General features: G+C 42.2%; 1 protein-coding gene across 1 annotated transcript; it reads left to right on the top strand.

Annotated features, from left to right (window-relative positions):
• The first annotated feature begins 21,217 nt into the window (after positions 1 to 21,217).
• Positions 21,218 to 46,969, top strand: LOC131273152 (NBPF family member NBPF6-like). Its single transcript, XM_058275401.1, has 19 exons — positions 21,218 to 21,395; positions 23,335 to 23,437; positions 24,233 to 24,447; positions 25,489 to 25,537; positions 26,326 to 26,501; positions 28,427 to 28,475; positions 29,237 to 29,412; positions 31,161 to 31,212; positions 32,229 to 32,407; positions 34,748 to 34,799; positions 35,552 to 35,727; positions 36,313 to 36,364; positions 37,351 to 37,565; positions 38,633 to 38,687; positions 39,246 to 39,454; positions 40,491 to 40,542; positions 41,054 to 41,235; positions 45,302 to 45,489; positions 45,972 to 46,969. The coding sequence occupies exons 1-19, from the start codon at positions 21,218 to 21,220 to the stop codon at positions 45,999 to 46,001; spliced, it is 2,388 nt and encodes a 795-aa protein (XP_058131384.1). The 3' UTR covers positions 46,002 to 46,969.
• Positions 46,970 to 72,089: the final 25,120 nt, after the last annotated feature.

The raw sequence follows: 72,089 nt of genomic DNA, 5'->3' as shown, positions 1-72,089 counted from the left end.
TCATCCAATGTCTTCTTAATATCCTTAATCTCTTTAGCCATCTCATTGAAATTATTATGGAGATTTGTTTGAACATCTATAATTAGTTGTCTTAACTCCTTTTTGTCATCTGGAGGCTTACCTTGTTCTTTGGACTGGGCCATAGCCTCCTGTTTCTTGGTGTGAATTGTAAATTTTGGTTGGTGTCTTTGCATCTGGCATACTAGATTATTTTTTCTGGGTGTAGGTTTTCTCTTTAGTTTAGGGCTTCCTATCATTTCTCCCTTGTGGGTTTTGCAGTAACAGCCAAGCATGTACTTAGTGTTGTAAGCTGTGGAGGCTCAAGCTTCCCTCATTGCTCCAGGGACCAATGAACCTTCTTCCAACTTTCTCCTTTGCCAGGGTATGGACAGAGTCATAGCTATGTGGAATAACCCCCATGCAGGCCTACAGTGTAGTTGCCCAGAGAGACTGATGAAGCTTCACATCCCTTTCTCCCCTGCCTGGGGCAGGGATGGAGCGGCAGGTATGGGCAGCAATCGGTGCAGTGCGGGTCCAAGATGACTGCAGTTGCCCTGGTAGACTTCTGATTTTCAGTCTATGCCAGCAAAAGTTCCTTGCAGTTACCTGTATAGGCTGGGGCAGGACTCCTCAGCCTCCTCTCTGCCAGAGATGGGGCTGAAGACTAGGTGGGCTGCAGGCTGATCTGTGTGAAGGAAACTGATTCCTGCCATCACTGAGAGTTTTAGTCAGCCAGACCTCCCCTCAGGCTGGGGGCAGAGTCAGAATGGCAGCTACTGTCTTTTTCTGACTTGGGCTGATTCTCACCAAAGCTATTCCCAGGATTATCTCTTAGCCAGCCAAGTCTCCCAATCGGTAGCTAAAATCGGCAGCCAACCATCTCCTCCTCCCCTGTTTCTGGGAAATGGAACTTCCAATTCCCATCAAAGAACAGCTCCTGGGGCGGCTCATGCTGCCAGAATAGGATGATCACAGGCCTTTGTGGCTTGGCCGGTAATTTCCTAGAGAGGCTGGTGCAGGTCTCCACAGCTTCCTCCCTACTGGAGGTGGCACTGGGCCTAGGCTAGAGCTGCAATATGATCTGAGTGGGAAGAAGCCAGTCCCCACCTGCACTGGGATTTTCAGTCCTCTCCACTTCCCCACATGCCAGGTATGGAGTTAAGATGGCAGCTCCTGGCCTCGCCCTAACCTGGACAGGCTCAAAATTTAGCTGTTCTCAGGATTATACTGCAGCCCACTGAATTTCCTCATCATAGCTGAAACTGGTGCCCATCCATCTCTTCCTCCCCCATTTTGGGAAAGTGGAGCTTTCAGTTTCAGCCGCCGAACAGCTCCTGAGGTGGTTTGTGCCTCCAGTGGAGGATAGGCACTGGCCTCCATGGTTTGGAGCCTCCACTTTATGAGTCTTCTCTGCAGAGGGGCAGTCTCCTCCTTCCACTCCCCCAAGGACATCACAGGATACTCCTCTGGGCTCCCAGAGACCCCAACAGGTGCTTCAGCTAGCTCTAGAGAGCTCTGGGTGTTTACTAACTGCCCTGCAGCAGGAGCTGACTCTAGGAGTTCCTTACTCTGCTGCCATCTTGCTGATTGTCCAATTGCTGGGTTTTTTATGCTCAACATTTCAATCCTCAGTTTGTCCTTTTCCTCTTTCATTTCACTCTAAGCTGCAGAGAAACCAGGCTGCTTCTTCTACACTTAGCTTAGAATCCTCAGCTAAATACCCAGGTTATCACTTTCAAATTCTCCCTTTCATCTCACACAATTTTTCCAAGTTCTTGGCCTCTTTAAAATAAGGATTTCCTTTTCTGCAGTTTCCCAGAACACATTCAACACTTTCTTCTAAGGCTTCACCAAAAGTAGCTTTTTTTTTTCAAAGTGCATTCATTTTATTTTATTTTATTTTGTCTTTATCTTTTAATGTTACATTTAAAAAATATGAGGTCCCCATATACTCCCCAGCCCGCTCACCCCACTCCTCCCCCCATAACAACAATCTCCTCAATCATCATGAGACATTCATTGCATTTGGAGAATACATCTGTGAGCACCCCTGAACCTCATGGTCAATGGTCCACATCATAGCCCACACTCTCCCACAGTCCACCCAGTGGGCCATGGGAGGACGTACAATGTCTGGTAACCGTTCCTGCAGCACCACCCAGGACAACTCCAAGTCCCAAAAACGCCCCCACAGGAGGAGACAAGATGGTCGCTGAGTGAACTTGCCTTTGTGGTCTGTCCCGGGAAGAGACGGCTAGGCGTGGCGGCAGGTTCTCCAAGGCGAGGCTTTTTCGGGATTTTTGCAGGGCAGAAGTGCCGGGACATCGATTGGGTGGAAAGGTAACGGAGAGGATTGGTCTAGTAGATATAATTTGGGTTCTATTGCCCGCAGGTGAGACCCCGCAGGTGAGACCCGCGCACGGGCTCCTCCCTGTTGGGGGTGGGGGGAACCGCGGTCCTGTCCTGGGGTTCCGCTTTTGGATGGCTCTGAAGGGCTAAGGAGTGGGCAAGCTCTGGGCAAACTGTTGACAGATTGATGTGACAGATCGCCTTTGTGGATCGATTTGGGAAGATAGACGGTGTTTTGTTGTGAAGCGGGAGAAACTTTTGAGTGAGAATATAAACAATAGCGCTTCCGCCTGAAGCCCCACCCCCAAAAGCCCGGCAACCGTTCTCCAACCCAAATAGGCTGTAGGCAATAAAGAGAAGTAATTGGAAAATTGTTCTAGGCTGCGGCAAGGCGGGGGGGACACGTCTGGAAGCCGATTAGGGAATATTCTGCGAAGCTTGAGAATTCCGGTTTTCGAATCTGTTTTCGGCGTCACAGGCCGGGCTTCGGATCTGTACTAGTAAGTGGCTGTGGTGTAGAAGCGCCCTCTAGTGGTAGTGGTTTGGAATCACAGGACGGGAGCTGCCCAAAAGCTGAAGCGAAAGATAACGTACTCATGAGTCCAGCAAAGTAAGTGAATTGCAGGGTTCAGTCACAATATAGAGTTTGCGGATCTGACTTCCCCCATAGGGTTGACACCCAGCTGTGGGGATCCCTGAGGGCTGTGTTACACTGCGGGGCTCCCAGGCTTCCTGTTGACCAGATTGGAGGCTGCCAGGTCTGAATTCCCTAAATTCTGGTGGCCCACACTACAGAGACTCACACCGCTTGAGTCCTCAATATCTCAGACTTTCCATCCCTGAATCCATCACGCACTGAGGTCCATCTGAGGTCCTTAAATGCCCTAGCCTTCAACGTTGGCATTTTTTCTTTATCGTTTCATTTTGTTTTGTTTTTATTTTCATTGTGACTTATTCTTTACTTTTTTCAATTTCCTGATTGCTAACACTGCATTATCCACTAGTCTTCTCTCACAGCATATCCCCCAAAGTCTTTTTTTACTCAGTTATTTAAGGTTTTTTTTGTGTGTGGTAGGTGCTGTGTAGTGGGTGTTTTAATTCTGGTTTGTGTATATCTGTTTTTTTTTTTTTTTTCTTTCCCCTACCTGTTCCCCACCCCTTGCCCACCCTCTTTTCCTTTCTTCCTCTCGTCCCTTCCTCCCCCCCCCCTTTTTTTTTCCTTTCTCCTTTTTTTTTCTGTTGTCTCTCTCCCTCTTGTCCCTCATATTCTACTTATTTTAACTCAATTATACAATAGCTGCGGCAGGAAACACCTCACATTCGCTGGGTTTTCTCATCCTTCACTGCTTCATTTCTGTGTGAACTGATTTAGGCTACCTACACTATCCTCTTTCCCCTACATCTTGATATCCATCACCATCTACTGGCTCTCCTATATTCCACCTCCCACCTCCCTTTCTTCGATCCACGAAGGGTCTAAGTCTTAATTTCTAATACCTATGTTTTGTTTTCTGTCTGTTATCCACTCTTGAAACTATTACCTTTCTTTTCTCTTTCCCTCTCTCAGGAAATCAATAGCTTTTTAGCTCATACCATATTCCTCCCATATTCAATCATCGACCTCATAATAGGTACTCTACCTACTGCTATAACTCTACACAATTTACGTGAATCTAACCTCCATCCTCCCACATCTCATATTCTTGCTTTGTTAACATATATCACCAATACTACTTTACACTTTTCCCTAGCTTACACAATTGCCTTTCCCCAACACTAATACTTTCCTTTAAAGTGAACTTAACCAACAACAAGAAACTAGAATAAGAAGAAAAAAGGGACAAAGAGAAGATATAACACCTATGCAAAAATAACAGCTAATTAACCTCCAAGAGCAGACAAAGAAGCTAAGGAACTGATTAAATCCGTCAAGATAAAGAGATGACCAGAAAGCAACAAAAATTTACAAACCAAACCAGTAATCAGGAAAACATGGCTGAATCCAATCAACAAACCAATAATCACGAAGGGGAGCAAAACTTGGCACAAGCAATGAAAGATCTCAGAACATTTATCACCGACAAATTTGATGCAGTAATGAAAGAGGTTAACAACATGAAGACATCACTTGGAGGGGAAATTGCAGACATACGCAAAAACATAACAGATATGATGGGAATGAACACCACAGTTCAAGAAATCAAAAATACACTTGCAGCAAATATCAGCAGACTAGAAGAGACAGAGCAGAGAATTAGTGATGTGGAGGACAGTACATCAGAAATCAAACAGATAGTAGAAGAGGTCAATAAGAAGATAGAAAAAATCCAATTAGGACTTAGGGACCTGAATGACAATGCAAAATGCTCAAACATACGTATTATAGGCATTCCAGAAGGTGAAGAGAAGGGAAAGGGGTCAGAAAGAGTGTTGCAGGAAATAATGGCTGAAAACTTCCCAAATCTACTGAAAGAGACAGATGTACATATCCAAGAAGCACAGCGCACTCCACTAGTCATAAACCCCAACAGGCCCACCGCAAGACATATACTTGTCAAATTATCCAATGCTCAAGACAAAGAGAAAATCCTAAAAGCAGCAAGAGAAAAGAAAACCATCACATACAAGGGAAGCTCAATTAGATTAAGTGCTGATTTCTCTTCTGAAACCATGGAGGCAAGAAGGCAGTGGTATGATATAGTCAAGGTACTAAAGGAAAAAAATTTCCAACCAAGAATACTCTATCCAGCTAAACTAGCATTCAAACATGATGGAGAGTTCAAAATATTCACAGACAAACAGAAACTGAAAGAGTATACCAATAAGAAACCTCCCCTTCAAGAAATTCTAAAGGGAGTTCTGCAGGAAGAAAGGAAAAAACAGGAAAGGCAGAGTTGGAGGAGAGTATAAGACCAACAACAACAACAAAAAAGACAAAAAAAAATATACAAACAAAATATGACAAACACAAATCCAATCAAAATATGGCTAACACAAATAATTCCTTGATAGTAATAACACTGAATGTCAACGGATTAAACTCACCTATCAAAAGATTCAGACTGGGACATTGGATAAGGAAATATGACCCATCCGTATGCTGTCTACAAGAGACACATCTTAGACCCAGAGACGCATGGAGATTGAAAGTGAATGGCTGGAAAACAATCATACAAGCTAACAATAACCAAAAAAAGGCAGGAGTAGCTATATTAATATCAGACAAAATAGACTTTAAATGTGAAACGATTGTGAGAGACAAAGAAGGATACTACATTTTAGTGAAAGGGAAAATCTGTCAAGAAGATCGAACAATCATAAATATTTATGCCCCTAACAAGGGTGCCTCTAAATACGTCAGGCAAACGCTGGAAAAACTAAGTGAAAGAATAGATACATCTACAATTATAGTGGGGGATTTTAATACACCACTATCAACTCTGGACAGAACATCTCAAAAGAGAATCACCAAAGAAACAAAACATCTGAATAGTATATTAGAGGAGCTGGATCTAATAGACGTATATAGATCGCTACACCCAAACACAGCAGGATATACATTTTTCTCAAGTGCACATGGATCATTCTCCAAGATAGATCATATGCTAGGCCACAAAGAAAGGCTGAATGAATTCAGAAAGATTGAAATCATACAAAACATTATCTCTGACCACAGTGGAGTCAAGCTGGAGATTCGCAAGGGACAGAAGCCCAGATTTCACACCACGATTTGGAAATTAAACACCACACTCTTAGAAAAACAGTGGGTCAAAGAGGAAATCTCAAAAGAAATCAATGACTACCTTGAAACAAATGATAATGATAACACAACATACCAAAATTTATGGGATGCAGCAAAAGCAGTACTGAGAGGGAAGTTTATAGCCATAAATTCATATATCAAAAAAGAAGAAAGAGCAAAAATTGAAGAACTAACTGCACATTTGAAGGAATTAGAAAAACAACAACAAAGTAACCCAACAGGAAGAAGAAGGAAGGAAATAACAAAGATAAGACCAGAACTAAATGAAATAGAAAATAAGAAAGCACTTGAACAGATAAACAAGACCAAGAGCTGGTTTTTTGAGAAGATTAACAAAATTGACAAACCTTTAGCGACACTAACAAAGAAAAAAAGAGAGAAGATGCAAATACACAAAATAAGAAATGAGAAAGGCAATATCACCACTGACCCCACAGAAATAAAGACTATCATAAGAGGATACTTTGAAAAACTATATTCCAACAAAAATGACAATCTACATGGCTGATGGGGTTAACTACCAGGGCAGATGGCCCCTCTTTGGAAATGGTGTTTATGTGTGATGAATCTGGACTCAGATGGGATCTCCCTTCATAAGATTTTCATGCTAATGTGCTGGAGGTGCAGTTAATGTTGGGGTTTAAGATATATTTAGGGGATTTGAATCTCTGGACTGACAATGTGATAGCCAGGTCCTGAGCCTCAACAGACTCCAGCACCTACAATCTGATTTATTGGACTTACCACACTCAGCTAAGATGGAGTTGAAGAAGGACAACCACCACACCATGGAGCCTAGAGTGATTACAACTGAAAATGGGAGGATTGCATCCAGCATCCAGGTGGAATCTGAGCCTCCTCTTGACATAGAGGTGCAATGGACACAACCAATCCAATGTCCACATAGAAGAGGTGGCATTGGATTGGGAAAAGTGGACATAATGGACAAAGGGTATGGGGAAAGGCAGGAAGAGATGAGAGGTGGAGGCGTCTTCGGGACATGGAGCTGCCCTGGATGGTGCTTCAGAGGTAATCACCGGACATTGTAAATCCTCACAGGGCCCACTTGATGGAATAGAGGAGAGTATGGGCCATGATGTGAACCAATGTATATGAGGTGCAGAGGTGCCCAAAGATGTACTTACCAAATCCAATGAATGTGTCATGATGATGGGAACGAGTGTTGTTGGGGGGGGGGGAGAGGGGGGGGTGGGGGGGTGGGGTTGAATGGGACCTCACATATATATTTTTAATGTAATATTATTACAAAGTCAATAAAAAATAAAAAAATTAAAAAAAAAAAAGACAATCTAGAGGAAATGGACAAATTCCTAGAGACACATAAGCAGTCCATATTGACAAAAGAAGAAATTGATGATCTTAACAAACCAATCACAAGCAGAGAGATAGAATCAGTTATTAAAAATCTCCCAACTAAGAAGAGCCCAGGGCCAGATGGCTTCACAGGTGAATTCTACAAAACATTCCGGAAAGAACTGACACCAATCCTGCTGAAACTATTCCAAAAAATCGAAACAGAAAGAACATTACCCAACTCCTTCTATGATGCCAACATTACCCTAGTACCAAAGCCAAACAAAGACATCACAAGAAAGGAAAATTACAGACCAATTTCTCTAATGAACCTAGATGCAAAAATACTTAACAAAATACTTGCTAATCATATTCAACAACACATTAAACGTATTATACACCACGACCAAGTGGGATTCATCCCAGGTATGCAAGGATGGTTCAACATAAGAAAATCAATCAACGTAATACACCATATAAACAGATTGAAGGAAAAAAATCACATGATTATATCTATTGATGCAGAAAAAGCATTTGACAAAATACAGCACCCTTTCTTGATAAAAACACTCCAAATGATTGGAATACAAGGAAATTTTTTGAACATGATAAAGAGTATATATGAAAAACCTAAAGCCAATATTGTGTACAATGGAGAAATTCTAGACTCCTTCCCTCTAAACTCAGGAACAAGACAAGGATGCCCACTGTCTCCGCTCCTATTTAACATTGTCTTAAAAGTACTTGCTTGAGCACTGAGGCAAGAACCAGAAATAAAAGGCATTCAAATTGGAAAGGAAGAAGTCAAAATTTCATTATTTGCAGATGACATGATCCTATACATAGAAAACCCTGAGAGATCTACAACAAAGATTCTAGAACTCATAAATGAGTTTAGTAAAGTCGCAGGTTATAAGATCAATGCGCAAAAATCAGTAGCATTTCTGTACACCAATAATGAGCAAGATCAGGAGGAAATCAAGAAACAAATACCATTCACAATAGTAAATAAAAAAATCAAATACTTAGGAATAAATTTAACTAAAGAGGTAAAGAACTTATACACCAAGAACTATACAAGATTGTTCAAGGAAATCAAAGAAGACCTGAATAAATGGAAGACTATTCCTTGTTCATGGATAGGAAGACTGAACATTATTAAGATGTCTATCCTACCAAAACTGATATACACATTCAATGCAATCCCAATAAAAATCAACGCAGCCTTCTTTAAGGAACTAGAAAAACTAACTATGAAATTTATTTGGAAAGGAAAGAGACCCCGAATAGCCAAAGACATACTGAAAAAGAAAAACGAAATTGGAGGAATCACACTACCTGACTTCAAAACATACTACAAAGCTACGGTGGTGAAAACAGCATGGTATTGGCATAAGGAGAGACACATAGACCAATGGAATCGAATTGAAAGCTCTGATATAGAACCTCACATATACAGCCACATAATATTTGATAAAGCCACCAAACCCTCGCAACTGGGAGAGAGTGGCCTATTCAACAAATGGTGTCTGGAGAACTGGATAGCCATATGTAGAAGAATGAAAGAGGATTACCATCTCACACCTTATACAAAGATCAACTCAAGATGGATCAAAGACCTAAATATAAGAGCCAAGACCATAAAAACCTTAGAAAGCAGTGTAGGGAAACATCTACAGGACCTTGTAATAGGAAATGGATTTATGAATATCTCACCAAAAGCACGAGCAGCAAAAGAACTAATAGATAAATGGGACTTCCTCAAAATTAAAGCCTTCTGCACCTCAAAGGAGTTTGTCAAGAAAGTAAAAAGGGAGCCCACACAGTGGGAGAAAATATTTGGCAATCATATATCTGATAAGAAACTTATAACTTGCATATATAAAGAACTCCTATATCTTGAAAATAAAAAGATAAACAACCCATTTAAAAAATGGGAAAAAGACTTAAATAGACACTTCTCCGAAGAAGAAATACAAATGGCAAAAAAGCACATGAAAAAATGTTCCAAATCTCTAGCTATCAGGGAACTGCAAATCAAAACTACAATGAGATACCATCTTACACCCATAAGATTGGCAGCTATGAAAAAAACAGAAGAATACAAGTGCTGGAGAGGATGTGAAGGAAGGGGAACACTCATCCACTGCTGGTGGGAATGCAGAAGGATCCAACCATTCTGGAGGACAGTATGGCGGTTTCTCAAAAAACTAGCCATAGATTTGCCATATGACCCAGCATTACCACTGCTGGGTATATACCCAGCAGAACTGAAAACAAGGACACAAACCGATATATGTACACCAATGTTCATAGCAGCATTGTTCACTATTGCCAAAAGTTGGAATCAACCCAAATGCCCATCAACAGATGAGTGGATCAATAAAATGTGGTATATACACACAATGGAATACTACTTGGCTGTAAGAACAAATGCACTACAAACACATGTGATAACATGGATGAATCTTGAGAACCTTATGTTGAGTGAAGCAACCCAGACATTGAAGGACAAATACTACATGACCTCAATGATATGAAATAACCAAGCTGCCCTAGATAGCAAGAGACTGAACGATAGGCTTACAGGAAATCGGAGGGTGGAGGAAGGATGTGAGCTGATGTCTGCAGGGGTGGAATTTAAGACGAGATGGTGGTAAGTATGAACACAAAGAAGAGATAAAAGGGGGCAAGGGGTTGCCTTTGGTTGGGGCTTTGCGGGTATGAGGGTGGCTGGGGAGGGACGGATGGGTAACATTGCCCAAAAGTGGGGGAAGGGAGGGGTAGCATACGAACACAGGAGAGGGTCAGGTGTTGGTGGAGAGTAAAATGCTGAGAAAATCATATCAAAATATAATAAAGAGGGTTACCTGTTTAGAATGCTCGGAGGTGAGGGTCTGATGCAGGACGGGCTCCTGGGGAATGTCTAAATGCTCATTCTGCCAGAGTGGGTGACACCATGGGGTAGAAACCCAAGTAGTGAGAGTGGGGGTGGACCCACATCCTGGGGAGGACTAATGCCATCAAATAGAGGGAACTGTATCCCTCGAGAGAAAGGGTGGCTCCCAGGGCATTGGGGCAGTTGAGCAAGTTAGGCCCTGAACACTATTCCATCTATATCTGGAAGTGGCTCCTCAGGAAACGGAGGTTGGCTGTCACTGTGGGCACCAAGGTGGAAGGGAAAATGGATGTTAAATGTGTGGAACCAAGGTAAATGGGGGGTAAGAGAGGAGTTTCTTGAGAGTACACAAGGATGGATATAAAACATGTAATATTATACCATAACATATAGGAGATAACAGACTGATAATGTAAACCATAATGTATAACATAGGATAACTAAGAATGTAAAAAACTGTGTATCCTAAAGTATGCACCATAATGTAAGCACAGATGTCACCTTGTTAGAAAGCTAGTGTCTCAGACTGTATACATCACGTTAAGTAAATATGATGTGAATAGGGTGTAAGAGTAGCACTGTGGAAGGGAAAAGGTTTTGTGGTGGATGTATGGGAGTGCTGTACATTATATATATGCATTGCTGTGGTCTAGGGCTCCGGTGAAGAGAAGCTGAATAATTAGGGGGGGGGGGGGGAAAGAAAAAGATAGGATATAGAATTTTTTCCAAGTAAACATGTGTTCTTTATCTAACCTTTAAACCCATCGCTATATGCCATTCCCTAGTAAGGGACCCTGACATTATATTGGGCTTCAAATTTCGGGGAGTTCTGGACCACAGAGTGTTTCAACAATGGCAATGGAGGGATACTGGTATGGGATGCCATTGACAGGTGATATATGGCTGACAGGGAGCTGTACAGAACATATGTCCAGGGTGCATGGTAATGTTTGGATATACTCATAGTGGTAACAATTAAAAACCACAGCAGGGGGGGTACTGGGTTCCTGGCCAGTGGTGCTCTGTCGTGGTCCCTAGGGGAGCAACGACAGTCTCCCTGGTGCAGCGGCGGGGACCGGGAGGGAGTGAGGGTTCAACAGTGAGCCCCTGATGCTAATGACTATGCTTGTGAGCTGATAAGCCTAAAATAAGAACAAGGCCTAGAGCAACATTGTGCCTGGAAATTTCCTCCTGTCAGTCTTCATGTTACTCAAATGTGGCCAGTCTCGAAGCCAAACTCAGCATGTAAATGCAATGCCTTCCCCCCAGCGTGGGACATGACACCCGGGGATGAGCCTCCCTGGCACCGAGGGACCACTATCAACTACCAACTGATGATGCAACTGGAAAATGACCTTATACAGAAGGTTCAATGCAGATCAGCAGAATATCCCTGTCTACATAAAATAACATGACTTTAAAATGCTGTTTGACCTAAAGTAAGGGGGAAATGGAAAGGAGAAATGAGTTTATATGGCTACGAGTTTCTAAAAAAGAGTCTGGAGGCTGGCAGAAGGATTGCCCTTATGCACAACTGAGCAGAGTCAGAGAGACAGATAAAGCAGATACAACCCCCAGATATTGGTTCCTTTGAGGGCTAAAGAGACCCATGGGAGTTATGGTCATGGCCGATGGGGTTAACTACCAGGTCAGATGGCCCCTCTTTGGAAATGGTGTTTATGTGTGATGAATCTGGACTCAGATGGGATCTCCCTTCATAAGACTTTCATGCTAATGTGCTGGAGGTGCAGTTAATGTTGGGGTTTAAGATATATTTAGAGGATTTGAATCTCTGGACTGACAAGGTGATAGCCAGGTCCTGAGCCTCAACAGACTCCAGCACCTACAATCTGTTTTATTGGACTTACCACACTCAGCTAAGATGGAGTTGAAGAAGGACAACCACCACACCATGGAGCCTAGAGTGATTACAACTGAAAGTGGGAGGATTGCATCCAGCATCCATGTGGAATCTGAGCCTCCTCTTGACATAGAGGTGCAATGGACACAACCAATCCAATGTCCACATAGAAGAGGTGGCATTGGATTGGGAAAAGTGGACCTGGTGGCTGATGGGTATGGGGAAAGGCAGGAAGAGATGAGAGGTAGAGGCGTCTTTGGGACATGGAGCTGCCCTGGATGGTGCTTCAGAGGCAATCACCAGACATTGTATATCCTCACAGGGCCCACTGGATGGAATGGGGGAGAGTATGGGCCATGATGTGGACCATTGACTATGAGGTGCAGAGGTGCCCAAAGATGTACTTACCAAATCCAATGGATGTGTCATGATGATGGGAGGGAGTGTTGCTGGGGGGGGAGAGGTGGGGTGGGGAGGGTGGGGTTGAATGGGACCTCACATATATATTTTTAATGTAATATTATTACAAAGTCAATAAAATAAAAAATTAAAAATTAAAAAAATTGAAAAATTAAAAAAATGTAGAGATCATCAAAAAAAACAAAAACAAAAACAACGCCCCCACTTCACATCTCTTTCTCCCACTCCCTACCCCCAGCAGCCACCTAATGTCCACTTTTCTAACATTTTCTTCAAAGCAATCTAGGTTTCTTCTGTCAAGCACCTTATCACTCCTCTAGCTTCTACCCATTATCCATTTACAAAGCTGTTTCCACATTTTAGGTATTTTGTGTAGCCTCACTCCACATTCTACTACCAAAAGCTCTTCTTGTTTCCAGGATGCTAAATCAAATACCATACCAGGATTGATTCAAACAATGGGAATTTATTGGCTCACTGGTTCAGAGGTGAGAATTCTTGCTTACTTCAGGATCAGTGTCTTCTTGCTGACTGACAATCTTTGGGGGCCCTTGGCTTTTCCATCGCAATTGTGCACATGGTGGCACCTTCTCCTTTCTCATCCAGATTCCATTGATTCAAGCTTCTGGGTGCTTCTTGTATGTTCTCCTTTGTGTCCAATTTCCTCTGCTTGTGAAGCCTTCATCCATATGGGCTTAAGGCCCATCCTAGTCACTTTGGGCACAACAATTTATGACATCTTTGAAGATCCTACTTAACAAATGGGTTCACAGCCACAGGACCCAGGGATGGGAGCCAAACATGCCTTTTGTGGGGACATGATTCAATCCCCAACAGCCTGGAAATAATGCTCTGTGACATGGGGTCTGCCTGTGAACTCATGCCTTCCCATTTGTATTCTGGTAATTATCTCTTTCTTCCCACTCCTCTGAATCTTCATTTCATTTCCCATTCCCTTACCCCAATCTTCCTTACTATTTGTCAGTGTGTCTTTCCAGTACCAACAAATCTGTCCATGATGTCTTGGATGTGACTGCTTCTTAATAGGGGCTTATGATCTCAGAGTCTACTGGGATCATCTGTATTGATCTGACTTCTATCATTTATTACTTCTTTCAGCAACACTGGGTGGATATGAAAAAGTGTAGGACAGAAGTCACCCAGAACCAATCTCTCACCTCTCCTTCTCCATCAAGAGAAGAAAATATCAAGCATTCTGCTGCTGAAGTGTCCCTATGAGCGCCTAGATCCCCAACAATTAGAGCAGAGGCAAGAAGATGAAAGACAATGGAAAGGTAATGGCCTAGACTGGGGTTGCAGGCTTCACCTGATTCCCACTGCATGTTGGCTACCCTCCCCTGGAAAGGGAACATTTCCCACTGTGGTCAAGGGCCTTGCACTGCTCCACCTGAGTAGTGTCTTTGACATTGGGCCTTTTGGAGTCTCTACCCCAGGCTGTTTGCTTCATGATGGGGCATTTACTTTGCAGGAAACCTCTTTGGGAGTTTGTCTGAATTGTTCTTTCTTGGGCTATATCCCCGGAGATTTTTAAACAAGCACCCCACTGACAACAATGTCATTGTTCTTTATCTTTGTAGCTATTACTCGGGAATCAGGAGACCTCTCTGCTGCCTAGTATTTTACTTAATCACCTAGTGCCCTAGTGCTTAATGCTGTCATATCTATTTTATACATGAAGAGAAAAACACTCAAACATGGTAAGGAAAATGTCCACTAAAATATCCTTGTTGCTTTGTGAAAGTGGTATTTCTATCTTGCTCTCCTTTCCTGAAGGCTGCTGTTTTATGCTTCAACTCTGACAAAGCATAGGATCTGTTAGAACTACGGTTGGAAATTGAGGGCATTGGTGAAAGTTGGTTAATCCTAATGACTCATGTTCATTAATTTCAAAATATTTACTGATTGTTTTAAGTAAACAGGCTCCCTGCTCTTGGGAAGACTATGTTCTGGCACAAAAGGAAGACATGTTCCATGTAACCAAATAATAAATACCTTTTCAACTTAGTTGTGGTGGGCATTATTGAATACTTTTGTGTTCATTGATTTCCTGCTATCAGCCAGGGTGTGAACACTGAGTATAAATGTAGGAAAACAGAGCTCTGGTAAAGATTTATCCCAGCAAAGGCCCTTCTGACATTTCTGTTTCTACTGTGGAAATACCCATATTTGTTCCAAACTGCCTGATATTCAGGTCCATGGGCCTGGAGCATTTGTTCATATGTTCTCGACAGAGAAACTTGAAGTCAAGTCTAGGGATGGGGGCTCTGCTGTCATCCACGAATGCGGGCATTGCAAACATTCCCTTATTTATTCTTGGCCTCATTTTCCTCATCAGTAAGTTCAGGTTTCTGTTTCCTTTCTGTTTCCTTTCTCAGGATGATTCCTGTGCACTTTTTTTTCCGAGTCTGTGAGGGATTGAGATATGTGCTTACAGTGTCCCTGAGACCTGACTTGGTCTCTGCTGTGAATATTTCTTACAGGAACCTGACCTGAGCTCAAGACCTGGTAACACAGAGCTGAGGAATCAGATGGAAGAAAGAAAGTCAGCAGGTTTGGAGGATGAGAATACTCCATTGAAGGACCAGGTAATAGTGTCCCAAAGACATGAGCAAATGGTAAACATAGGGGATGGGAAAAGGGAGTCTCCAGACTGGGTTCTCAAAGTTATGGGGAAATTGAAAACTGCCCATGATATCAACACACCTGTCAAGAACAGCCCTATCTGCCCCATGAGCACTGGAAAAGTCCCTTTACTCAGCTGAGAACTTACTTACCGGGTTAAGGAAATGCAGAGGACATGCTGAGGGCTGGTTTATACTGCTGGGAAACACCAATTTCAAGAGGAGATGGATGTGACCACTAGGCCTGTCCCTGACTCAGAGTCTTTACCTTAGGGCTGCCCTCACAGTGGATACCATCTAAGTAGGTATGACCTTTGCTGGGTAAATAATGCTCGGGATAGTTTTGGAGATGGCCCCAGGCTTATTTTCAACAGTCTTTCCCTGAGTTCTGCAGAGGCCAGGTAAGGGGGTTCTTGCATCTAAAACAGTGATATAATAATAGTCTATTGTGCTAACAGTTGAAATGGACTTTGCACACCTATATCAATAATTTCTGATGCTTGGTTTTCCTTTCACTGTGTTAAACTCTGGGAGGCATATGTCATTAAGACTTCCTATGTGATCTTAAAGCAGTGAGAGGAAAAAGTTTCAACAAATTATGGTTGATCCCCTATATTAGGTATTGTGGCAGCTGAGAAGAGGTGTAGGTGGCCAAAGACACCTGTTCCTATGGAGAGGTGTATTGAGTCGAATACTTGAAACAGTCCCATTTTCATCTGAGCTTTCCTGGGTGACTGGTCATAGAGTGCACATTGTAAAGGGATGTGGACTGTGGATTTGCTCCCCTTTGGAGAATATAGAGCATCCCTGAGAGGATGCTTGAAACAGGAGTGTAGGTGAGATCATTTGCGGTTTGCAGTTACTTCCCTTTCAGTATGTGAAGAACTTTACTGTGGGGTTCCTCAGTGCTTGGTTCTGTACCTGGACCCATGGATACAGAGGTGTGTATCCCAATTCATGGGCCGTATCAGTCAGGGCTCAGCAGATAAACAGAACTGACAGGATGTATTAAATATTAAGAGGTCTGTTATAGAAATTGGCTCATGTGACCGTGGGTACTGGCAAGTCCCAATTCCATGACACAAGACAGAAGTAGGAATGACAATGTAAGTTTCTTTTTTACTTTTTGTATTTAAATTTTTTAAGAAGCTTTAGATTACATAAATGTAACATCAGAAATATCGGGGATTTCCATATATCCCACCCCACCCCCTCCCACACTTTTACACATTAACATCTTTCATTTACTGTGTTACATTGGCTACAATTGATGAACACATATTGAATCATTGTAAGTTTCAGTGAATTCCCCAGAAGCTGGCTGGCTTGAGTAGAGATAGAAATGGTTCTTTCCTAACTGCTGAAATCATCAGTTCTCCCTTTAAGGCCTTCAAAGTGTTGGGAGTGACTCTTCTCCTTGCTGAAGGCTATCTCCTTTGTGGATTGTAGAGGTAATCAACAACAAAGCACAGTTCTGACTAAAGATTAAAATCTGCAAAGTACCCTCCCAGTGACCATCACGCCAGTGCTTGCTTGGGCAAACCTTTGGACACATAACTAGCCAAGTCACCTATGAACTTAATCAACCCAGGGTGCTCTCTGTCTAGGAAACAGTAAGGCAGGAGAAATGTTTGAAGGAGGGTTGATAGGAGGAACTGATCAGTGCTGCCTGGGGCCTCACCTCAGTGCTTTTCCTGGTCCTCCTGGTTATTTCCACAGCTGGATGACATGTCTCCTTCCAGGACTCTGAATATCAGCCAGATTTCAGCCTCCTGGATGTAAGCTACACCTTGGCTCCATGGTGGCTTAGTTTGAGAATGTTGTCTGCTGAGGTCTCCAGAAGGAATTGCTGATAAAGGACTTCTAACTAGAACAATAAAGAGCTCTCAAAATTCAATAAGAAGGACACACACACACAAAAACAATTTTAAATTTTAAATAGACAAAAGATTGTAGAAATATGACAGCATTTTCTCATGGACTATAAAATGTACAATACTAATACAAGGTTACTATTAGGGAGGTATATTGAAAAATATACCAAATGTAAGATTTAGCCCATACTTAGTAGTAATATTTTGATGTTCTTCCATAATAAGTAATAAATGTGCCGCAAAAATGCAAGGTGTTGGTGAAGGTTGATGCATGAGAATCTGCACATTATGCATGAATTTTTTTGTAAGTTCTCACCTCTCTAATTTAAAAAATGCATTAAAAAATAATTGCTTGTACCATTAGAACTATTATTTTTAAGATCTCCATTATTCATTCATGTACATTTACCAACAGAGAAAAACATTCTCTTTGAAAATGAGACCTTTTTATGGTGAAGTAATTTTCAAATGTTAAACCTCGTTTCTTTTTCAGAAAATTAATAAAAGGTAAAAATATATATAGATATACTTTGAAAGGAAGATACTCAACAACAAAAGAAGATACTCAACAACATTAGTCATTAAGTAAATGCAAATTTAAACTTCCATGAGGTACTAAAACCCACTGTTACAAATATCTCAAACTGGAAAACTGATCACACCAAGTACTGACAAGGATGTAAATGAACTTGAACTGCTACCCTTTCCAATGGGAAAGTAAAATTGTATAAACACATCAGTAAACAGTTTGACCATCTTTAAGGTTAAATATACACCCATTATGTGATAAAGCCACTCTGCCCAGTGAAAAGAAAGCATATATATATATATATATATCCATGCAAAATGGATTTTAGCACTTTCTATTTAATTCACAAAATCACCCCCAGATCCACCAACATTTGAATGAAGAAAACAATTTCTTATGTACCTATTAATGGATACTTCTCAATGATAATAAAAGAGGAAACCAACAAAAACATGGATGAATCACATGATTATGACTGAAAGAAATCCCCAACAAAAGACTGTGTATAATGAATGACTGCATTTATAGAAAACTTTTTAAAATGGATATGAATCTATTAGGAGAGTGATTTTTTGCAGTTTGGAAAAGGTGTGAGGAGGTTTCTGAGGAATATGAAGAAACTTTTGGGGATATAGATGTACCCACACTCTTGATGATGCATGCATATAAATATGTGTCAAAATTTCTTAATTTTTTGACCTCAACTTTGAGTACTTTATTGTATGTCAAGTATACCCCTATATAACCAATAGAATAGTTTTAATGCACAAAAACCATATAACCTGAAATACAGCTTATATGCTTTTATATGTTTAAAGTTATCAGTGATACAATTTTTCATGTTAGTGAATAAAGGAGAAAAAACACATGATCATTTCAATAAATGCAAAAAAGCATTTAAGAATATTAAAGTCTTTCCATGGCAAAAGGAATCACTATCAAATATCAGAATTTTCATAAAACTAGAGAAATCAAGATAGTGTGTTGTTGTCAAAAACAAAAACTGTAGCCTACAGATTAATGGACCAGAGAGGTCCAGGCATAGACAGACAAACACGGTCAATTGCTTTTCACTGAAAGGACCAATGCTATTCAATGGAAAATGTTAACTCTTTACAGGAAATGAGGGTAGGAAAGCTAAATGTTGTATTAAAAATATCAGCCCTTTTCTCACCACATACACAAAAATCCCTAAACCTGGATTAGAGCAGGTGGAAAAACTACAACTATCAAAATTCTCAAGAGAAAATATAGGAAACTTTTTCATCATTACATTAGGCAATGAATTTTTCCATAAATTATCACACACACAGACACATGCACACATAAATGTTTATGTCAAAAAAATAACACCATTATGAGAAAATAAGACACCAAATAGAAAAAATATTTTTTTTCCCAAGAAGCAATTTGTAGAATAGATCATGAAGCCCAGCAAGATAATCAATACAATAAAATAATTGGGTTAAAAGACTTGAACTGATCCTTGCAAAGAATATATGTAAAGGGCCAATGGCACTTGAATAAATGCTCAATGCATTAGTCATCACGGAAATAAATGAACTCGAAAGAGAAATACCATCTCACATCCCTTAGTGGAACTAAAACTTAATGACTAAAATTACCATGTAAAGGAGGTTTTAAAGCAACAGGAAATCTCATCCACTTGTGATCAAGAAAAATGGTATAAGCACTTGAAATGATAAAATTTTTAAAAATTTAAACATACCAGTGATATGACCAGTTGCTCAAGTTTCAGGGTTCACACAATATACCCTACACAACAATCTTTTCCTTGATGTTTCTTAGTAGTTTAATTTATCATTGCCAAATCTAGAAATGACAAAAATATATTATTAGGCAGGGGTGGATGCAGGGGAGAGGATATAGCTCAAGTGTTGAGCACTTGCTTCCCATAGAGATTCTGGGTTCAATTCCCAGCGCCTCCTAAAAAGCAAACAAACCAACAAACAACTCCTATTGGGGAGCAGATATAACTCAGTTGTTCTGTGCTTTCATCCCATGTATGAGGTTCTGGGATCAATGCCTGGTACCTCCTATTTAAAAAGAAAGTGGGGGAAGTAGTTGATCCAGTCCTCCTATTCCTGACTGCTTTTTTCCTTTTTCATGACTGCTCAAAGGCTCATGGTCACACCCATGTCACCTTCATCTCAGGTAAATCCAGCATCTCAAATAAACAAAGGATACCCCAGGGGATTGATCTGTGAGCCAGGCTTACAAAACCCAGGTGGAAGGGGATGACTAGAAAGTGTGGAGAGAAAGATCAACTGAAGAGTGATCCAGGGGATCACTATCCTCTGCCTGCTTACCTCTCCTTAACCTTCTCTGACACTGAGCCCCATAGTTCACATTCCCTGGGGATCACCAACCACCCCAGAGCTATGACTTGATCTTACCATGTTCTAGGTTTAGTCCAACTCAGACATCCTACCATGAAATAGTCCTTACACCTATTCTTGAGTCCTGTTCTATTCAATATATGGGTGTACTAAAAAACAAACAAATAGCATCGGGCTGACAAGTATTTAAGGAAAGATAGACTATTTTAATGACTCAGATATCTTGGAAACACATCTTGTGGGGCCTGAATAAAATACAGAATTGAAGAGTAAGGATTGTAATGTTCAGTGACGTGAAAAAGCAAAGCATCACACTCAGAAAGAATGAGCTTAGGGTTAGGTGGTAGGCTGACAGTATGTAGGTGAGTATAATGAAAAGTCAACTGAGTTTCCCATAGTTCAAAAAGAAACAAACATGATATTAGGATACAGAAAAAGAAAGTAAAGTAAACATTTTTAGAAGTTTTTATTCATTCACTTTTTATATAATTTATTGCTATTTTTCCTATAATTTTAAGAAGGTAGGTAAAATAGAGAAGGCCCAGAGAAGAACAATGTTAGTCTGAGAGTTTTCCATTTTTCCCAAGATAAGCCTTAAAATCTGTTTCAATTTTGAAAGGAGGTGGCACGACTTCAGGGAAGGCCTAAAGAAAATAAGGATTTGGGGAATGCTTGATATTATGTCTATACAAGAATGAATAGTGAGAAATGCCTAGATTTTTTGGCAAGTGTTAGCTGGGTTGTATCAGCACAAGGCCACACATGAACTGAGAGGGACTGGTGAAGGGGTTACCCACTGGATGGTGACCTTCAGAGGGGACCAGTTGGCCTCCAGTATCAGGTGCCCTAGGCAACTGGAAGGTATAGGTTCCCAACACTCCACAACACCCCCACCTTCTAATTCTGTTATTGAGCCTGCAGGCAGTTACCTGGAGCACTGGGCCTTCCCTCCAGCTCTCCTGTTGGAGGCTGAACCCCAGGCAGTACCTAAGGCTCAGTGCTGTGGCATCTTGAACTTGTTTTGTGTGTTAAGGACCTTCAAGAGCTGTAGAGAATTGATCAAAGTTTTCCTAACAGTAAGTTAAGAATTACAGTATCCTCATCTCTCCTTCCTGATTCAACACTTGATTTCACTTGTTTTTAATCCATCATGTGCTTGACTTTCTCCCCAGTCTTGGCCTCCACTCTTGTGCTACCTGCTTCAGCATGGCAGTCTCTCTCCACACTTCCTGTGCTCCCAGGACAGAAATGAGCATCCAGGAAATCAACCAGGAGTTGCGCTCCCAGCTGGCCAAAAGCAAACAGGATTTCAGAGACCTCACAGAGAAATTCCTTATATCCCAAGCAACTGCATACTCCCTGGCCAACCAGCTACAGAAATACAGTAAGTCCTATAGGGTCCAGACTCCCAGGGTGATGATGCACTTTCTGTCTTCCCTGTGATAACATAAAGACCCTCCAGGTTTTATTCTTCTCTCCCCTACCTCAAAAAGAACTTCATCCAGGCCACAATCTTTAGGTTGAAATAATATGTATTTTTCTCTCCATTTGCAGAGAGTGGAAAGTCTGAGGCACAGAGAAGTAAAACTAAAAATCCAAGTTAGCAGTGCGAGTAAAAGAACAAGAATTCAGATCTCACTTTATGAGTTCTCAGAGTAGGCACAAAACTGTTGTTTTTCTTAGTAATAGGTGGCACAATATCTCTAGAAAGCTCTGTTGAATCAGATACTGGTGATATGACATCACTGTTGGTCTAGATATCCTAGGACTAATGTTCTTCTATCAACTGATCCTTCTACGGAGACCCCATTGGCAAAGCACTGTTTTTGTTACCCTGTGGGAATGTCACATTAGGACACCATGCTTGCCTTAAAGGAGTTTAAAGAGGAGACTGCTCCTCACTGAACTTCTTGTGCATCTCTGCCTTGTGAGAAGGAAGTCCTGTTCTGAAGGCAGTGTCTCCCTCCACTTAAGTCCAAGGAAGCCATTTTCCATTCTGTGGTGTGGTTGAGTGTGAATCTGGGAGAATCAGAGTATCTGGTACTTCCTGCCTGCCTCTCCCTGAGCTGGGGAGCCTCCATGCCTCAGAGCAGCCAGGAGCTCTGGGTGGGCCTTCAGCATCTGAGCTAGGACACATGGGCAAGCTGAGAGCTAGGCTAAGTGGAGGAGACACCAAGCCCAGGAAAGCCCAGGTCACGGTGTCGGGGAAAGCCACTTCCCTCCCCAAAGTCATCCTTCACATTTGGAAACCCATTGGTCTGAAGGAATAATGAGAACAAGGGGACATGCACAACAGAATGAATCAATGTCATTCGATTCATTGTCAACTCTGAACCTGAATTGGCTTCATTTTCCTACAATTATTTTTGTATAAACCAATAAAGGGGATTTGCTTTATTGAAAATGGCTGAAAATCAGGAAAGTTAAAGTATGTTACTAAGTGGAACACTTTGAGGAATGGATAAACTGAGTTTTATTGCTGTCCTTTTTTCATAATCATAATATAAATGTTGGGGGAAAAATGCAGTTGAAGAAGAAACATATCTCCCATGAACTGTGCGTGAAGGTTACAGTGCAGTGAAGAAGAGCATGGAGCCTGGGCCAGAGTTCCTGGGTTCAGATTCAAGTTGTTTATCTTCTGTGACCCTCAGTTCCCCACCTATTAAAATGGTTCTACAATAGTATCTACCTCACTAAATCTTTTAAACAAAGAGATTAGTTAAATTTTTTAAAGATCGCACACAGAGTCAGGCATGGTGTATAATACTTCATTATTATTTCTTCTATTTGTAATTTAAAGCAAATGAAGTAGTGTTTGGCCCCATTTGTTCTCGGCACTTATGGGTCTTGACCCTTATAGTCTATATAATAGTTTCTAGATAATCTATATTATCTGTGTAATATATGAAATTCTTGAAACTTGCAGTAGAACAAAACCAATTGTCTTTGGGGGCCTTCCCAGTCTGCCACAATACTCTCCTTTAGCTCTCTGCTTATTGCTCTACCTAAGAGGTGATGAGCCTTGATAAAGGGGCTCAGGATTCACCATGAGACCTGAGGGAACATGAACTTGGCTTGATTCATTGCAGTTGAATCAGCCTTTTCCAGTTACTTTAAGTGTCAATGGGCTAGATTTTCACTTCTCATCTCTAAAATGGAGAGGAATCATGCCATGTCGCTGGAGATTACATAATAAAGAAATGGAAACCCCAGCTTTGAGCCTTGCCCTTGGGTTATTTTTGACTAAGGGATGGACCCTACCTCCTCCCTTGAAGGCAGCATGTCCAGCTTCCACTGAGGCAGTCATGTCTCTCTTTTCTCAGAGCCTGGACAATATAAAGACATCCTGGAATCCGTGCTGGGGGAGAAGCTGCAGTTTGAGGAGGAGGAGCTGGCAAAGAAGCCTGGACCTGCTGTGAGGCTCAGGTAAGGAGGGAAGGTGGATAAAGCTCTGCCATGGGGCAGCTCAGCTGAGAGAAAGAGAGCAAGGGCAAGGGCAGAAATGTACAAGCCAAGTACAGATTGGCCAGATATTTATCAAAAAATTAAATAGCCCTAAGGTAAATTATGGACTGCATTTTTTACTCAGAGCTTCCTTTCATCTTACTTCTGACTGACCATGGTTTGTCTTTTCATTGAAAACAATGTTTTCCTGACCCTTCCTTTTGTCTTTTCAACTCTCCAGTTCACACCAGCCATACCTCTCCCACAGGTCTGTCTGGCTCTCTGTCCCCTCTGTACATGATACACTCTTGATCAAGTCATGAAATGGGCTTGCACTGAGGAGAGAGGACATGAAGGGGCATCATTATGAAGTGGAGTTCAGAAACCACCTGGTTTTGTTTTCAGAAGAATGAAGTGGAGGGTGGGGGTGGAGAGTTCTCACAGAATCTTTTAGGAGATGTCTCTGATAAGGAGAAGGCCATTTTTTAGTGTTTTGCTTTTTTAAACTTTTCATTCTCTTTGCAACATGCATTTCAGCAAACAAGAGACAGAATTTTTATGGGAAAGTTTTGGAATATTCTCAAAGAAGTCTTTTAAATCATTAAAACCAGTCATTCAGAAGAATGAATGTAGCTTAAGTGGTTGAGCGCCTACTTTCCAAGTGTGAGGTGCCTGGTTTGATACCTGATACTGTCTAAAAAACAACAAACAAATGAACAAACAAAACAATTATTCACCTCTTTGCATCCTTAAACTTTCTCTCATGTCCCATTGTAGGAAACACATTTCCCCAATTCATGATCAACTGCAAGAGCTGATCCAGATGAGGCAGAAACTGCAAGTAGGAAGAGATGTCTCTTACAAACTCCATCAGCTCTTCAGAGACCTACTCACCAGCAATGAACCTGACAGCTCCCAGTGGCCGAGCTTTAGAGAGAAACTGGATCAAGGAGGCAAGCTGGCAGAGTGCCTCTACCATGAGCTCCAGTCAGGTAAGTTGGCCACAGGCCCTGAGGACACAGAGCTGCTCTGATTGTCATGGTCAAAAGAGAGCCACATCTCCCCACCTCTGGAAAGGACAACTGTATCTGCTGTCTGCCTTCACAGGGGCCATTTATGACCACAAAGCAATCAGGATTGCCTGTGCAGGAACACAGAAAATAAATCACTAGTTGGGAGGTCACAGTATTCCTTATGTCTCCTTCACTATTCGATAGAGCATGGCTTTTGGGGAAGTAAGAAGCACCCAAAGAGGTTTAATTGACCAAAGTAAGGTTGTGAAAAGAGGTAGTTTGTGAGATTGAAGGAACTCTGGAATAGATACCAAACTTCCCCATCCTTTCTGAGTGTGCAACAGGGATTGATTTTTCACTCATGAATTTGGGTTTCCACACCTGCAATATGGATCTGAATGTGTGTTTCACAGTTATGATATCAGCAAAAATGTAATATTTATGAATTCAATTCAAAAAGTATAAAGACCCTGTGTTTTGGGTGAGTGTATGTACTTGACGTGGTAGTATAGGGGGGGGTTATATGAAATGATTACCATGATAAATTTCCTGTATTAAAAGCATAGAAACAAATTTGTATGTCTCCATGAATGCCCAAATGTGTAGAGGTGAGGCAGGATTATTTTTTGATACATTAAAGATAGGAGTGGGGTTTTGTTAGAGCCCTGATGGGTCATGGAGCTACTGTGTCTGGCAACCAGCTCTATGGGAGGATGGAAGATAGCTGGTAAAGTTCAAAGCATTGATAAAAAGAAGCAACTTTAACATTTTTCCTATTTGAGGTAGAACATACCATGACAATGATCCAGATTGGGAGTATTTTCCCTGATGGATTACAAAACCAATTGAATTGATTTTCTTGAAATACAAAATATGGTGTCTTTCAGTGAAATGCTCTTAGCGTATCTTGAACTCATCCAAAAATAATTCCGTTTTCATCATCAGTTAGGATACTGTGCTTGTAATAAGGGAAATTCAAACTATTCCCTGTATGACCAGGCTATTGTCATTTGTTTGCAGAAAATCCTGAGGCTGTGGAGGGTGAAGAAGAACTACTATTGGCTGCCAGGTAACAGTGAATGATCACAGGAGGGTAATTAGCAGGAAAATCAATGGGCAGTCTCCCAGAATGAACAGGCAAAGAAGTCTAGAGTAGTCCCAGATTCCAGTGCTTGTTGAACAGATTTCATTCCCTTAACCAATGATGATATTATTCTCTCAAATAAGCCTACTCTTCTCTTTATGGTACTGTATAGTCATTCAGACCTGAGGCGAACTAGTGTAAATTGCCTCAGAGATTGTCTGTACTCACAGAAATCACCACTTTTCTCCTGGGTGGGTAAAAGCACGATGCGATGTATCTCTACCTGCAGCACAGTTTTACTTAGATTTTGGCAGGTTTTTAATGAAAAGAATGTAACTAAAGAAAATGTATTGTCTATGTGAAAACCCTTGGATAAAGAGACATAGGAGGCATTGGTCTGAAAAAAACTACAGTGCCTTAGGGGCAAGTATTGCTTAGGCCTCTGCACATAAAACAAGGAAAATTGAAGTCCCTCTCCGAGTTCTCCCTGTGTTCTCCGTGTCATGACTATGTACCATACAGAGGGAGCTGAGCCCCCTCCATCAGACAGTCTGTGGCCAGTGTACAGTGTACTCATCACCAATTCTCACACTTTCCTGCCCTTAAAGCACCAAAATTTGCGCTCATCATAGGAGGACTTTTTTCTTCCATGTTCAATGGCTCTACCCTCTGCCTTCTGTGACCTCTCTCTTATGCCTACTGTCAGTCAGGACCAGCTGGTTCTGTGCTGTGTAATCTTCTGGGTTTCAAGTCTGTCTTGTCAACTCTACCAGGCTCAAGAGTCAAACAGAAGAGGCAGAAAAAGAGAATGAAGTGCTTCAGGACTCAGTGGAGGAATGTTACCTGACTCCCTCGAGTCTTCATGACCTGCCTGATTCCCTTGGGCCTCGCCGCAGCAGTGGCTTCCTGTTAGATGACTATAAATTTGATTTAGCTGTGGATGAAGCCCGTGAGTACTCCATCTTAAAGAGAATTAAGTTCCCCCGGACTCTGAGAAGGCTTCTCATTCTTTGTGCTCACCATTTCTGTCTAGGCTGAGAGATGTCTTTGCACATAAGCTCTGTAGACCCATGTTGATTTGAAAATAGGCTCTAGGAATAAATGTGAAACTCAGGCATCAGTTGAGGCAGGCATCTGCACTGCTCCTGCCTCACCTTGTGGGCCAGTGGTGTGTGCAGCTCACAGGGCAGCCCTGAGTCAGGAGCAGGAAGCGGCCAAGACCAACTCTGAGCGACCAGTCCCTCTCATGTACAGCCCTTGTCAGCAGGAGCTCCTCTCTAAGGTGAGGCACCTTGTCTCCCCAGAAATATTGCTGCTCGTATTCCTCTAAGAACAATATCCCTGGACAATATATAGCTAGGGAAGGAGGTTGGCCATCTTGACTCTAACTTGGGGGATGTTGTTTACATGAGTCCCAGGCTCTAGGATCCAATCTCTTCTTGCCCAGAGGTGTCTGAAGGTTAATCCCACGACTGTGGCCTATGACATAGACCTTGTCCCCAAGACCATGAATGGCCGCAGATCCTATCATCTGTGAAGCACCAACCAAGTTGTTTCCATTTGAAAGTTTGTTGATTCCAACCCTCAGTCTAGTAATTGGATACTCTCATCTAGACCAAGAACAATCAGAATATCTCAATGGGCAGAGCCTAAGTCTTGCAACAAAACTTCTAGAAAGCAGAGTGAAGTTCCTTATGAACTCTGGGGAAACAAGAGATGTTTAACTCTGCCCTAAGCTGGAATGAAGACATTGAGGATTTTTCCCCATCCTTTCTTACTGTGCAGAAGGGGCTGAATCATCCTCATGGGTTTGGTTTTCCACAAGTATAATACGGCACAGTTAGTGTTCCATGGTTATGAAATGTGTAATAGTCATGAATTTCCTTCAGAAAAGTAGAAATAGCCTCTATTTGGCGTTCGTTTAGGTGCTTCATGCAGTAGCACGATGTGGTTAAACCTGGAGCACTTTCCATAGTGAATTTCCCATGTGAACCCTGTAGAAGTAGATCTGTAAGTCTCTAGGGGGATGCAGAGTTGGCCCAGTGGATGGGGCATCCGTCTACCACATGGGAGGTCCATGGTTCAAACCCTGGCCTCCTTGACCTGTGTGGAGCTGGCCCGTGTGCAGCGCTGATGCACGCAAAGGAGTGCTGTGCCACGCAGGGTGTCCCCGCTTAAGGGAGCCCCACACACAGGAGTGTGCCCTGTAAGGAGAGCTGCCCAGCAGGAAGGAGGGTGCGGCCTGCCCAGGAGTGGCACAGCATGCACGGAGAGCTGGCACAGCAAGATGACGCCACAGGGGGAAGCACAGATTCCCAACTGCTGACAGCAACAGAAGCGGACAAGGAACATGCAGCAAATGGACACAGAGAACAGACAACTTAGGGGTGGCGGGAAGAGAAATAGATGGAATAAATCTTAAAACAAAAAGTCTCAAGGAAGGCCCAGTGTGTAGAGAGACATGTGTCAGGATGATTGTTCCATACCTTAGAGAAAGTAATGGGTCTTTGTTAGAGCCCTGATGGCCATGGAGGTACTGTGTTTGCCAAGGAGATTTGTGGCAGGATGGCAGACACAGCTGGAAGACCTTTAAGGAATGATTAAAGAACATTTTTAACATTTGCCCAATTGGATACACAACATGCCATGACAAGGATCCAGATCAGGAAGGTATTGCCTGAAGGATTAGAAATCCAAGTCCGTTTGACTTTCTTGAAATACAAAATATGGGGGCTTTTAGTCAAGTGCTCTTAGTGTGCCTTGAACTCATCCAAAAATAATTCTGTTTCCATGATCACTTAGGCTACTGTGCTTGTAATAAGGGAAATTCAAACTATTCCATGTATGACCAGGCTATTGTTCATTTGTTTTCAGAAAATCCTGAGGCTGTGGAGGGTGAAGAAGGACTACTACTGGCTGCCAGGTAACAGTGAATGATCAGGGGAGGGTAATTAACAGGAAAATCATGGACAGTCTCCCAGAATGAACAGGCAAAGAAATCGAGAGTAGTCCCAGATTCCAGTGCTTGTTGAACAGATTTCATTCCCTTAACCAATGATGATATTATTCTCTCAAATAAGCCTTCTTTTTTCTTTATGGTACTGTATAGTCATTCAGACCTGAGGTGAACTAGTGTAAATTGCCTCAGAGATTGTCTGTACTCACAGAAACCACCTGTTTTGTCCTAGGTGGGTCAAAGTATGATGAGATGTATGTTTGCCTGCAGCATGATTTTACTTAAATTTTGGCAGATTTTTAATAGAAAAGGTAGTAGCTACAGAACATGTATCATATATGTGAAAATGCTTGGATAAAGAGACTTAGGATGCATTGGTCTGAAAACAACTACAGTGCCTTAGGGGCAAGTATTGCTTAGGCCTCTGCACATAAAACAAGGAAAATTGAAGTCCCTCTCCTAGATGTCATGACTATGTACCATACAGAGGGAGCTGAGCCCCCTCCATCAGTCTGTGGCCAGTGTACAGTGTACTCATCACCAATTCTCACTCTCTCCTACCCTTAAAACTCCATGATTTGCCCTCATCATAGGAGGATTTTTTCTTCCATGTTCAATGGCTCTACCCTCTGCCTCTGTGACCTCTCTCTTATGCCTACTGTCAGGACCAGCTGGTTCTGTGCTGTGTAATCTTCTGGGTTTCAAGTCTGTCTTGTCAACTCTACCAGGCTCAAGAGTCAAACAGAAGAGGCAGAAAAAGAGAATGAAGTGCTTCAGGACTCAGTGGAGGAATGTTACCTGACTCCCTCGAGTCTTCATGACCTGCCTGATTCCCTTGGGCCTCGCCGCAGCAGTGGCTTCCTGTTAGATGACTATAAATTTGACTTAGCTGTGGATGAAGCCCGTGAGTACTCCATTTTAAAGAGCATAAATTTCCATGGGACTTTCAGAAGGCTTTTTATTATCTTTTCTCCCCATTTCCATCTAGGCTGTGATATATTTTGTCTTCTCTTACGTGCTAGAGACCAACTTGATTTGAAAGTCTATCTAGGAATACATCTTAAGTACAGGCCTCAGTTGTTTCAGGCATTTTTGCACTCTTCCTGATTTGAATTCACCTAGCCTTTGCTGGTCAATGGTGGATAGTGCTTCCAAGGCAGCCCTGAGGGAAACTGTCAGGGATCCAAGACCAACTCTCAGACACCACTGACTTATGTCATATACTGCCTGTGTAGGAAGGAGCTCCCATTTAAGATGGGGCATCATGTCTCTCCAGAAATGCTGTTCCTAACATTCATCTAGGAGCAATGTCTGGAGTACCTATGGCTATCCAAGGAGGGTCACAGCCTGAACTCTAATTTGGGAGATGTTTACATAATTCCTAGGTATTGAGCCCCAGTCTATCCTCACTAAGAAGTGTCAGGAGGTAAACCCCATGCTCATGGCCTATGTCAGGAGCTTACCCTTAAGGCCAGCACTGGACATGGACCTTCACCCCTTCCCCCAAAATGATCACAGATCCTATCCAATATGTAGCAAAGCTCTTTGACTCCTTCCTCTTGCCATGAACTGCTTAGCTCCCAGGAACCTCCCAGGAAATTGGCCCTCATGTATAATGAACTGGAAGTCCTCTCTCTTCTAGATCAGGCCCATGAGGACTCATATGATAGAGAAAAATCTCCTACTGGCCCTCTGGGAGTCTGCACATTCTTTGAGCTCAACACTTCTGTCTAGGCTGAGCCATGTGGTTTTGTAGGTGCCCCTGTCAAACTATCTCCTTTTGATTCTGCCTCTAGAAATGATTTAACCACAGATATCAGGTATCTTCAAACTTTTCCTCATCTCCCATCTCATGCCACCCTCTCTGGGTATTGGAGGGTAGAGGAAACTGGTAGGGTGTGAAAAATGAAAGGATCAAGTAAATCGCAGGCACCACTGCCACATGCATGCAGGTGTCTTCAAGAGCTCCCTCGTTAAAATGGGACATCTCAATTCCCCTGAAATATTCTTGTGAATATTCATCTCTGAAATGGGTACCTTGAGCACATATTGGTGCCCAAGGAGTCAGTACTCTCAACTCTAATTTTGGAACATATCTACCCCCTTTGTTCCTCAGACCTGTGCCCCAGTCTGTCTCTTTTCTAAGTTGGTTTATCCTTGCAGAGACATCATCTGAGTGCCAGACCATAAACTCCATGAGCATGGGCTGACAGTGGGATTCATTTGCACACACATCCCCACACGTGCCCATGGATCCTTAGTGGCACAAAATTTTCTCTCCCAGCTGAGAAGGTAGAGACTGCATCAGTCAGTCTAGTCTTCATGCATATTCTCATTTAAACCAAGACCAATCATGGTATCTCATGTGGCAGATGCTGAATCCACCAGCCACACCTCAAGAAAGCAGCTGGACCGTTTCTTCATAACCCCTGAGGAAAAAGATGTTTCTGTGTTTCTCTGGACTCAGTGAAGAGAAAAGTAAATCTGTCCATATCTTACAAGATAATTCCTGAATCCTTCTAGAATATTCTTCCCACCATCTCCTGTTCACACCAGAATACTTATTTTCCAGTATTTGGTTATGATCCTGGTTTGTAATGTGTAAAGAAGGTGCTACTATTGCTGACTGTAACTATTCAAATTTATTTGCAGAAAATCAGAGCAGTCATAAGGATGAAAGAGGAAAAGAGTCCATGGCCCTCAGGTAATGATGATAATCATAGGTAGTTTATGCAATGATGTCACTTAGAGACCTTAGGTCCAGGGAGAACAGAATCAGATGATGATGTGTATTTCTTCCATTCTGCCAACCATGAAGTATCCGTAATAAGAAAATTTTCTGTTTTCTCTACAGATTGTCTATTGGCTTAATCTTTCTATTAATTTCTCAAGTATAGTAGCCCAGAGGCCGTCTTTCTCTCAGGGAACTAAAATATCTCAGGGATTTCCTGAACTCTAGGAATCATCTCTTCTCTCTGCTTTTTTTTTTTTTTTTTTAAGATTTATTTTTATTTATTTAATTCCCCTCCCCTCCCCCGGTTGTCTGTTTTCTGTGTCTTTTTGCTGCGTCTTGTTTCTTTGTCTGCTTCTGTTGTCGTCAGCGGCACGGGAAGTGTGGGCGGCGCCATTCCTCGGCAGGCTGCTCCCTCCTTCGCACTGGGCGGCTCTCCTTATGGGTGCACTCCTTGCGCTCTTTGGCCCTAACCACTGGGCCAAAGTCCGTTTCCCTTCTCTCTGCTTTTGATAATACTAGCATGAGATTCATTTTGACCTTAGCCTCTTTGCAGTAATTTCTTAGCAAGCATAGGAAGTAGGAAAGAAATTGTATATTGTCACATTATTGAGTGGAAGAGACCTATAATGCACAAGATTGCTGGAAGTTACAAGGCATCTGGCAACTGTATTTACTGGGCTTTTGCACAGAAAATTAAGAGAAATTTATGCACAAGGTTTGAAGCCACTCTTCTGGCTTTCCACATGTGCTATGCTTCATGATTCCAGCATATATGGCTGGATAGTTGAATCCATGAGGTCTGTCATTCCCTCTTTCCTGTTCCCACTGCAGTCAGCCCCAGGTTTAAGGAGATTATTTGCTTTTCCCTCTTTGGGGATATGACTGTTTTGCCTTCTGTGACCCTCCCTTAGCCTTCCATTCAGGGCCAGTGTGGCACTGTGGCTTGGCGCTCCTCTTGGTTTAATTTTCTCTTGGACACACCCCAGCAGGCTTTTTATGGAGCAGCAAGAAGTGGAGGGAATGAATGAAACTGAAGAGGACAAACTTGATGAAGACAATTTGACTCCTTTCCATTGCCATGACTTTCCTGATGCTCACCAGCCTCCCAGCAGCACCACCTTCATGTCTGATGAGCAGGGAGTCTGCTCTCCTCTGAGTGCAGCCAGTGAGTATTCCCTTGTAGAGAACAAATTGAAAATAGGTCTCCCAGGCAGCTTCTCTATTCCACATGCTTACTGCCTTTGTTGCAAAGATGTTAAATCATCTTTGGCCACAGGCTGCTTATTCCCATGTTGGTTTGAATCAGGTTCTAGGACTGTGTTTTAAGTACAGGCATAAGGTGAGTCAGGTATCTTTGTACTCTTCTTACTTCTCCAGCAACTTCTATGTCATGCTGGTGCTGTCTTGTAAATACAGGCTGTTGGAACCAATGAAGGTCTGAGGGAGGGACATGAGAGTTTCATGGCATATTCTTTGCTACAGTTACACCACATGAACTGTAGCATCTTTCTGACCATCTTCTTAACCCCAGAATGCACATCTCTTTTCAATTTTCTTAAAAATTTTTCTGGACAGTATCTTTTCCCCCAAGAAGACTGACAGTCTTATGTATATGCCTGGAGATGTTTCCAAGTGTACTTGGTCCTGAATCCCTGTCTTTAGTACTCATTTTTCCAGTCCTGGCTAAACAGCTGAGTCTCTGAAAATAATCACCACTACATGGTTCATGTTGACAGTTTTCCCTGAAGGCAGAGCCAAGGCTTTTGCACCACACCACCTCCATCAATGGGCAAGATCTTGTCTTCTATGGACTCTGATGGATTCATTCCTATATGTGGGATTGTAGATTGCACCCATCATTCTAGTCTCAGTGCATATTCTCACCTAAACCTGGAAACACTATGATATCTGCTTAGGGCAGAGGTTGAACTTAGCATCAGCTCCCCTAGAAATCAGGTGGGAATGGGATTCCTGCTCTACTGATCCACTCAGTCCTTCCAGTTTTAATATCATCCCTTAAAACTTCACCAAATAGGTTTGTTTTTTAAAGGTGTTATGCTATTCAGCTCAATACGAATTATCTTTAAAACTTACCGAGGATACTAAATTGTTCAGGAAAAAAGACTTAATTAACAGTGGAAATATGGAGAGCATGGCAGGCCAAGAGAAGACCTTATACACAAAGAAAGGGAAGGTAGAAGGCCCATAGTCAGTGATTATAGTGGAGGATTTGTATTCAGGAGTCATGGGAAGCAATTTTTTAAAAAGATCTTTTTTAAATTCATTTCTCTCCCCTTCCCACCCCCCTGCCATTGTCTGCTTTCTGTGTCCATTTGCTGTGTGTTCTTTGTCCACTTGGATTCTTGTCAGTAGCACAGGGAATCTGTGTCTCTTTGTTTCATCAACTTGCTGCATCAGCTCTCTGCATGGCACCACTCCTGGGCAGGCTGTGCTTTTTTTGTGTGGGGCAGCTCTCCTTGAGAGACACACTCCTTGTGCATGGGGCTCTCCTATGTGGGGGACACCCCTACATGGCACAGCACTCCTTGCTTGCATCAGAACTGTGCATGGGCCAGCTCACCACAAGGGCCAGGAGGCCCTGGGTCTGAACCCTGGACTCCCATATGGTAGGATCTATCAGTTGAGCCACGTCCACTTCCCAAGAAGCTATTTTGATGAAGACAAGTGGGGACAGAATTTGGAAGAACTATAAAGGAAGCATGGAGAGTTTTTTGTAGCAGGCAGTTGAGATGAGCTTTCACAAGTAGCATAGCAACACGGTACGAATCAGACCTTAGGGTATTAAGGCTGGTGAGGCATTTGATGTGTGGAGAAGGTAGGTTCTGAGAAAGCAGAAGATTGCATGAATCCAGGCATCAATGATGAGAATCTGATATAATGTGCTACCAGGAAGATGAAATCATAACAGACTATGCTATGAATGCTAAGAAAGCATTCAGCAAATCTTCATGAGAAGGGGAGGGATGGAGAGGAGGAGAGAAGCATCCTATTATGCCAATGGCATACACTCCCTTGGGACCTTTCTCCCTTTGAATTTGACCAGAAGTTATATGAGGCTATTTGTTCCCCGTTCTGAGACTGTGCAGTCATTTTTGTGTGGAAGTTTAAATATAGTTGATTAGGGGGTACTGCTCAAGGAATCCCTGGAGATTTGTGTACGTAAGAATTGAGCCTTGTGTTGACCCATGTAATGAACCACAGATTCTGCCTCAGAATCGCATTTGGCCCCTAAAGACCCCAATAAGGAACTCAGAGCCATATGGAATATTTACAGGGCTAGTAACTACCATGTAGCAAAAAAGTATATGGATGTGGATAGTTGGAGGGATGGTCACAAGATCCACATAAGGGGAAGTTCCAAAGGTTCCAGAGTCCTGAAAACTTCATATAAAATGACCTAGAAGATCAGGATGTTGTCCTGGCATTGTAATGTGTGGAGAAGGAACTGTTTAACGTGACTATACATATCCATATTTATTTTCAGAACATCAGAGCTATCATAAGGATGAAAAAGGACAAGAGTCCATGGGCCCCAGGTAATGCTGGTAATCACAGGTTGCTTATGTAATGATGCCATTTAGAGACTTTAGGTCCAGGGAGAACAAAATCAAGTGCATATACCTATTTCATCCATTCTGTTGACCACAAAGTATCCGTAAAAGGATCTTTCCCTATTTTCTCAGCAGATTATCTATTGGTTTAGGCTTCTTATTAATTTCTCAAGTATAGTAGCCCAGAGTCAGTCAAAATACAGGGGAACTAAATTATCTTAGGGATTTCTTGAATTCTAAGAATCATCAATTCTTTCTGGTGTCATAATACTAGGATGAGAGATGCTTTTGTACCTTAGCAGTTAGCAGTTATGTCACAGCAACAAAAGTAACCAGCAAAATCATCACAGTGTCACAATACTGAATAGAAGTGGCCTATAATGCAAATCATACTGGGAGTTTACAAGGCCTCTGGAAAGTGTATAACCTGGGCCTAAAATTTATAAAATTAAGTGAAATTTATGCACAAGGTTTGAAACCCCTCTTCTGGCTTTCCATGTGTGCTTTGCATCATGAGTCTAGCATACATGGATGGATAGTTGAGATGATGTGGTCAGTTGTTCCCGCTCCTGCCCCAACATCAATCAGCCCCAGTTTTAGGGGGATTATTTTCTTTTTCCTGTTTGGATATGGCATTTTGCCTCCTGTGACCCTTCCTTAGTCTTCCTCAGGGCCAGTGGGATGCTGTGGTTTGCAGCCCCTCTTGGTTTAATTGTGTCTTGGCCACTTCCCATCAGGCTTTTCAGGGAGCAGCAAGAAGCAGAGGGAATGAATGAAACCGAACAGGACACACGTGATGAACAACGTTTGAGTGATTTCCTTTGCCATGAACTTCCTGATGCCCACCAGCCTCCCTGCAGCACCACCTTGATGTCTGATGAGCAGGAAGTCTGTTCTTCTCTGAGTGCTGCCAGTGAGTATTCCCACTGTAGAAAACAAATTGACACCTGGTCTCCCAGGTAGCTGCCATAAGCCCTGGGCTCACCACTTTTACCTAGGATGAGTCATATCACCTTTGGATCCACGAATGGGCAAGGATCTTGTCCTCTATGGACTGTGAAGGACTCACTCCTGTTTCTGGGTTTGTAGAACGCACCCATCATTCCAGTCTCAGGGTATATTCTCATTTAAATGAAACACACCATGATATCTGCTGAGGCAGAGGTTGAGCCTGGGAGCAATTCCTCTAGAAATCCGGTGGCAAAGTTACCCAATGTCACTGGGAAATAAGACAATTTAACTATTTCAGACTCTCAGTGCCGATGACATTGTGATAATGATCTAACACCTAGGGATAGGACAGTGTGCCTGACAGTTCTGGAAATCATGCCCAACACATCTCCTGAGACTCATCCTGAGGCCTGCTGTAGTACACCCTTTGGAATATTCCTTTGTTTTAGAGGATATTTATATTCCTTTGCTTATATAGGCCCCTTAGTTTGTATGTGTGAAGTTGGAACTGAGTAATATATCTGGCCCTGTCTGAAATTATTTGCAGAAAATCAAAAGAAGTATCAGGATATAAAAAGAAACAAGCCAGTGGTCCTGACGTAAGTCTAAATACACTTGGGTTATTAATGTAATGGTTCCATCTAGAGAGCTTCCATGCAGGGAAAAACAAAATCTGTTGCTTATAATTGATTTTGCCATTTAGTCAACCACAAAGTAGCCTTTTAAGAATTTTGTCTGTTTTCCTAGCAGTTCTTCTACTGTTTTCCACTTCCTGTTACTTATTTTAGTGTGCTTCTCCATCTAACTTTTAAAAAAACAATTTGTGTCTTTTTCTTAAAGATACATAGATCACAAAGAATGTTGCCCTCAGCAACTACCATGGCCACTTTGTCCACATCAGTGATACAATTTCTTCCATTGCTGGTCACAATAGTTATACAGTAGAATACCAGTAAGTCCACTTTAATCCATATTTTATTCCTCCATCCTGTAGACTGTGTGATGGTGATGTCCACTCCACCTCTAAATCGAGAGGAGGCTTAGATCTCCCATGGCTGATGGATGCTATTCTCCTGCTTGCAGTTGTAGGCACTCTCAGGTCCCTCGTGGTGGTTCTATTACTTTTAATATGTTGTTATTTGACTGTTATATGGTGACAGTCTGACCCAATGGGAACTTTTCTGTCTCAGGAATTTCTTATATTTACAGAGATTGCTTCTTATTTCCTGTGTGGTTGAAATCAGGTTGAAGTGCTTATCTCATGTCTGCATTGTTGGCCTTGGTTCTTTGCAGGCATTTCATAGCAATAAATATAACCATAACAAAATAGATCATATCATGTGGCAATAATAAGAGAAAAACCCTTCAGGTCAAAAGATCTCTGCCAGTTGACAATGTCAGAGGAGCCTGTGATAACTGGTCTGGTATATGTAAAAATTCAAAAAAAATTCTTAACCAGGTCACACAACATTTAAAAGAATTCTGCTTGGAGTTCTTCTTGGAGAAATACTCAGAAGTATCAGCTGAGGCCCTTATGACTTATTAGCCTATTACACTTTTAAATTTTCCTTTTATCACACCTTAGGAAATACCATTTCTTGATTCAATATCAAGCACAGGAGCTGAGCCAGTTGCGAAAAAATTTACGGGAAGGGAGATGGGTCTCTGACTTTCTTGATGAGCATCTCAAGGGCCTCCTTACCCATAAGGACTCTGACAACCTCCATATGCGTCACCTTCCAGAGAAACTGACTGAGTTACACAGGCTGACAGAGCACCTTTATAGTAAGATTAGCGCAGGTAAGTTGGCCACCGACCCTGCTTCCATTGAGCTGCTCCAAATCCTCAGATTCACAACAGATCCACAACTCCACCACTCCACATGTGACTTTGAGACCTACTGTCCCATGTTCCAGTTCTCATTTGGGTCCTTGGCAGGATCAGGAGTACCTGGCTATGAGCACAGATGAGGAGCCCACTGTGGTGGGGATCATGGGACTGAAAGAGTCTCCTTCATCCCCCATGGAATGTGGACTTCAGAGCAGAAGGCAGCATCCATCCAGTGTCAATGGGAAGAAATAAGGATGTGACAGGAGGCAGCTTGTTAGCATGAATAGAGCCCTCTAGCAAATAGTAGTTTCCCAGCCACTAGCCTGAGCACTGTCTTTACTAACTGTGGGTGAGTGATTAGCTTATCCTTCCTGGATTTCCATTTCCTCCTCTGTAAAATGGCTCAAACTGTAAGTTGCCTGAGTTAATATTCATGAATGCACACCAATTAGAGGGAAAAAAGCCATACAAACCTCAGTCTTCTTGATTGGTTTAGAGATGTAATGAGGTAAAACATGCTTTGGAGAATATTGGTGTATGCTGGGGTACTTCTTAGAGAGCCATTACCCTGATATATGGCAGCTGAGGGCTTGCAGTTCCCTGAGAAGTCCCTGGAAATAAGGAGGAAAGTGGGACTGGGGCGTTACTCTCTCCTGATAGAAAAGAGTAGGTCTATGTGAAGGTGGGATGGGACATGGGGACCCTGTGTCTGGATGGAGGGTAGATCTGGAGAAGTCCAGAGGTGGCTGGAAAAGAACCCAGAGATGTAAGGAACAAAAGAGAGTTTTAACGTTTCCCAGTTTCAGGCACAGTATATCATGATTTGTGATGAACAGAGCAGGAACCTTTGACTCATGCTCAGAAAGCCATTAGGTCCATTTCTTTGAAGCCAAATGTGAGACTGATCTGCACACTTCTCTCAGTGTATGCTCAACTCATACAGAGATCATTTGTCTTCATGGCCACTGAGGCTCTATATTTCTAATGGGTCAAGTGAGAACTATTAATGTCTGACTGTACATTTCTGCATTTGTTAGGAGAAAATCATGAATATAAGAAATATGAAGATATACAAGGACAACCTGTTCCCAGGTAATAATGATCAGTGGCAGGTATTATAGAGGTAAAGTATGGGAAAGATCCCTGAAAAAAGAATAGACAAATCTTTGAGGTCAATGATTCTGGATGCAATGATGAACAACTCTACTTATTGTACTATTTTCATTCACTCTTCGATGATGACACTTTTCTCTTTGTGGTTCATATAGGAGTACTGTGACTTAGGGTGAACTACCTAGTCTGAGGGATTACTTGCACTCTCAGAAACCATTTGTTCTTTCCTGTCAGGTTAAAAATCATGATCTGGTGAAGTTCTCTCTTTATGGTTGCCCTTAGGTTATGGCATATATTTCATAGCAGGAAAATTAAGCAAAGGCTTCTCACTATGTGACAATATAGAGAGAGGTTTAGAAAGCTAAGATAGCTAGGAATGTACAATGCCCAGGGCAGAAAAGATGCACAGGTCAGCAAACATGGGTGAGAATTCTGCTTGGAGGGTTGGTGGGCATATACTCATAGAAATCTCTGTGAAAGCCCTTAAAACATGTCACTTGTTCCTTCACTTTTCAATTTTCTCTCCACCTACCTCAGGGGATTTGATTTCCTAATTGAACATCAGGCAAGGGAGTTAACAGAGTTACGGCAGAAAGTCCAGGAAGGGAGGCAGGCATCGTTCCTGCTCAAAGAGCACTTCAAGCACCTGCTCAGTCACAAGGATGACTACCAGACACAGAGCTTCCTGGAGCAACTGGCTGAGGGATGTATGATGGCAAAGCACCTTGCCTGTAAACTCAGCACAGGTAAGTTTGCCCCATGCCCTGCTTAAGGATCTGCTCCAAGTTCCCAGACCCACAAGAAACTCTCTACCTTAGCACCTCCACAGGAGACATTTGTATCTAATATATATTAGGCACATTTGGTGCCACAACAGGCTCAGGTCTGCCTGGGTGCAAGCAAATGAGAAACATACTGGTCGCAGGACTAAAAGTGTTTCTTTCCTGCCTGATGGAATGTGGACTTTAGGGCAAAAGGCAGCCTCCATCCAGTGTCAATAGACAGAAAGAAGGATGTGAGAACAGGCGGCGTGTTAGATGAACAGCTAACATCAAAGCTTTCCTGCCTCTAGCTGAGCACTGCCTCTATTAACTGTGGGCGACTGATTCTTCCCTCCTGGATTCGTGTTTCCTCATCTGTAAGGTGGTTTCAAATAATGTGTTGCATGGTTTCTGTAGCAGTGACCAACGTAATCTCCATGAATTCACTTCAAAAAGGAAGAAACCCTCATTACAAGTGGGTTTAGCTACTGAAGATAGTAGTGCTGTGGTTGTTCATGGTTGATAAGGGAACAAATAGCATAGAAAGAATTTTTGCTGATTAAAGAGGAGGTGCCAACCTGCAGGTTCCTGTGATGTCCTCAGATGTATTGCAGGAAGTAGGACAGAATTCTCAGACATCTCCTTAAAAAATAAGAGTAGTTCTAGGCTAGATCCAGCTTGGTATAGAGCCACTGATTTCAGTGTGTCAGCCTTGTGGCTGGAGAAGTCCAGGTGGAAGCTGGACAGGCATTCTGTGAGCTGATGAACAAAAGGCATTTCTCACACCTTACCCAATTTCACACAGAGATGTCATGGTGGTGAGATTTGGGACTGTTTGCTGATTGGATGAAAAGGTCATGCCAGGACACTGCTTTAAAGATGAAATCTGAGACTTTCAGTACACTCTCTGACTTTCCAACATGATAATTCACGTCTCCATGCCCATATAGGACATTGTGTTTGTAATGATTGAAATGGGAACTATTCATGGGTCTCTGGAAATTTCTGAATTTGTTTGCAGAAAATCATGAAGATGAAGAAGATGAAGAGGAACAAGAATCACCAGCTCTCAGGTAAAAATGGATGATCAGGTGCTGGTAGTATATGTAAATATGCAGGATAAATATGGGGACACACAAAGAGGTACAAGGTGGCCACACATTCTAAATGCAGAGATGAACAAAAACTACTATCTCCTAACACAATCAAGATGATATAGGTTTTTTAACAAGGGTGTCCATTTTCTTCATGGTACTTAGAGTCATTCTCACCCAAAGTCAACTAGTCTCAGGGAATTCTTGCACTCACAAAAACAAGTTGTTCTCTCCTGTTTGGTTAAAAATCAGGGTGGCCTGTCATCTGTTTTCTGTATTTTCAGCTTTAGTTTATTGGCACTGAGCAATAGCTAACCTGACTTTCCTGCTTTGGTGCCAGGCACACTGTGCCATAGGCACATGAAGATTGTTCTCTTCTCTTTGAAGGGATGGCCCCCTTTTTTTCTCATACTTCCTTAGGTTTCCAATCAGGACCAGCTGTATCGTTGTGCTGCCCTCTCCCTCCTTCATTAATCTTCTGTCCTCCCAGCCCCGTCAAGCTCAGCAGGGAGCCACAGAAGGACAAAATGATGGACAACCTGCAGGACTCAAAGGATGGAGATTATTTGAGTCCTTCCAGTCATCCTGGCCTGTTGGATTCCCACCTGCCTTCCTGCAGCACCTGCCCCTTGTTTCATGAACATGGAGCCTGTTGTGTTCTGGATGTAGGCAGTAAGTACTCTTAGTATAAAGGAAGTATATTGGGGCCCACAAGGAATCTCTAAATACTTTTTTCTCAATACCTCTGTCTAGACTGAGAGGTGTTGCTTGGAGGTAGGTGTTGTAGACCCATCTTGGCTTGACTCAAACTCTAGGATAGAATTTTATGCCCAGAATACAGGTGTGTCAGGTAGCTTTGCTGTTTTTCCAGCCTCCAAATCTGACCTCTAGCCCCCGTTGGCAAATGCAGGCCATTGATGCCCCACATTAGGCCACAGTGGGGAAACTGCCATGGCCATCTTGCAGGCATCATGACCACACATTCAGAGCACATTTCGGGCACACTCCTCCACCTTTAGGAAGGTCTTCTCAACTCGCCTTCAGTGCTCTTATTCATTGCATTCCTGACCTGTGTCTGCCCAGCACAACAACGCTGTGACTGCCGTCTTTGCCAGCTCTTTGGAGGACTCCTGTTGTGATTCCTGCTTCCAGGCCTTACCCTCTACTTCCTCTGGTGGTTTACATCCTCCTGAAGATATCTGGATACCTTGTTATGAATACCACAATCCTGTTTGTTCCCAGTTGTTTACTAAAGTCAGAGCTCCAATCTAGCTCCCTGTCTTCTATGTATGCCATGGTTTCCTCCAATTGTACAGCACTTTTCTACCGTTTGTGGGTCCCCAGTTTCAACCATGTCTCCAGTCTCAGTGCTATAATCTCATCTGATCCATCAACAACCCACATACAAAATGAAGCTATAACCTAATATTTTAGCAGAGCAGGGGATTTTCCTTTCCTTATTCTCAAGGATTCCTTCTAGTTGGCTGAGAGATCCTTGAGATCACAGCCTCAGAGATGTGGAGATTAGAACCCTACTTTCCATTCTTTTCATTTGGCTTGTATTTCAAATTTTGATTTTGGAGAGCATGTGGATTGTTAGAGACTTATTTTGGCAAATCATCTTACAGGAAACATAAGAGACTCTTATTTCCCTCAGGATATCTATATATTTTGTTGTGAAGTCAGCCATAAAATGTGTAGAATCCTCCTTTCATCAGTGATGAAAAAGTTGGAAAGTTAGTCACTTTTCATGGTGGAACCATCCTCTTAAATTTCCATCCTCTAGCCTGTACCTCTTCCTGAGGTACAAAGCAACAAAGGCTTTTCTCAGTATTACGGCAAGTAAGAAATAAGACTTAACTACACATTTCTTTTGCACCTATTGTAAATGATGCCCCCTATCAAGTGAATGCTGTATAAGCTATAGCTCATTTCATTCTCAAATGGATTCCAATATGTAGATGGTGGCATTTCTGTGTTAGATTCTGAGGCCCAGCAGGGTCATTTAACTTGATCAAACTAACTCAGATTAGAAGTGGAGGGAACATGTGCCTCTGTGTGCCTGAATCCATAGCTTAGGCTCTGTTCACTGCTCTCTACTGAGGCACCTGCCAAGCAAAAGCAGGATGGGTTTCAACCCTTCATTTTTTCCTGTTTTGAGTTATTTTGCAGTAATTTTCTATGTAAAGAAAAAGTTGGAAGTCTAGAACAAAAGAACTCCAATAGCCCCTCACACAAATTCCCCAACTCCTGATATATTCATATTCAGAGCATTTTCTCCCTGGGAGCTAAACCTGCAGCATTTCCTGTCCTTCCGGGCTGAACCATGGCTCCCTGAGGCTCTCCATGGAAGTATCAAGAGGGCTGATAGGCCCATCTCTCTTCTCACCACTCCAGTCCCCAAGGGTTTCCTACTTTCCCTCACAGTCCCAGTGAGGTCTCTAACTTGGTTCTTAGAAACACCCTCAGGCAGGATTGGATCCCATGAGGTGGATGGGAAAGTCTCAGAAGCACATCTCAAAAGGGAGCTGTGTGTTATGTGGCTTGGCCACACCACAAGATCGTTAAAAAATGAGCCAGGGAAATCCAAATTCAGCTGTGCACAGAGGCTGAGATGAATGAATGGAAAGTCTAAATTATAGAAGTTTCCCTCCTGGAATGGGGATCACTGACAATGACAAGGGAACAGTGTGTCAAGCACACAATGTGACCCACACAACCCTGCTGCCAGCAGTCTACCCCCACCCATCCTCTCAGTACAGGGACATCCTGCAGAGACAGCACAAGTGCAGCCTACAGCATCACGTTATTTTATTAGGGGATTTTTCCCAATATAAAAAAACAGTATGGTAGAGTATATATTTGATGAAAATATTTCCCTTTTCTCCTGCAAATGCAGAGTCTCTTCAATACATAACTGTAGTATCATTCTCAGAAGACCCCAAGTAGGCATACTGGTTCCACCTGTGTTTTTGAGATGGCATGCATGGGGGCGGTTAGTCAGCAAACCTTTAATTGTAGGAAGGAGTGACAGAAAGCTGCTAGGAAAGTCACCGTGATCAGAGGCTGATCAGTTTTAATGGAGTGCCCCACAGAAGACAAGATCCATCTCCCTGGAGAACTGTTAGACTACGGGAACTATCTTTTAGTAGGAAATACCTTGAGGATTGCCCCAGAATCAATGAGGGTCTGAAATGTAGGAGAACATGAGAATAGGATTGGACAATGAAAGAGTGGGATAGGAATCAGTTTCAAATATTTGAAGGACTTAAAGAGGTAGGGACAAAGATTTGTTTGGTGACACTCCTGGGCTGATTAAAGAGCAATGCAGGAAGAGAACAGGATGTCAGGTGCCAGCATGTGTACAGATCCATTCCAACATCAGAGTTGTCTAATGGTACAAAGGCTGCTTGTGGGAAGAGTGAGCTTCCCTCACAAGAGCTTTCAGCAGAAACTACAGAATGTGCCTTGGGTGTCTAGGAAAAGATTCTTGCATTAGTGTCCCTCTCACAGCTTCCAACTTTAAGTCAATTATTCTCTGTTTAGCAAATCCTTTACGAAACAGGTTTGTTCTTTTAATATGTTATACTGTTCAGTTCAATAAGAATTATCATAAAAGCTTACCAAGGACACTAAATTTCTGTGGACAAATAATGAATAAATAGTGCCCTGAGAAAATACTGAGGGCATACCAGGCCGAGAGAAGTGTTTATGTACAAAGAGAGGGAAGCTAGACGTCACAAACAGGGCAGTGATTATAGGGGAGGATTTGAATACAGGTGTCACAGGAAGTGATTGTGATTAAGACAAGTGGGGGCAGAATTAGGAAGAACTGTAAAGGAACCCTGGAGAGTTCAGGTTTGTGTAGCAGGCAGTGGAGCTGAGCTTTCAGAAGTAGTATAACAACATGGGAAGAATCAGGCCTTATGGTAATAAGAATGGTGAGACATTTGAGAGCTTGTTTAGAGGTTCCAGCAGGGGAGCACAGCCACCCATACACCCTTGACAAAAGAATAGTTCCCCTCCAGCGGGGAAGGTTGTCCTCCTTGACCAAGGGCACAGCTTAGGGAGGGACACTTATGAGGAAGTGAGGGAGGAAGGGGACACCTGCCCAGTGAGCCAGATCAGCCAAATCAACACTGGTATCAATGGGGTGACAGATACCGCAGCCAGATCACCCTCACATCCTGGTGAGACATTTGATAATGTGGAGATAGTATAGTCTGAGAAAGTAAAAAAAGATGAGATGAATCCAGGCATCAGTGATGAGCATCTGATAAAAGGTGCTACCAGGAAGATGAAATCATAACAGACAATTCTAAGAAAACATTCAGCACATCTTAATGAGAATGGGAAGCATGGAGGGGAGGAGAGAAGCATCCTATTATGCCAATGAGGTACAATCCCTTGGGACCTGGCTTTCTCTGAACCTGACCTGAAGTGATGTGAGGCTGTGTATTCCCCTTGCTGACACTGTGCATTCATTTCTCTGTGGAAGTGTAAATAGGCTTGAGAGGGGCTACTGCTCCAGACCTCTTGGAGGTCTGTGTATAAGAAAAATACTGAAGTGTTATTACTAGCTATGCCTCACCCCAGGAATTTCCAGATGGCCTTGTTGGTTCCCAGACATGTTTTTGATGCCTTCTCTTAGATACCAAAAATATGTCACAGAGATATTATGAATAAAACCTGTTTGGTCATGTTTTATTTTTCATAATTGGCTTTGTTGCTTCCACAGGTCTGAAAACCTCTTGCAAGTTGGAGTGTGATTCTCTTGAGAATTCAGCAGCCAACAATCATGGCTGCAAAGTCATTGGCCACAATGATGCCACCAGTGCCTTGAAGCAGAAGATTTTGAAAAGAAAACTGCTGCTCAGCAAGAGGAGATTAGCATGCCGATTCCCTGGCCTTCACACTCAGACAGAGGTAATCACACATCTGTGGTTCTTTGGGGTACTTTTTCCTTCTTGCTCTTTATATGCCATCATAGTTCATGCTCCCACTATTCTATCAGTTTTTTATTCACTCCAAAGTCCTACCTCTATTTTGCATGAAGATGGCCCATGCCACATCCTACCAACTCCATCTCCTGTTTGCTTTCTGAACTCTGCTTTGTTTCCTTTCATAGCAGTGATGAGAAGTGCCATCTCTAGCTCCTGGTATGGTGTGGGTGGCTCCCGTCCTGCTCCACAGTCTGGACTGTAAATTAAGGGGCACATGTTTCCTTTAATCTGTGGCTGTCACCAAACCCTGAACCATCCTGCAGTGTAACCCCTATATACTCATAGGTTCAATAGCAGTTTTGTACACATCTGGTTTCTATCACAATTTATCTATCAGTTCATCTCAGCTATCAGTGGTAACTAGCAAGGACTCTTGTTTATTTCTTAATTTTGTTTCTGTTTTAGATACAAAGTACTGCTGGAAGATACCACTAATTTGAATGAACGTTGATTTTTTTAAAAAGTACCTTCATTGCCTGATGAAAAAGTATGAAACAACAGTTCATGTTAAAGTCCAGACAGACAGGTGGAGCCATTCATCACCAAGAATCAATTTCACAACTACCAGCCACTCCTTACTTTTAGTCCAAAAAGTTACATGGATTGGAAAAATCATCCTCCTCGTCCCATCTTCAAATGTGATAACTCTTTAGGGTGACCAATGTCAATTTTGACAGACATGTATGAGAGGCCTTAATCCTTGATACTTTCCACACCAATCTATTTATAATTGGAGTAAGGATCTGGTGGAAGAAATAGCTTGTCAAATTGGACATCCTTTTACAGCAGATGGGATTGCTAGGAAGCACACCGCATTAACAACATTGTGGTCTTGCTCAAAATTTTTAACCTAAATTTAATCAGGAGATTATCAGACAACTACAGAATATATTCCATTCGACAAGACAACCTACCTGTCCTCTTCAAACAGCCAATATCACAAACAACTACAACAACAAAAAGGTGTAGATACATTTTTGGTTTAAAACCACAGGACTTACTCTCTAGTACTTTTGAACCAAAGGTGTGTCCTCACTGTTTGTTGTTGTAGTTTATGGTGATGTTGACTTTTTGAAGAGGCCAGGTCAGGTTTCTCAAGCAATGTTCTATATTCGGGAGTTTTCTGATTATTTTGCTCATGACTAAATTCAGATTAACATTTTGGGTAAGAATACTCAAAAGATTATGTGCTTCCAAGTCATCCTATCTGATGGAGGAAGTCCATTGTGTCCACCAGCATTACTGTGGTCCTAGGTCTGGTCGCCTTGGTAAGGAGGGCTCTAGCAGAACTCTGCACTGTACGGGTACATTATTTTCCTTATAATCAAGTAATCTGGAGAGAGGTACTTTGAGAAGAGTTAATATCCTGTTCTGTAATAATATTCTCTTAAATCTTTTGGCATCTACTGATCATCAGTGCTCTTTGACAATTACTCTTTGTTTTTGGTTGTTGGTAAGTTTCTAATTTAGTCATTCTTCTATACTTCTATTTGCTGTTATTCTGCTGTAAAAAAAAATAGCTTTCCCTCCCCTTTCCCTACAATTAAATTTGTTTTGACTATCACTATGGACTCATGTGTTTTTAATTCAATATGTTCATGGGTTTTGGTGCATATGGATATACATTAATATAAACATTATTTTCCCATTTATATTTACAACTCATGTGCTGTAGGCTATCTTTAGCCTACATATGTATTGGACTATATTTACTGTGTATTTCTCCATTTTATTGTTTTTCTTTGTCTGTGTGATTGTTATATCTGTGTGTGTTATTTTTTTACTGAGGAAGAATAGTATAGCTAGTTTTATTGTTGGAATAAAAACATATTAACTTGTCAAACATCTTGTATTTAGTTTATCAATTTTAAAAGATATCTTTCCATTTCAAACTTCTGTGCCTTGATGATCAACAACCTTATTCTATTGTCGTATTTATTTTCTTTGTACCTGCCACTTGTTATGATGTTAATTCTACCTTCCTAAACAAACACCACTTACAAACTATTTTCTCATCTTCTCCTCACTTGGGTTTTGGAGTTAGTTCTACAAGTGAACTATATTGCTCATATCCAGAGACAAAACCACCTAGCTACCCTGCTCCCAGATTACAGAGCCACAGAAATGTGTGAAATGTTAAATGTTTATTATTTTAAGCTGCTTCCTTTGTAGTAATTTATCATAAAGCAATAGAAAATGAATTATAGATTTTGGAAATGTGCTGCCATAAAATGTGGGAGTAACTTTGAAACTAGACAGTGGATGAAAGATGTAAGAATTTGGAAGAGGCTTCCACTTTTGAAACATTAAGCAAAAGTGAAAACATTGGAAACTGGAAACAGGGGATGTGCATTATATAGCAGCAGTAATTTAGCAACATTTTTGCCTGCTATTTTGTGGAAAATAGAAAAGGTACATGATGAATTGTGTGATCTAATTAAGGGAATTTCATAAAAAATATTGAAGACCTCACCTCAGTTTTTTTTTTAATTTCTATAATAAAATGCTAGAGGGAAGGGATAAGGTAAAGAAGATCTACTAAATAAAAAGGAATGCAAAATGCTAAAAAATACTCAAAGAAATTTCCTGAAATGTATGAAGTAAAGAACTAAGAATAAATGGAACAGAAAATAATAATAGCAAGATGGTGGACTTAAACCAAGCCATATCAATAGTTTCATAAAATGAGAATGAATTAATGTTGCCTAAAAAATTAAGGTGACTTTACAGCTTTTTAAAAGATACTTTATTATTTTTTTGAAAATGAAATTTTTTATTGTCTTTTTTAAAAAGATACATAGATCACACAAAGTGATACATTTAAAAATATAAGAGGTTCCTCTATACCACACTCCCTAACCCCCACCCTTCCCACATCAACACCCTCTTTCGTCAGTGTGGCACAGTCATTGCATTTGGTGAATACATGTTGGAGCACTGCTGCACTGCGTGGATGATAGTGTACATTAGTAGTTCACACTCTCAGTCCATTCAGTGGGTTACGGCAGGATTATTTTTTTTTTTTATTGACTTTGTAATAATATTACATTAAAAATATATATGTGAGGTCCCATTCAACCCCACCCCCCCACCCCCCCTCTCCCCCCCCAACAACACTCGTTCCCATCATCATGACACATCCATTGGATTTGGTAAGTACATCTTTGGGCACCTCTGCACCTCATAGACAATGGTCCACATCATGGCCCATACTCTCCTCCATTCCATCCAGTGGGCCCTGTGAGGATCCACGATGTCTGGTGATCACCCCCGAGGCACCATCCAGGGCAGCTCCACGTCCCAAATACGCCCCCACCTCTCATCTCTTCCTGCCCTTCCCCATACCCATCGTCCACCATGTCCACTTTTTCGGCAGGATTATTATTAAGGTTATGATACTCACTTTAAATACAAGGAGCCAGATAAATTGAAAATAAATGATGAGAAAATTATCATGCAAACACTAAGTGTAAGAAAGCTTGTGTGGCTATAAACAAAAATGAAAAGTAAAAATGAAAAATATAATAAGCAAGGGTTTAAAAACACCTTGGTGTAGGGCTACAATAGTAGAGATGACAGAGGACAGAATCAGTGACTTGAGGACAGATCTATAGAGTTTATTTGATCTGAATAACAGAAATAGGCTTTTTTTTAATGGGAAGGAAAAAAACCCTGTGCCAGTGACACTGACTCATGTCATTGGACTATTTTGGGCATTGACAAGAAGGCCAAGTGAGTGCAGGACTCCAGCAGACAATCTCAAGACCCTTAGCTTCCCACCTTATTGCCTTGAAAGTTGTCCCCAGGGTGATAGCCACAGCCTCTCAGGCTGAAGTCATTCATAGCCCTTTCTTTCCTTTACCTGCCACTCTCACCCTCAGTCCACAGATCTGAACCAGCAAACGCTGATGGAAAGGACACAAATTGGCTGTCTCAACAGTTCTGTCCTCTCTTGATACCTCTCGATGTGGGTCACACCATAAAGGGAACTTGGGTTTCCTCAGATTGCATCTCATTGCCAACAGCTGTGTCCGGCAAGTAGCAGGCACCCAACAAGTGCTCAGGGAATGAAGGGACTCTGTGCTAGTACCCCGTGGGAGGGGCAGGCCTAAAATTTCACTGTGTGCTCTTAAGTTTTTAGTCCTAAACTTACCCCAGAATGGAAGGATGTTAAAGGTTTTCAAAAGAGGGAGTTCTTTTACCTTTCTTCATAAATTTTGGAATGATTTTGTCACTATCCACAAATGACTTGCTTGGATTTTGAATGGGAATGTATTAAATCTATAAATTGAGTTGGGAGGGATGGACATCTTAATAATACTAAGGCTTCTTATCCATGAACATAAAATATCTCTCCTTTTTTTTCTTAGAGTTTTCTAGTATTGTCTCTTTAGATCCTGTACATATTTTGTCAGATTTCTGCCTGTATTGACATTTTGGATGTGCTAATTTAATGGTATTCTGCTTTTAATTTCAAATTTCAGTTGTCCATTGCTGATATAAGGAAAGCAGCTTATGTTTGAATATTATCCTTATAGCCTGTCACATTGCAACAGTCATTTATTAGTTGTAGGAGTTTTTTTTCTTTTGTCCATTCTTTGGGATTTTTCTATATAGACAATCATTTCATCTGCAAAGAGTTTTTATTTCTTCCTTCTCAATCTTTAGACCTTTAATTTCTTGTCTTCTTGCATTAGATAGGATTTCAAGTACAATGTTGAATAGGTGTGGTATGAGGGTACATCCTTTGTCTTGTTCCTGACCTCAGAGGAAAAGCATCTGTTTTTTTCACCATTATGTTGATGTTAGCTACAGGATTTTTGTACATATTCTTTATTTTTCCATTTACTCACTTTTGCCATTTATTCATATATTGAACTTGCTTTATCTGCCTTCCTTGTTTTTTTAAATTTTAATTAGTCTTTATTTTTTTTATGTTATATTAAAAAAATATGAGGTCCCCATATAACCCCCACCCCCTCACCCCACTCCTCCCATAACAACAACCTCCTCCATCATCATTTGCACATATTCTTGACCAACTTAAGGAAGCTCCACTCTATTTATAGGCTGTTAAGAATTTTTTTCATCATAAACTAGTATTTGAATTTTGTCAGATGTTTTCTTTTCAGCCTGTTGATATGATGAATTACATTAATTGATTTTTTTATGTTGAAATAGACTTGCATACTTGGAATAAATTCTACTTGGTCACTGTGTATAATTCTTTTTATACATTATTGTATCCTCTAACTTTCTTTGTAAGATTCATACCCACATCTGTTTTAGAACCAGGTATAGGTTCTGATCATGGAAACATTTAGAGTACTGTCTGGAACTGGTCTATATTTCCCACTTACTATGGGGAAGAGGCCTCAATCCCTCAACCTCTGGGCACAGTCAAGTGGGAAGGAGGGTGAACAGGGAAATCTGAAGGGAAAGAGAGATGGAGATGCCACTCTAGTCATTGAGGAAAAAGCTCAGAAGAAACTGTTGTCAACTGACATCATTGATAACTTACACCCAACCACACTGGTTCCAGCTGTGACCATGGTGTGACTAGGGACCTGTGTTAGGGCTGTGGCAGTTCCTGTTCAAATCCCAATCTTGAGAGAGAACTCTCCCTCCCCAACTGTGGCCAGCAGGTCCTGTAGTTTGACCCTTATGACCTGGCAGCTCTCCACATCCTCCTCTCAGTGGCCAAGGCCTTCCCTGATGCCTAGAGTCTGCTGGAGGTCCAGGGGCTGGAAGTTGGCAGCGCCCCCAAGAGCACATGGTGCTGAAGGCTCCAGACATTGCCAGGAGGACAGAAGGGCATCAAGAGAGACGCTGAACACCAGGGTTGTGTGAGACTTCCTCCAGGTCCAAATAGGGTTTTAGGTTGATTTTCTTTAGACGTGGCCCATGGCTTAGGGAAGGCAGATCCCAGTAAGTTCAAGTCATTTTCCAATCATCAGCACTTCTTGGGCCCTGGGAAAAGGAAAATTGCAAAGGAAAGGAAAACCACTTTTTCCCTCAGCAATGTTACCTGAGACCAGGAATGCCTGTAAACTGAGGCAGAGCATAAGCCTTCATTAGAGGGCTGAAAAGCTCTTCCCTGTCACTAAGCCCCATATGGATTTTATCTCATTCCCTGCTACATAAGCATGAAGACACCGGCAGAGATGACGTCAGTCATGGGCAACTATCCCATCACAGATGAGCCCCACGTTGGTCCTGTCTGACCAGGAAAGCAAGTGCCCTAGGAGCCAAGTTCTTGGGAACAGGTCCAGCTGGGAAAAGCCTCACACACCTCTAAAGCATCAGGAAGGAGCTTTACTCCTTGGTCTAATGGTGTTTCCATGGTCTAATAGTGAACATTTTGGACTGTGAATCCAGCAATCTGAGTTCAAATCTCAGTGGACCCTGTCCCTCTAATGCAAGGAAACAAATCTTACTCTAACAGCCCAGGGAGTCATTTTCTAAACTAAATGTGTGCTGGACAGAAACAGTAGTGTTCACAGATTTTGTCCAGGTTTCCTGACTAAGCTGCAAGAAATGAATTTCAAAAGCAAGCCATGTTGATTAGGCCAGTAATTTGTTAAGGTGGGGGGAGAGAAATGGGAGAAAATAACAGATCATGGGTCCCAGAGAGAGGAAGGGGCTGAAACGTGATAAAGAGGGCTGATTTATAGAATACAATTCTCCATTAGAAATTATTAATCCCCAGGTTGACTTTCATATTGATCTAAGTGGGAGCGAAGAAGGCCAGAATAGGGCGGGGACAGGCACTGGGACAGGGCGAAGGCAGGAAGACTGATTTGGCTTTCCACTTGCTTGCTTTTTTCTTTTTTTTCACTGTGGCACATTCATTGCATTTGGTGAATATATTGTGGAGCACTGCTACACCACATGAATTATAGTTTACATTGTAGGGGAGTGGTTTTGGCTCAACTGACAGAGCATCCACCTATGATATAGGAGGTCCAGGGTTCAAATCAGGTACTCCGGGCCTGTGTGGTGAGCTGGCCCCACATGCAGTGCTGACATGCACAAGGAGTTCCATGTCATGCAGGGGTGTCCCCTATGTAGAGGACCCCCATGAGCAAGGAGTGCACCCCACAAGGAGAGCCACCCCTTGCTAAAAAGCACAGCAGGCACAGGAGTGGTGTCACACACATGGAGAGCTGACACAGCAAGATGACCCAACAGAAAGAGACACAGATTCCTGGTGCTGCTGACAAGAATGTGAGTGGACACAGAAGAACACACAGCAAATGGACACAGAGCAGACAGCAGGGGGTAGGGGGGAAGGGGAGAGAAATAAAAAATACATCTTTAAAATAAAAACCACATATTGTAGTTTACACTCTCCCCCAGTCCATTCAGTTGGTTATGGCAGGATATATAATATCTTACATCTGTCCCTGAAATATCATTCAGGACAACTTCAAGTCCTGAAAATGCCCCACATCACACCTCTTCTTCCCCCTCCCTGCCCTCAGCACCTCCTGTGGCCACTGTCTCCACATCAATGATACAATTTCTTCCATTGCTAGTGTCACAATAATTCTATAGTAGAATACCAGTCAGTCCACTCTAATCCATATTTTATTCCTCCATCCTGTGAATCCTGGGATGGTGATGTCCACTTCACCTCTAAATCAAGAGGGGCTTAGATCCCAGATGTTTGATGGATGCAATTCTCCTGCTTGCAGTTGTAGACCTTCTCAGTTCCCTGGTATGGTGGTGGACCATCTTCATTTCCCTGTTAGCTGACTTGGGTATGTCTAACAAACCAGAGAGTAGGTGTTGCAAATCTGCTGAGGCTCAGAGCCCAGCTGGCACATGGCCAGTCTAGGGATTCAAGTCTCCTGAGTATACTCCAACACCAGTGCCAATCATAGGTTCAGTAAAAGTGACCATAGAGGCATATGTAGAAAGGTCACATCTGAGTCCAGCTCCATCATACTCAGGAACACAAATTCCAAAGTAGGGCCCACTGGCAAGGCACTGAACTGCAGAGCCATCTGCCATGACCATAGAACATGTGTGTCTCTGTAGCTCAAGAGTGCTGGTACCTGGGGTTGTATCTACTTTGGCTGTCTCTGGGATCCTGCTGAGATGTGTGTAAGCACAACCCCTCTGATGACCTTTGACTCATTTTGAAGTCTCTTAGCCATATAAACTCATTTATCTTTACCTTATCCCCCTTTTATTCAACATTTTTTTCTAGTTGCATCACCAGCTGGTGACTGGTAGTAATCCCTCACCACCAGGGAGGCTCATCCCCAGGAGTCATATCCCATGCTGGAGGGAAAGAAATGCATTTACATGCTGAGTTTGGCTTAGAGAGTGGCCACGCTTGAGCAACATGGAGGCTCTCAGGAGGTAACTCTTAGGCACCCTGCAGCTCTAGGACTAGTTGAAATTTCAGGCACAGTCTCATAAGCATAGTCATTAGTATCAAGAGCTCACCACTGGACCATCCTTCTTCACTGGTCTTCTCTCTTGCACTTGGGGGATTGCTGCTGTTCCATTGGGGAATGTGACAGAGTTCCCCTGACAAGGAACTCAGCACTCCCTCAGTTGTCATGTGTAAATGTATTATGACAATACCCTATGAATATCTGAACAACTTTGTATACACTACATACATGCCCTGGAGAAGTCCCTCCCAATGTTGTGCCCCCATCAATGACATCCCACACAGGTGCTCCTCCCCTGCTATAGTTGAACCCCTCTATGATCCAAAACTTTTTCAAAAATGAAGCCTAATATATTGCCAAATTCAATTAGTAGGAAAATGAAATAGTAATGATAGGTTTAAGAATCAGAAATAGAATACATACTGACTTAGAAAAACTAAAATAAAGTAAAAAATAAATTGGAGTATTAAAAAATGAAAAATATAAAACTTTGTTTTTGATATTTTGCCTTTCATTACTCTAATCGGTGTTGCCCTGTATGTACAGAGGCAAGGCAGTCTCTTCCATTCCTTCCTCAGTGTCTGCATCCATTTTTTTTTTTAATTTTTCACTTTGCCTTTAAAAAAGTATTAGATCACAGTAAAGTCACATATACAATATAGGGGGCTCCCATATACCCAACATCAAATCCTTTTCCCCCTTCCCCAGCAATGATCTTTTTACATGTGGGTGTTATATTTGCTATAGTTGATGTGCAGAAAATGAAACAAAGCTACTAACCATGCTTCCATTTTGGTTTCCATTATGGTTTATATTTTAGACTGTACACTTTTTAAAATTTTTAATTACATTACAGTTTACATTTTAGACTATACTTCTATAAATTTTTGGTGAAATTTAACATGGCCTGGGAAACGGACTTTGGGCCAGTGGTTAGGGCGTCCGTCTACCATATGGGAGGTCTGCGGTTCAAACCCCGGGCCTCCTTGACCCGTGTGGAGCTGGCCATGCGCAGTGCTGATGCGCGCAAGGAGTGCCGTGCCACGCAAAGTTGTCCCCCGCGTGGGGGAGCCCCACGCGCAAGAAGTGCGCCCGTGAGGAAAGCCGCCCAGTGTGAAAAGAAAGTACAGCCTGCCCAGGAATGGCGCCGCCCACACTTCCGTGCCGCTGATGACAACAGAAGCGGACAAAGAAACAAGACCCAGGAAATAGACACCAAGAACAGACAACGGGGGGTGGGGGGAATTAAATAAATAAATAAATCTTTAAAAAAAAAAAAAAACATGGCCTATATCCATCATTGCATGATCTTGTGGAACAATTCCATTGCACCCCAGTTACCCTCTCTTCCATCTATTCTATTCCTCTCTCCCCCTCCCGTTGGGGCCCACAGTGACAACCAAGCTTCACTGCTTGAAGGACCAGATTCATAGATACTCGCAGTAAGGCTAAGGGCTTGACACACTAGACTGTCCTCCCCAGTTGGATGCCACCAATGCTCTCAAGAGACTCTCTTCCTTCTGTTTGAAAGCATCTGTCCTCCCCAGGATGGGGGTACAACACCTTCTTGCACGTTGTATGGGTCTCCACCCAATGATATAACACAGTATGACAAGATGAGCACCCACACACTCCCTAGCAACCTGCTCTAGGTGCACCTGTGCCAGATGCTAGGGGCATAGGGATACTATTGAGTGGGGCTTTGCAGGGTTGAGGGGTGCTAGGCCTGGGTGGAGGGGTCAGATGGTGCATGGAATTGGGGGGAGGTTTTGGTGGTAGCAGGTGGACATGGGAAATTGCCACTTGCTTTTTAAACCAGTTCAGCTGTTTAAACTACCCCCACCCATCCACCCCCACCCCAAAAAGGCCCAATGATAAGGTCCTTGGAGAATATCCAGGGCTTCCAGAGTAAATCTCTTTCTTAAGGGGATTTCTCATGAGGGTTTCCAGCAGCCATCTTGGGGGTACTGGAGGACAGGTGTTAATGGCAGTTTTTCTGCCATGTTCCAGATCTATTTATTGATTTCCTCTCTATCCTGCTTCAGTAGTGTTTTCCACTTTCTGCTTCAGTAATTTCCAGGGACCCAGGTGGAATTCTAGACTGCAGGGAAACTGCAGATGCTTAGGGATAACCAATCATGGGGCACCCCGTTCTGGCAAGCCCTCCTGAGTGCAGCTCTGCCCCTCATTGCTGAGGAGCCCTGTGACCCTGTTAGTCCCTCAGTGATTCTGATTTCAGGCCTCTGGTAAAAGGAATTGGCTGCATCCACTGAATCCTAGATCCTGAGGTTTATTTCACCAGAGACATGTTGGAATTGGATCCACTGAGAAAATAATTTAAATATGAAATCACATTTCTTAGCTCATTATGGAGTTGAGAGGTGTGATTTTAGGATCATGGTTTCTAGTATAGAGGCCTTCAGGTGCCCCGAGGGCCAGAGACGGGTCTACTGGGCCCAAGTTCGAGGACCTCTTCAGTCCTTGGAGCAGATCCAGAACCTGAGGTGTCTGCTCCATCCCAGTTGGACAAGATGCCATTTTGTCCTGACAAGAACAGCCCTGGATGGTGAGTAGAGCCCTGGACAAGGATGGGTGGAACAGACATCAGCTGGGTCAGGCATCTTTGTAATGTTCCTTCCTCACCTATGACCTAACCTTCTGGGCCAGTGGTGGGTGGAGCTCACGAGGCAGCCCAGAGTGGGGAGTGTGCAGGGGCAAAGGCCAGCTCTCAGCCACCACTGCCTCATGTGTACAGCCAGGGTCGGCAGGAGCTCCTCTTTAATGGGGCATCTTGTCTCTCCAGAAACGTTAATATGGGAAACGGACTTTGGCCCAGTGGTTAGGGCGTCCGTCTACCACATGGGAGGTCCGCGGTTCAAGCCCCGGGCCTCCTTGACCCGTGTGGAGCTGGCCCATGCGCAGTGCTGATGCGCGCAAGGAGTGCCGTGCCACACGGGTGTCCCCCGCGTAGGGGAGCCCCACGCGCAAGGAGTGCACCCATAAGGAGAGCCGCCCAGCGCGAAGGAGGGAGCAGCCTGCCGAGAATGGCGCCGCCCACACTTCCCGTGCCGCTGACGACAACAGAAGCGGACAAAGAAACAAGACGCAGCAAAAAGACACAGAAAACAGACAACCGGGGGAGGGGAGGGGAATTAAATAAATAAATAAAAAAAAAAAAAAAAAAAAAAAAAAAAGAAACGTTAATATTTATCCTGGAAAAATGTCCCTGGAGTACATATGGCTGCTGAAGGAGGTTGGCAGTCCTGATTCTAATTCTGGGGATGTGGATTCCATGATTCCTAGGATCTGGGCCCCATTCCATCCTCACTAGGAAATATCAGAAGTTAAGCACCATGACCATGGCCTGTGTCAGGAGCTTCCTCTGAACACTTTCCCATGAATTATCATAGATCCTGTTGTCTATGTAGCAACAACCAATCTATTCCATTTAAATTTCCTGAAAATTGATGATCTTCCCAGTCCTGAAATCTGTCTGACAGCTTGGTCAAACAAACCTGTCCACATATCACAGGACACAACCTGAATTGTCCTGAAAATTTCACAGTCTCCACGTTCAAACCAAGATAAGCATGCCGTGTATTTAGATAGTACCCTGGACTTATAATGTATAAGTAAGGAACAGTTTAATGTGACTATCCCTGTCCAAATTTATTTGCAGAAAATCATGATCATAAGGAAGAAGAAGGCCCATGTGCAACTGAATAATCATAGCATCTTTTTCAAAAAAATTGCTTTTATTTTTAAAGAAGCTTTAGAAATGTTATAAAAAATATAAGGGATTCCCATATGCACTCCTCCTTTACCCTCCTCCACTTTGCCATGCTAACAACATCCTTCATTCGTGTGGTACATTTGTTACAATTTATGGACACATATTGAAGCATTGCTACTAACCATGAGCTACAGTTTACATTATAGTTTACACTCTGTCCCACACAATTTTGTAGGTTATGACAAAATATACAATGGCCTATATTCCATCACAGCAATGTCATGCAAAACAACCCCAATACCCCAAAGATATCCCCATATTACATCTCTTCTTCCATCTCTCATGCCTCAGAAACTCTGGTGGCCACTGCCTTTATACCAATGATAAGAGTTCTTCCATTGCTAGAATAATAATAAGTCTATAGTTGAAAAACAAGTCTACTTTAGTCCATTGCTCATTCCCTAATATTGAGGATTTGGGGATGGTGATGCCCACTCTGCTTCTAATTGTGAGGGAGCATAGATCTCATATGGCAGATAGATTGAAGTATCTTGCTTGAATTTGCAGACCCTCTCTTCCTTGGGATGTTGTCCAACATCATCTCTTTGTTAGCTGTCCTGGGTGAGTCCAATGAACTGGAGAGTAGGTTTTGCAACACTGCTGAGATTCAGGGCTCAAGTGGCATATGGATAGACCAAAAATTTAAGTCTCTTTGGCAGATAGTTATCAAGTATGGTGCTAATTACAGGTTCAAATAAAAGGGGCAGAAGAGCCTTGTGTGGAGAACCTATAAATGAGTCTAACAGACTGGGGAGCAAACATTCCAAAGTAAGTCCCATGGCCAGGATCCCAAAATCCTTGCTGTGTGACCTGCTCATAGTTTCTGGGTGTCTCTAGAGCCCTCAGGAGCCCCTCTATTTCAGGCACTGTTTACTGGGGCAGTCAATGAGATCCTGCTGAATGACCACCTAACTCACTTTGAAATCTCCTAGCCATAAAAACTAATTTGTATTTACCATTTCCCCCTTTTAGTGAATGCTTTTTCCAGATGCATGGCTAGTTGGCACTTGGTAATAATCCCTCAGTGCCAGGGAGTCTTATCCTGGGGAGTTACGCCCCATGCCAGGGGAAAGTAGTGCTTTTATATGCTGAGTTTGGCTTAGAAAGAGGCCACATTTGAGCAAGGAGGAGGTTATTAAGAGATAACTCTTAGGCAGTATATAATACTAGGCTAAGTTTCAATTTCACAAGAAAAGGTTCATAGTACGATCATCAATATCAAGAACCTGGAGTAATTGTCTGTCTTCCTTTACTAGGCACTGCCCTTGTACTCACTGATTCTTGCTGTCCTATTAGAGAATGTAGCAGAATCTCCCCAGGATAAGAATTCAGTATTCTTTTGGTTGTTGTGTGGATCTCCACCCACCAAGACAATGCCCCAGGAACACTTGAACATATTCACATGCCTTGGAGGCATGCCCTAGGTGAACCTCTTCCCATGCATCCCCCATCACTGACACCCCTCACCAGTCATCCTCCTCTGCCCCATTGTGACCCTGCTGTGATCCAAAACCTTTCCAAAAAGAACCCAAAAATGTAACCAAATAAAGTTAATAAGAAAATGAGATAATTTTAAAAATAACCAATAAGGTACAAAAATATTTTCACAAATTTGAAATAAATTTTTAGATATTGTGTCTCACATCACTGTAAGATGTATTATATGTGCACTGACATTTTCTTCCATATAGTCCCCCAGTGTATTGATTTTTTCATTTTATCTTCAAAAAAGCTTTAGGATACAAAAAAGGCACATAGAGTATATAAGTGATTCCCATACACACAGCACCCTTCCGCTTTACCCCTCTTTCCTAATAACATATTACATGCAAGTGATAAATTTGTTACAATTGGTGTACAAATATTGAAGAATTGCCACAAATCATGCTCATTGGTTTACATTTTGGATCGTACACTTTTATAGGTTTTGATGAAATTTCAAGTGGCCTGTATCCATTTTTGCAAGATCATGTTGAACAATTCTAATACTCTAAAAATGCCCTATATTCCATCTCTTCTATTCTCCCTCTCCCCTCCCCTCAGAACCTATGATAACCACGAAGTCTCAATTTTTGAAGAAAAAGATTCATAGTTACTTGCAATAATGTTGAGGGCATGATATATTGGCCTGTTTTCTTTTCTTAGGCACTGCCTTAGTTCCCTCTAATAGAGAACATAGCAGACTCCCTATGGTTGGAGTTTGATAGGTTCTCTTTTATTGTATGGGTCTCTACTCACTGATATAACACACTATGACAAGAGGAACACTTACATATTCTACAGAAGCCTGTCCCAGGTGCACCGTGTCCCATAGACCACCCCCCAGATCCAATACCCTACACCAGTGACCCTCCCTTGGCATATTTGCCAAAAGAATATTCCCACAATTGTAAGTTTAATGACAGACCTGCAAGTCCCCAGAGTTCACCTGCTTCTTCCTCTGACCTTCACCCACCCCAGTTCCATGGATAGTCCATCCCAACAACCCCACCCTACTACCCTCAAAAACAGCCTCACCCAACCCAATCACATCACTACCCCACTGGCACTCTCACCCACAGCATAACTACACCCTTCCAACTTACAGAAGATTTTGCCCACAAGAGCACTGGCTCACCACCCTCTACTCCCTTTCTGTATGTTATAAACCTATCTTCCAGTCTCTTGGCCCTGTGAATCTGATCAATTTGCTGAATATCAGTGATGTCATGTATCTCTGTAAAGAACATTGTCTTCTCTTTTTTGTTTATATCCTTCCCAGTCTTACTCATTTCTCAAGTTTAGCAACCTAGAATTACTCTGAATCAAAATAAATTCATTAGTCTCAGAGATTTTCTGTACTCTTAGAAATAACCTGTTCTTTCCTGTCAGAATAAAACCAGAATGAAAGGATTATCTGCTTCTACATGATCTGCCTTAGATTATTGGCAGGTATTTTATAGCAAGAAAAACAACTAGAAAGAGAATCCATATCACTAGACAATATTGAGTGAAATAACCCTAGAAACGCAGGATTGCTGGGGGTCTACCAATATCTCAGGAATATGTATTCACTCAGCCTCTATATTTAAATAAAAAAAACATGAGTGCACAAGGGTTGGAGCCACTCTCATGCTTCTCTTTGTGTGCTGTGTGCCGTATCCCTGCACTGCAAGACTCAACAGCATTTTTTGCATGTTTATTATTATTATTATTATTGGAATAATGAAAATGCCCTAAGAATGATTGAAATGATGAACACACAACTATGTGATTATACCAAATACCACTGAATTTATACTTTGGATAGACTGTATGCTTTATTATTCATTCTATTTATCAATAAAATTGATTAAAAAAAACCAGTGATAAGAATCAAGGTAGTGACAATCACTTGGTGGACCAATCAATTATATAAGTTATCAAACGGCAGATAAAGCCTTCCTAAAATATAACAACTTTAATCACTCAATCCTTAAAGTAATCTAATCTTTTTTCAAATTTCCTTATATATACATTTATTTTTATTTTTATTTTTTAAAGATACTTAGATTATACAGATGTCACATAAAAAATATAGGGTTTCCTATATGCCCCAGTCCCCACACCTCCCACATTTTTCCACACTAACAACATCCTTCATTAGTGAGGTACAGCCATTGCAAATGAGGAACACATTTCAGAGCCTTGCCACTAAGCGTGGATTAAAGTTTACATTGTAGGTTAAACTCTCTCCCACCCAATTACGCAGGTTATGGCAAGATTTACAATGGCCTTTATCTGTCATAGCAAAGTCATTCCAGATAATTCCCAAGTCCCCCAAATGCCCTGTATATTACACATTTTTCCCTTTCCCTGCCCTCGGAACCACCAGTGGTGCCTCCACATCCATGATATAATTTCTTCCACTGCTAGAATCACACTAAGTCTATAGTCCAGTAAGTCCACTCTAGCCCACTGTTCATTCCCCATTTCTGAGGATTATCAATGGTGATGTCCACTCCACCTCTAATTGAGAGGGGGCTGTGATCCCATAGGGCCAATAAATGGGACTCTCTTCCTTGCAGTTGTAGACTCTCTCAGTTCCTTGGTATGGTGGTTGGCCATCATCACCTCCATGTTATTTGTCCTAGTTGAGACCCATGAACTTGAGAGTATGTGTTGCAACTCTGTTGAGATTCAGGTTCAAGCTGGCACATGGACAGCCCAAAGATTTAAGTCTCTTGGATATACACCTACCAACTCTAGTACCAATTATAGGTTCCAACAGAAGGACAGAAGAGCCATATGTAAGGAAACCACAACTGAGTCCAACTCTGTCACTCTGGGGAGCATAAATCCCAAAGTAGGGTCCACTGGCAAGGCACCAAACTACTGGGCTATCTGCCCTGACAATACTGTCTGGATGTCTCCAGAACCTTCACAATCCCCGCTATTTGGGTTACTATCTACTTTGGCAGTGAAAGAGATCCTGCTGTAGTGGGCAAAAGTGTTACCTCTGGAATAACTGCCTGACTCACTTTGACGTCTCTTAGCCATATAAACTCATTTGTCCTTAACTTTTCCCCCTTTTGGTCAAGGTCATTTTCCAGTTGCATTGCTAGTTGGGAATTGGTATTAATCACTTGGTGCTGGGGAGTCTTATCCCCAGGAGTCATGTCCCATGCTGGGGAGAAGGTAATGTATTTATATGCTGAGCTGGGCTTATAGAGAAAGGCCACATTTGAGCAACAAGGAGGCTCCCAGGAAGCAACTCTTAGGCACCATATAATAGTGACATTGATTTTCAATGTCAAGAGTAAAGGGTCATACACACAGTCATCAATATCAAAGGCCCATCAGTGGGCGGTCCTCCTGCACTAGTCATTGCCTCTGTACTCAGGGGATTCTTGGTATCCACTAGAGAATGTGGCAGAGCTCCTCAGGATGGGAATTTTATATTCCTTCAGTTACTGTGTGAATCTCTACCCACTGTGACAATGCCCATGACCATCTGAACACATTTCTAGGCCTTGTATGTATGCCCAGGTGACCTAGCTCCCCTGAAACTCTCAGCAATGACACCCACACCAAAGATTCTCCCCTGCTACAGTGTTAACCCTTCTCTGATCCAAAACTTCCTCAAAAATGAAGCTAATAAAATAACCAAATACAATTAATAAGAAAATGAAGTAATAATGATAGTTTTAAAAATACAGAAAAAATAAAAAATAATAAAAGTAGAAAAATAAAACTTTGGGATAATAAAAAATGAAAAATATTTTTAAAATTTTTTACATTTTGCCTTTCATCACTGTAAGATCTGTTATCCTATATGTACAGTGATATTTTCTTTCATTTATTTCCCCAGTGTCTTACTTTTTTTTTTCATTTTGTCCTCTAAGAAGTTTTAGGTTACAGAAAACCAAATACAGGGGACTCCCATATACCAAACATCCTCCTCCTTTACCCCCTTCCCCTATTAACATTCATATGTGGATGGTACCTTTGTTACAACTGACGTGCAAATATTGAAACATACTACCAACCCTGGTGTAGCAGCTTGACATAGTTATGAATTCCAGAAATAGATATTGAATTATGTTTTTAAACTGGTCCAGACCTGGGCATGATTAAGTTATGATTAGGGCTTTGATTGGGCCACATCATTAGGGCATTGGCAAAGGCATGGCAAAGGACAGAGTTGAGGATTTCTGATGTTGGAGTTTTGATGTTGGAGTTTGATGCTGAAGTTTTCAGCTGGAACCCCAGGAAGTCAGCATGCAGAGGAAAGAGAAGCATGCCCCAGGAACAGAGGACCTGAACCAGGAAAAGAACACAGAGGAGTAGAGATGGCTCCTTAAACATGGCAGAAACCCCAGGGAGAGAGACTGATCTGTTCACCTGATAGTCTGCAGCTGACCTTATGGAGAGAAGCAAAGTCTAGAGAGCCTCAGAGTCTACAGCTGACCTTGTGGAGAAAAGAGAGGAACTGAGCCCAGAGGAACCCAGGAAGCATGAACCCTCACAGATGTCAGCAGTCATCTTGCTCCAATACATGAAAATAGACTTTGGTGAGGAAAGTAACTTATGCTTTGTGGACTGGTCTCTGTAAGCTCCTACCCCAAATAAATATCCTTTATAAAAACCAACCAATTTCTGGTATTTTGCATCAGTACCCCTTTGGCTGACTAATACACTTGGTAAGTGGTTTACATTATGGTTTACATTTGGACCATACACTTTTATAAACTTTGATGCGATTCAACATGGCCTGTATCCATCATAGCAGGATCATGTAGAACACTTCCATCACCTCCAAAATGCCCCCTGCTCCATCTATTCTATTCCTCCTTCCCCCTCCCTGGCACTCACAGCAACCACAATTCTTCACTCTTTGAAGGACATCATTCATAGTTCCTGAGGGTTGACACACTGGTCTCCTCTCCCCTATTAGGCACTGCCCATGCTCTCGAGAGACTCCTGTCCCTCTATTTGAGAACATAGTGGGCCTCCCCAGGATGGGAGTCCACCACCGTGCCACTCATTATGTGGGTCTTCACCCAATGACATAAGGCACTATGGCAAGATGAACATACACTCACTCCCTAGAAGCCTGCCCCAGGTGCACCCTGTCCTGAATGCCCCCCACACCCAACACCCCAAACCAGCAACCTCTACTTGACATTTGCCAAAAGAGCATTCCCAGCATTGTACTTTCAACCATGAACCTGCCAATCCCCAGTGACCACCTGCTCATCAGCGTTTTGTGCACCCAGTACAGTGAGCAATGGCTGCCCTCATTTCCTGCCCCCTCAGCAGCTACACTCTGCTCTAGTCATTGCAGTATTGCTTTCTTCCCCCTTGAGAAGATGTCCCCTGCCCTTAGTGAACTCTCAACTGGGCTGCCAAAGAGGCCTAGCTGGGATGCTGTAGTGTGCTGTGCCATCCCTCTTGGTTTAATATTCTTTCCTCCTTACCTCACCCCACTCAGTAGGACGCTACAAAAAACAGAAGGAAATGGATGAACTGCAGCCGGACATATTGGATGAAGGCTCTTTGAGTCCTTCCTATTGCCATGACCTGCCCAACTTCCAAGAACCTCCCAGTAATGTGGCCTTCATGTTTCATGAGCTGGAAGTCCTCCCTCCTCTGGATGAGGCCAGTGAGTACTCTTATTATACAGACTGAATCTACTACTGGTCTCCCAGCAAGTCTGTATATTTTTGTTCTCATATTGACCCCTTTGCATATGTAGGCCCCTGGGTGGGTACCTGTGAGGTGGGAACTGAGTAATGTATAACGTGTCCTGCCTGAATTTATTAGCAGAAAATCAAAAGAAGCACCAGGATGTGGAAAGAAAAAAGCCAGTAATCCTGATGTAAGTCTAAATGCACATGGGTTATTAATGTAATTTTGCCATCTAAAAAATTCCCATCCAGGAAAAAACAAAAATGGCTACCCACCCTGAGTTTTGCCATTTAGCCAACCACAAAGTAGCCCTTTAAGAATTTTATCTGTTTTCCTAGCAGTTCTACTGGTTTCCACTGCTTATTACTTGTTCCATGTTATTATGTGACAGTTACATAGAGACTGTCTGACCCAGTGTGAATGATCCAGTGTTAGGGATTTCTTGTATTCAAAGAGAACATTTCTTGTCTCCTGTGTGGTCAAAATCAGGTTAAGATTGACTCTTGACAGGCATTTCACAGCAACATATATAACTGAACCAAAAACAATTCATATCACGTGGCAATAACGAGAGGAAAAGGCCTGGAGGTCAAAAGAGCTCTACTTGGCAAAAATGCTGCAGGAGTCTCTATTCACTGGGCCAAAAAAAACCTTGAGCAGGTCACCCAACATTTATAAGAACTCTGCTTGGCAGTCTTCTTGGAGAAATACAGAATTATCTACTGCAGCCCTTATGACTGACCATTAGCCCATTTCCACTCTTAAACTTCCCCTTTATCCCACCTTAGGAAATACCATTTCCTAATTCAGGATCAAGCACAAGAGCTGATCCATTTGTGACAGAAGTTACGGGAAGGGAGATGTGCTCTGACCTCCTCAATCAGCACCTCAAAGACCTCCTCACCCACAAAGACCCTGACAATCCCCAGATAGAGTGCCTTCCAGAGCAACTGGCTGAGGGCCACTGACTGGCAGAGCACCTTGACAGTAAGCTGAGCACGGGTAAGTGGGCACCAGCCCTGCTTCCAGTGAGCTGCTCCAAGTCCTCAGATTCACAGCAGGTCCACCCCTCCACCCCTCCACACGTGAGGGGTACCTGCTCTCCCATGTTCCAGTTCACAGCTGGGGGCTTGGCAGGTTCAGGACTACCTGGGTGTGAGCACAGATGCAAAGTCCTCTGGGATTGAAAGTGTCTCCTTCTTCCCCCATGGAATGTGGACTTTAGAGCAGAAGACAGCATCCATCAGTGTCACTGAGCAGAAAGAAGGATGTGACAGGAGGCAGCTTGTTAGCATGAATAGAGCTCTGTGGCAAACAGCCATTTCCCAGCCACTAGCCTGAGCACTGTCTTTACTAACTGTGGGTGAGTGACTGATTCACTCTTCCTGGATTTGTTTCCTCATCTGTAAAATGGCTCAAATAACATGTTGCTTGGTTGCTAGCAGCTGTCCTGCTACGTATTACCAAAAAGAGATAATAATCATGAATGCATACTAAGAAGGGAAAAAAACGAACAAAAACCTTACTCTTCTGGATTGTTTTAAGGATGTAATGGGATATAAGTGTTTGGGGGATATTGATCTATCCTGGGACACTTTCTTTGATGGCATTTACCTTGATATATGGAAGGTGCAGCCTGGCAGTTCCCTGAGAAGTACCTGGAAGTATGGAGGAAAGTGGGACTGGGGTGACACTCTCTCCTGAGAGAAAAGAGAAGTCTATGTGAAGCTGAGATGGACATACAGACCCTGTGCTGGATGGAGGATAGATTTGGGAAAGTCCAGAGGAGGCTTAAAAAGAACCAACTGACATGAGGAACAAAAGACACTTTTAACATTTTGCCTGATTTCAGGAACAGTGTATCATGATTTGTGATCAACAGAGCAGGGACTCATTGACTCATGTATCAGAAAACATGGCAGCCATTTCTTTAAGGCCAAATATGAGAGTGATCTGTACACTTCTCTCAGTATATCCTCAATTCATACAAGATAATTTGTTTTCATGCCCACTTAGGCCTCTATTTTTCTAACCGGTAAAGTGAGAATCTGACCAGACATTTCTTTTTTTTGTTCCCCGAAAATCATGAAGATAAGATGCATGAAGAAATACAGGGACTACATGTTCCCAGTTAATAATAATCAGTGGCTGGTATTATAGAGGTAAAATATGGGGAAGGCACCTAAAAATAAAAGACAAATCTTAGAGGCCAAACACTCCAGTTTCAAGGAGGAACAATGCTACCGATTGTACTATTTTCCTTCACTCATCCATGATGATCTTGGCCTGATGCTTTGCTCTTCGTGGTACAGTATGTGGTAGGCAGTATGGCCTAAGGTGAACTAACTAGTCTGAGGGATTACTTGCACTCTATGAAATGACTTGCTCTCTCCTATGGGGTTAAAAATCATGGTGTGGTGAAGTTCTCTCTTTATGGTTGCCCATCGATTATGGCATTTATTTCATGGAAGGAAAATTAACTAGACAAAAAATTCTCATTATGTGACAATATAGAGAGGTCTAGAAGACAAAAGATAGCTAGGAGTATACAATGCCACAAGGTGGGTGCACAGAAAAATGTACAGGTCAGGAAACGTGGACAAAAATTCTGCTTGTAGGGCTGTTGGAGATATACATGTAGAAATCTCTGTGAAAATCCTTATAACATTTCACTTGTTCCTTCACTTTTAAGTTTTCTCTCTTCTACCTCAGGGAATATGATTTCCTAATTGAAGATTTTAAAAAGCAGAAATTACAGGAAGGGAGGCAGGCATCTTTCCTGCTCAGCGAGCCTATCAAGGACCTGCTCACTCACAATCACAACTACCAATAGCAGAGCTTCCTGGAGCAACTGGCTGAGGCTGTATGAAGGCAGAGCGCCTTGCCCGTAAACTCAGCACAGGTAGGTTGTCCCCAGGCCCTGCTTGCCTGGATCTGCTCCAAGTTCCCAGACCTGCAGGAAACTCCATACCTTAGCACCTCCTCAGCAGACATTTGTACCTAATATATATATTTATTTATAAGTCCTGTATTTAACTTCACATTTAAGGCCACAAAAGGATCAGGCCTGCCTGGGAGAGAACAAATAAGAAACACACTGGTCAGAGATTAAAAGTGTCTCCTTGCCTGATGAAACTTGGACTTTAGGGTGAAAGGCAGCATCCATCCAGTGTCAACAGACAGAAAAAAGACGTGAGAGCAGGGTGCTTGTTAGAGTGAACAGCTAGTATCAAAGCCTCCCTGCCTCTAGCTGAGCACTGCTCTTATTAACTGTGGGTGATTGATTTTCCCATCCTGGATTCGTGTTTCCTTATCTGTAAAATGGGCTCAGTTAATGTGCTGCATGGTTTCTGTAGCAACCAAATGAGGTCAAACTCATGAATTCACTTCAGAAAGGAAGACATCCTCACTTTAGGAGTGGGTTTAAATAGTGAAGAGAGGAGAGCTGGTGATCGATCATGGTTCATAATGGAACACATTACATAGAAAGTATTTCCCCTGATTAAAGAGTAGGTGCCAACCTGCAGGTCCCTGTGAAGTCCTTGGACGTACTGAGGGAAGTAGGACAAAGTTCTTAGACATCTCCTTAAACAATGAGTAGGTGCTGAATGCTCTGATGGACTTGCTTTGGTGGTCAGCAGACCAGGACAGTGGTACACAACTCCCAGGAGGGTGAGGGATAGAGAGACAAAGAAGCTGAAATGACAAACGTGCATTACTGAGCCCCTGTTGCAGCCGGAAGGGCTCCCCTCCACCACCCCCAGGATTTAAAGCTGGGGTAAAATGCCTGGCTCACTGCAGTTGACTGAGAGGGAAATAGACACCATCCTCCCTGTTAGGTGTTTCAAGTAAAAAGGTAGGGGAGGTTGGATGCTTTTCTTCAGTGAATTCAGCCAGCACACCCTGCTTTGGATCACCACTCTGGAGATTCAGCACAGGACCACAGGAAAGCTGAAACTGAAACACCTCAGTGGAATGGTGCACTACCGATCGCCATCTCCTGGCAGGTCTGGAAATTGCATGAACAAAAACTGTTCACGCTCTCTGTATACACCTGGGAAAAATCTGCGCCCACTACTGAGTCCTTGTCTTGAATTTGAAAACTTAAGCTGGACAATTTTGTAGACTGAGAATAAGTTGAACCAAATATCAAAGAAATGCTGTGGAAAAAAAAAATAGGCAAGAGAGAAAACTTGGCCATCAGAGTAAATTTACCAAAATATTCAGATCCCTAGATATCAGGAAAATTTACAAAGACACTAGGAAACATGAAATGATGGCCCATCCAAAAGAACAAATCAAATATACTAAAGAGATAAAGAATTTAAGGAAATTAATCAGTGATAATCACACAAATGTCCTAAATCACTTCAACAAAATTTATAGAAAATTTGGCTAAAGAAATAAAGGATATTAAGATGACACTGGGTGAGCATAAAGAATAATTTAAAAGCCTGCAAAAAAAGTAACAGACCTTATGGAAATGAAAGACAAAATGGATGAGATTAAAAATATATTAGAGGGGAAGCAGACTTGGCCTAATGGATAGGGCATCTGCCTACCACATGGGAGGTCCGTAGTTCAAATCCAGGGCCTCCTTGACCTGTGTGGACCTGGCCCATGTGCAGTGCTGATGCACACAAGGAGTGCCCTGCCAAGCAGTGCTGTCCCCCGCATAGGGGAGCCTCATGTGCAAGGAGTGCGCCCCGTAAGGAGAGCCTCCCAGTGCAAAAGAGAAGTGCAGCCTGCCCAAGAATGGTGTCGCACACATGAAGAGCTGACAGAAGATGATGAAACAAAAAGAAACACAGATTCTCAGTGCTGCTGATAAGGATAGAAGCGGTCACAGAAGAACACACAGGGAATGGACACAGCAGACAACTAGGGGGGAGAGAAAAAAAATTTTAATTAAAAAGAGTAGATTTAAAAATATATATATTAGAGGCACAAGGGAACAGATTTTAATTGTTTTAAGACAGAATTGGTGACTTCAAAGGCAGAACATCTGAATTAGAAAAGACAGGAGAACAGAAAGAGAATAGAATGGGAAAAAATGGAACAGTCTCAGGAAATTGAATGAGAATGTGAAATGCACATTCAAATTACTGGTGTCCTAGAAGAAGAGAATGGAGGGACACGGACTTGGCCCAGTGGTTAGGGCATCTGTATACCACATGGGAGGTCCATGGTTCAAACCCCGGGCCTCCTTGACCCGTGTGGAGCTGGCCCATGCACAGTGCTGATGTGCACAAGGAGAGCCCTGCCACTCAGGGCTGTTCCCCACAAAGGGGAGCCCCACATGCAAGGAGTGCACCCTGTAAGGAGAACCACCCTGCGGGGGAAAAAAGTGCAGCCTACACAAGAATGGTGCTGCACACATGGAGAGCTGACAAAACAAGATGACACAACAAAAAGAAATACAGATTCCTGGTACCACTGATAAGGATAGAAGCAGTCACAGAAGAACACACAGTAAATGGACACAGAGAGCAGACAACTGGGGGGGGCAGAAATAAATAAATAAAATAAAAAATAAATCTTTAAAAAAAAAGAAGAGAATGGCAAGGGGAAGAAAGAATATTTTAAGGAAATAATGACTGAAAACTTCCCAACCCTTATGAAGTGCATAAACATCAATAATCAAGAAGGACAACACACCCCAAACAGAATAAATCTGAACAGACCTACCCCAAGACACCTAGTATTCAGAATGACAAATATCAGACATCAAGAGAGGCTTCTGAAATCTGCAAGAGAAAAACAAAACAGGTACAAGCCAATGCTGATAAGATTAAGTGCAGACCTCTTATCAGAAACCGTGGAGGAGAGAAGAAGTGATATGACGTATTTAAGGTAATGAAAGAGAAAAATTGCCAGTCAAGAATTTTGTAACCTGCAAAGTTCTCCTTCATAAATGAGGGTGAGTTCAGTCTTCACAGACAAACAAAAACTCATAGAGTATGTTATCAAACACTGGATTTACAACAGACACTAAAGAGGGTGCTGCAGGCTGGAAGGAAAAAAACAAGGGCAAGAGATTTGGAGAAGAGTTTAGAAATGAAAATTATTAGGACGGGTAAACTAAAGGATAAAAAGGCAGACAATAGAGTGGTATGACAACAGAGAACCAAAGAGGCAAAATGAAGAAAGTGATGCCTTTCCAGGAATAGTAACACTGAACATGAACGGACTGAAATCCCCAATCAAAAGATATAGACTGATAGAATGGATAAAAAACTATGAGCCATCTCCATGCTGTCTGCAAGAGACCCACCTCAGATGCAAGGACACAGCAAGTTTAAAGGGAAAGGTTGGGAAAAGTGATTCCATGCAAATAATAACCACATAAGAGCTGAGTAGACCAGACAAATGTACAATAACAATATGATAGTGTATGAACAATAACTTCTCAGTGCAACTAGCAAATTATTCCTGTGATCAGTATTCTCTAACTTTCTTCAAACAAAATAAACTCTTGCTTTTAATTGAGGAGGACTGGAGAAGAGATATATTTTTGGACACCTCATTTTAATTTAACCCTTTCTTATGCATGGCCATTAATTCAAATAATCCATCTGGATCACTAATGATTTAGCCCAACTACTGTTGAAAAAGATTTTGAGTTTTTCTGCCTCATAAAATTATGAGTTGGCATATTTTTTTCTGCTTTAATTCAATCCAATAAGATGTGAAGAATTCCCAGATAGGAATTTGATTATGCAGGAAGAATTATGGCCTAAAAGGAAATTAAATAACTTAACCAATAATTTATTTCACTCTTAGAGATTATTATGTCCAGTAGTTAGAGTTGTAATATAAAAATTAGAATTACATTATAATTAAATTTTATATTAAGATTTTTATTTACATTTATAAGTGTTTGTTGCAATATTATCTATTTTATAATTGATTATATTAAATACCACTGGCCTTACACTCTTTTAAAATTTGTAATTTCTTGCAATCTATGTTTCTACTTATTTTAGAATTTTACAACAAAGGGTTTTCTAACAGCTGAAAAAAGAGCCATTGATTATACACTTTGAATAGATCATATGATATGTGAATAGATCTCAATTAAACTGCTTAAGAAACAAATATATAATTGTGCAAGATTAGTCAGAAATAGCAGCTATGTACAGCCAGGAAAATAGAGAGATTGAGAGGGGAGGA

The sequence above is a fragment of the Dasypus novemcinctus genome, chromosome 13 (genome assembly GCF_030445035.2).
Source record: "Dasypus novemcinctus isolate mDasNov1 chromosome 13, mDasNov1.1.hap2, whole genome shotgun sequence".
Taxonomy (NCBI): Eukaryota; Metazoa; Chordata; class Mammalia; order Cingulata; family Dasypodidae; genus Dasypus; species Dasypus novemcinctus.
This window is presented reverse-complemented; position numbering and strand designations above follow the sequence as displayed.

Excerpts from the sequence above, each read along its gene's own strand:
- LOC131273152 (XM_058275401.1), top strand. The coding sequence starts at position 21,218 with ATGGCAGTCTCTCTCCACACTTCCTGTGCTCCCAGGACAGAAATGAGC. Across the intron at positions 34,800-35,551 it reads CAAGAGTCCATGGGCCCCAG|GCTTTTCAGGGAGCAGCAAG; the intron begins GTAATGCTGGTA and ends ACTTCCCATCAG. Across the intron at positions 38,688-39,245 it reads CAAGGACAACCTGTTCCCAG|GGGATTTGATTTCCTAATTG; the intron begins GTAATAATGATC and ends CACCTACCTCAG.